The 51,763-nt window shown below is 37.5% G+C and overlaps 1 protein-coding gene across 2 annotated transcripts; it reads right to left on the bottom strand.

Moving 5' to 3' along the window:
* Positions 1-555: 555 nt before the first annotated feature.
* On the bottom strand, positions 556-51,499 carry LOC135688869 (uncharacterized). Of its 2 annotated transcripts, XM_065205915.2 has the most exons (20): positions 51,355-51,499; positions 47,774-47,869; positions 46,876-46,944; positions 44,331-44,452; positions 42,543-42,610; positions 37,414-37,478; positions 35,250-35,331; positions 33,970-34,040; positions 31,948-32,171; positions 30,644-30,704; positions 29,092-29,172; positions 22,856-22,969; positions 18,670-19,651; positions 17,473-17,597; positions 15,716-15,925; positions 14,580-14,651; positions 8,816-9,104; positions 7,191-7,409; positions 4,331-4,615; positions 556-2,216 (listed from the first exon to the last, which is right to left on the bottom strand). In XM_065205915.2, the coding sequence occupies exons 1-20, from the start codon at positions 51,391-51,393 to the stop codon at positions 1,909-1,911; spliced, it is 3,582 nt and encodes a 1,193-aa protein (XP_065061987.2). In that variant the 5' UTR covers positions 51,394-51,499; the 3' UTR covers positions 556-1,908. The 2 variants fall into 2 exon arrangements, with proteins under 2 accessions (XP_065061987.2, XP_065061988.2); XM_065205916.2 differs by lacking the exons at positions 37,414-37,478; positions 46,876-46,944; positions 47,774-47,869; positions 51,355-51,499.
* Between the last annotated feature and the right edge of the window lie 264 nt (positions 51,500-51,763).

The raw sequence follows: 51,763 nt of genomic DNA, 5'->3' as shown, positions 1-51,763 counted from the left end.
TGTCCAAGATAACTGCCCGAGAGGTCATGGTTATTTCTGGCAAAGATAGAGCGAATCATAGTTGTCAAAAAGTGTTCTTCGTTTATCTAGATAATACCCTTAAGCTTTGAAAACTTTCCTCAGAAAAGCAATAAAAAATTTAAGGCTTGGGTGTGGCCAGGCTTGAAGGTACCGAATATTGTCAGGGGGTGCAGATCTCTAGATTTGCAGACAAAAATGGCGCTCCTAAGATGTGCCTGCTTCCATAGAAATCTTGAGCCATTTGCGAATACACAGACAACTGTTTTAGGCAGGAATGGAGTACATAAGATTCGTGAAATGGCTTGTCACTATTAATATATCTTCGAAGCTTAATAGTTTGGAGCAATAGATAACAGACTTTGAATCTAAAAGTTTGCCGAAAAGCCCAAAGTTGAGGGACGGGGGAGGGTGCCGCACCCTCTACACCCCGTTTGGCCACGCCTATGGTTGTTTTTAGCACTTAAGTTTGTTTTTGCTGGCCTTATTTACCTTCGAAAAAGATCGTTCAAGAAAACGATGACATAAATGCCTCGGTTAGGACATCAGCTTTCTCTTACTATCAACGCAATAAGCAAGGGAACAAATTATTTTTAAAAATCGATCTGCAGGTGAGAAAAACGAACACCTCACGAAAATGAAACGCAACCTGATCTACACAAAAACAAGACACGCACTAATCTTGTACACTAAAAATCCATATAATCAAGATTTTCATAACAATCCGTAACTAATTCCTATTTACAGCCAAAATCTCCATGTACCTTCAAATTTATGCCTATGTACATTAAACATTTATGTATTCGAGGCAATTGTTAAATTCTGGTAATTTTGAAGGTTCCTTCATTACTTAGTTTTCAACAAGTCGAATTATCAAGAACAGAGGCAAAGCAGAAAAAAATGGAGGAGGATGCCTTGTCGAAAAATTAGTTCACCCAAATCCGATACTAATAAAAATAATGATGGTAATACATGATTTGGAGAGAGGGGGTGAATACTTGAGCACTGCATTAAGATTGGTGTATCATTAAAGTATTGTAGGAAAGGGGGTGTTTCGGTGATATAAAGGTGCATGGCATAGGGTACATTTGATTAAGCAGATGCATACTGTGTAGAATATTTAACACCTTTAAGAACAAACATATAACTGACTGTAAAACACAATTTCTGTAAACTATTCCTTAAATTCCAAAGAAAAACTTCGCAATTTATTCAAAAACTGGGCATTGTCCTCTTGAAGCCCGTCTCTGGTGAGGCCCCAAAAAGTGGTCTATAAGCGCGTCCGACCCCAAATAACCCTGTAACCAATGGAATCAACGATCCTAAGGTTATCTGTTGCATATTGAAAGTACTGCAGCTGCAATACTTTTTATGTCTCTCATGCCATGTAGCTATTATACAGAAATAACGTCTTTAGTGTGTCATGAGTAAGATAGGGGGCATCAGAACTTAAGGTTAGTTTCATTGCAATCGCCCTGCCAATTACGCGAAAGAGAATTTTTGGCCAGTGAAAAAACTCAGCACTTTACATGGTCTTTAAATACTCGAAATTTGCAAATAAATGTCAGTTTCTGATGCGATTCGCCTGGACGAAAACAACTGCGAAGTTCTTTTTTATTAGTTCTCTGTGAAGGTCTCCGTATACTCGAAGAGCTCTGATTTTCTCCGTAAAAATGTCGAGATACAATGGAATTAACTTAAATTGTAACGAATCTATAAACTTGCATACAGCTTAGGGCATAAAAATGGCGTCATAATTATTCAAGGGTCTTTTTTAATATCAATGATATGACAACATTTGACAGATAAAATTGTTTTTACTTGATAGGCCGAAATGCGTATGTAGTCAACTCTGTACGACAATAAAAACACCCCACGTAGCAGTTTACCTTATTCATCGAGCTCAAAAATCAATGAGTTCGTTAATTGTTCGCTTGGAGAACAAGTCCGTTCTTCTTCCTTTTGAGTCCTTTCGTCTTTTCGTTCCGCTTTCTTTTTCTTCTTTGGTTTTCGATTTAATTTTGCCGTCGAATTATTTGTTGCTGGATCATGCACTGAATCTCCATTTGGAATTTCTTTTGGCGTGACGTCATTCGAAACCTCGCTTTCCTTTTCTGTCTCGCTCTCAGTTTCTCGAATCTTGCCTGAATCTTTTCTAAAGCCATTGAAGAAATTCATGTTTTTGCCACTTTTAGAGCCTATAAGGAATAATAATTGACAAAATGCTGTTAGGTTGATGGTATCAACTTGCATTATCAAACTGTTCATTGTCAACAAACAAACTGCAACGAATCCGAGTTGAGAGAACCATCGTTATAAACCTATCTGTTCAGATGAAGATCAAGGTTCTGACAAACGAGCCAACGTTTGTGAAAACCATTGTTTTAAAACTAACCAAAACTTGAAAACAGCTAGCGAAGAGCAAAACTCTCCTCAAACGGTGAGTAACGCAGTAGGATTTTAGGCCGGCGATACAATAATGACAGTTTGTTTGCTAATGGATTCAACAGCAGCAACGTTGAGCTAATGTAGTTCAATGTCAGTTAGAGAAAGAAGAGTGCAAATTATGACGACAATCAGATTCTACAAAGTGCAACAAAGTGCTAAGTTCAATTGAAAAGACAAAACTCGTCTTGACTTCTCCTATATATTCCGGATTTATATTAAAATGTAGCATATTTCTCCTATATATTCCGCAAGCTTAAATTTATTCTGTTTTTAACTTTTGTCTCCATGTAGGGTTTTTGCTTTGAAATAACAAAAGTGCTTATGGTCTGATAAAAATGGTTATCCAAGAAAGGAAATTGTTCCAACAGCTTTCACATTTTTGCAACTTTTGCCAATATCCAACACAACCAGGCAGTTGAGAACAGTATGATTCAGCTTAGAAAAGGACATACTAAACACTCAAATTAAAAAAAATAGAATCAATCTTACTACACAAACATTGCCATACATCAACTGGCTTTTCTATTGCAGGTTTAAAAAACACAGAAGTTTATGCTGGGCTGTGGCAAGACGTTGAGTCTCCATTGAGTATTGAATTTTCGAGCTTTTATTTTTTATATTAGTCAAATAGAAGTTTTAGATCCCGTTTACACTGTGCCAGATAAATTTTATCCGCATCAAAATTAGTTCAGATAGGCGTCGCGTTTACACTAGACCCACGCTATCCGCAAGAATTCGAGAGCGGCTATCCGAACAAAATTAGTTCACCTAGGAAAGTGGATTAAGTTAGTTCGGATAGCTATGTGGTACAGTAAACGGTTTTATCCGGATAAATTTTATCCACATCGTATCTTGCTCGAAAGCGATTGGCTATTTCATTCAATTTAATTTTCACTGTCTCCCAATCAAGACGTTTCGCCATCTTGGCTGCCTTGTTGTCGATAAATACTCATGTTAAAAGTGCAGTATCTTGCCAGTCCACGTAAAATTGGCATCCTTGTCAGCTTTCCCTACTTTCTTCCCTATTTCAGCGTCACTTTGTTTCAAAGAACGAATTATTAAAACTAACTTTGCCTAATTCGTTTTGACAATATCTTCGGACTTCGTCTGAAAGAGAAGCAGATGACTCTGAAGCGAGAATGAAAAGTCTGTTTACGTTGGCGGGAATTTAGCTGTTATTTTGTTGCCCAAAGATGACTTCGTTTTGGGCGTTTTGTGCATGATTTTGGTCATGTGACTGCAGTTATCCGGCACAGTGTAAACGGGAGGGCAAAGTGGACAAAATTTGAGCGACACAGTGTAAATGCGAATCAATCCGAACAAGTTTTTTGCGGATGAAATTTATCTGGCACAGTGTAAACGGACGAATGGGGTTTTCCTAAACGAAACGCACTCTATGTTCGCTTTGAATGAACTAAAATTTGATTTGACACCAAAATGAAACCGACCGTTTGAAAGCTTGGCTGTTGAAAGTTGTCTAATGACTTGAGACAAAAAACGAAAACAAAGAAAGGCACACATGTGGCAAACTGAAGATGTGTTAGACTATGGTACAAATGGGAATAAGAGTAATGGGTGCCTTTGGTTCTATGAAGGATGCTGTTTGGTTTACAGTATCCACACGTGACTGTTGAGGTGCCGTTTGAGAAGCTATGCTATGACGATAAAGACAAGGACAAGAACAAGTCAACAGTCATTTCAGCTGCGCCCTTGTCAATCACCCTTGTCAATCAATGTCACAAAATAGTAATATGGCCATTGCATGCATTGCTAGATAGCGTAATGCGCCTTGGAATGTACCTTACATATTTTACAGGATCGGAACTCAGGCCAATATCTAAGACTTTCTTGATAACTTACATACCTTTGTGTTTTCCATGAGTTTTTTTGGAGGCAGCTTCCATTTTCTTAGCAGCAATTTCAGTCTGTTTTCGTTCTTGTTTCCGCATTTTCTTTAACTGCTTTTTCGAATACTCGACGAATTCACAGACTTTCGGTTCAGGGTCGAAAGATACAGATTTGTTACGAACACGAGATCTTGCGTTTCTGTAATCCGATCGATAGTCTACGTTGAGGCTTTTTGATCTGTTTCGACTTGCAGATCGATTGAAAGGCATTGCATGATCGTTTTCGTCACTGCCATCAGATTCTAAAAAGAACATAAATTAAAATAGACAAACAAGGTTTTCTGAAAATGACAACATCATATAATCCAAAAAAATTACAAAGTTACATCATACTCAAGTAGAAGAGGCGATAGACGGTTTTCAAGGTACAGGTGAGCAGCTGGGGATATTAAACTGGCAAAGGCCCAAACGATCAGAGGACTGGCCTAACTTGATCTGACCTGCTGACCTTACTTGACTTGACCCGGCCTGACTTGACCTGGCCTGACGAGATCTGGCCTGGCAAGACCTGACTTTATTATGATCCGCCCGACCTAACTTTACTTGACTTGACCTTTTTTTGGCCTTACCTGACCTGACCTGACCTGACCTGACCTTAGCTGACCTGACCTGATCTAGCTTCTCTTGGCTTGAGGATAATGATGATAATGATAATGTTGCGGATTATAAAGGCAATTATGGTTATTTAAATCCCAAAGATGGAAAGTCTTACCCTCCTTTGATAAACTGAGAGCTGAAAATCGATCAAAAAGAACATACGATAAACATAACAAGCGGCGTCTTGCAAGTGCATGCAATCAAGGCATGCATTATAGAAATCAAACTGACAAGCATATGCTTAACTATCATAAAGAAACAAATTTGTTTATTGATTGGTAAAGAACAACCGCCTTGATTCTTTCACTATAGAAAAGCATTGAACACAAAATTGTTTGATTTTTGCCTGCTCCGTAAATACGTACTTCACTAAAGTAATTTTGCAGGTGTTTAAGCAAACAATGCCTTCCTGACGCGAGTTATACAAAGCTGAAATTTGATTCGCGTATTTAAGAAACTGCCAATATCAAAATACTACCATAGGGTCCTCACAGAAAATCGGACTTAAATTTTCGTGACTTTGGCTGACTTTTTCTGAATTTAGACTAGGGTTTAGAATGGGGCCTGCGTTTACGCTTTGGCTAGGGTTAAGGCTGCGGTTTAGGTTCGGGTTAGGGATTGGTTTAAGACTGGGCCCTGGGTTTAGGCTTGGGCTGGGGTTAAGGCCTGGGCTAGAGATAAGGTTTTGGTTGGGGCATGCTGGATCAGAGTTGCTGCCGTCGTAAAAATTACCTGCTGCGCTGACTCAGCCTAGCCGCAGCAACAATGATGATCATACTTAGGCAGCCTTTCCACAAGCCCGGGTTAAAACATACCCGGGTTAAAAGGTATCCGTTTTGAAAGTGAGTCAATGGAAACGGCATTTTTCGTCGACCCGTTTTTAATCCGTTTTTGATCGTTCCCACTAAGTCGGGTTAAAATGTATTCAGGGTGAACAGTTGTAAGAGAAATCAGTATTTGTATCAATAATCCTTCAATTTCTATCGTTGTAGGCCAATGGAAGCAACATCGACATCGAGGATTTTGTTTTTTGATTTGTGGCACCATCTCAATTCTTAAACATTGCTGTTGTTGCAAGTGGGTCAGAAGTTATCCTGATTCGGCGTTTCCATTAACTTGCAGGTAGGTAAAAAGATACCCGGGTAAAAACTGACCCACTTTGAGACCCGTTTTCAAACTTATCCGTTTTACAAGTGGGTTAGTGGGAACGCGACGCAGAAACGAATAACTTTTAACCCGGATATGTTTTAACCCAGGCTAGTGGAAAGGCTGCCTTAGAGCTCACCGAGTGCGGATAGTGAACTGGAACTTATAAGTTAATCGTTTATGTATATATTGTTCTTCAAGTTCATTATTTAGATATCGTTACCAAACCAGAACTCTTTTTATTGAAATCGTGTTTAACTTCATCTCTTGGGCAGTCGTGTGAATAACACAACGTGACTCCAAAATTACGTTGCAAATTATTCGCTGCTTTCACAGCCTAGGCCAAACTTTTAGCGGCAAAAGCAAGGCAATGAGACATAATAAAGTAATTCCAAAATTAGAATTGAATTTAGATGGGTAAAATGTTTCTATAAAACTGAAGTTATTTTTTGACCTTTAAAGCATTTCAAGCTCAGGTGCTCCTCCATTTTAATTTCTTTGATTCGAAAAACAGATAAATTTTGATTATTTTGGATAGTAAATTAATCTAAATCAACGCTTAATTGCGGTCTTCATTATGCGTTATCACGAAAAAGACAATAAATGGCTGAATCTTTGAATTACCAAATGTAAACTATTTCATCAACGCTGTATTCCATTTGGCATTTGTACAGAACAGCAGTTAAAACAATTCTTAATATTTTCGCTTGAAAGAACTTGAATTTTATCAGCACACCCTCCTCTGCGTTGACAACATAACATTGTATAATGTTTTACAATTTCTCCTCGTTTTAGGGTGTATATAGAAATGTGTTTCGCTTTCTTTATTCACATTTCGGAAAAAAGAAACTAAAATGCTAAAGCGCTTCAATCCATAAAAAAACTGGATTCTGAAGTGCTCGTCAGGGATTTTGCAAATTTTGCTCTAAGGAGAATGGACTTAGCTTGAAACTTTTGAATACTGTCTATCATTTTTAGATATTTGCTTACAACTTTGGAAAATCAGTTTTTATACGCAGAGCTTCTTCACCTGACACAATTCAGAATATCAATGGGAGAGGAGAATTCTCTTACTTTTAACTGTTTCAGCACTCTCGCTCGTCGATCTTTTCAATATTGAACGTAATCTTGAGTTCGACGAATCGTTTGTTTCGTCACTGCGTGACCTTTCAATAGGGTGTCTTGATAATCCCTGCGCAGCACCGGATGAGTCGGTATCACTTATGACGTCATCTTGCAATTCTTCTAAATTAACATCAAGGGTCATTTCGCTTGAGCTCGAATTTCTATCAGCTGTAGGAGAGAAAAGAGGAAATACGATATAAAAAGAGGATAACCTAATAATAAAGTGTGCAGAAGGTTTTCTGTAACGAAGGTGCTCGTTTATGCTGGTGAGGGTGATGACACTGACGCCAATGTTGACGACTGATAGTGCTGATTATGATTATTATGATGACTATGTTGTGTACAGTGGTGATGATTACGTTGCCTTGCGATCAAATGATACCTCGAGGCTATATGACAATGTACACTCTTTTTAATAAGAACAATAAGCAAACGAGCCTCAAAATTGGTCAAAAGTTAAGAACAAATTAAGAACAAGCCGAGGCTGAGCTACTGTAAAATGCAATTTTGAACAACGGTTTATCCCAAAAATGAGGATTTTTAGCCATGTGTGGGTGCTTTCTCGGTGAACATTCAAACTTCTCGGCAAATTAAGGTTGTCTTACTCACTTTGTCGGGAAATGAGGCCTGAACACCTCCCTGGAACGAAAAAGCTAATAACCGCACTGCTAACACCCTATCAATTTTAGAAAAAATTAAGAACAACCCAGCCACAGATTTTCGAAAAAAATTAAGAACAGCCAGACTGAACTTTAAATTTACAAGCTCTTATGTAAAACAGATCCTTGCACGGCATGTATCATTAATAGCAAAAAAATCTTCTTTGAAGCGACGCTAATCAATTAAATTTCATATCTAAAACCACTAATCCAAAACCTTTCTACTTATCATTGACAAAAGAGATTGGTCTGTAGAAAAATCGGTTGGCCTCGAGCGTAATTTTGATTTGCTGTGGGTGCAAATACTCCTTTTTGTTGAAGTCGTGTTTTTAATGAATTGAATAAAGCCTGAGTCAGGTTCTTAGATTGGCTGATTAAATAGCAGGCGGTTAATTAATTCACAGGTTGTTAACACGAAATCCTTATTTTCTTTAGAGGGTTGCCGGAAAAGCAACAAGAAGATTTTACGCGAACAACTGGAAGGAGGAGCAACTGATCGATAGTCATAAAGATGAAACGAACAAAAAACTTTACGCAAGAAAAAATTAATTCCATGCATAAAATCCATAAACAATATTTCAGGATATAATGTGTAGGACAACAAAATCGGGTCACAAAGCTTCTGGTAAAGTTCCTCTCATGAGCGTAGATAAAAACATACCTGTTAAAACTACCATTTATGCTACATAAAAAAACAAAAGACGTTCGTCAATATTAATAACAAAATGAAACACGTCCTCCTTCAATGCTGCGAAGTTCATAAACCTGTACTCACGCTTCTGTAAATACAACGACTTGTACTAGAATACACATATGCTGTTTACTTTCAAAATACATTACGTTGCAATTTCACAAACAACCTGAAATTGACAAAACACCAGAAACATGCTTGAATATTTTGAATCAGAAACTAACCTTGAGAGCTAATCGAATGTCGCTGGATATTTGTCTTGTAAAGGCCGATCATTCCAGAGTCTTCCACCGACCCAGAAGAATCAACAGTGGATGCTTCTTCTTTGAGCTTGCAAAGCTCTGTCTTATCACCTGTTACTCTCTCCTCGTCTGTATCTTGATCAACTAAATCTTCTCGGTCTTGATCTAGCAGCAGCTGCGCCAGCTTTGCCTCAAGAAATTTCGATGACGTATTATCGGCCTGCAAAGTTTGGTCCGGCTTTAGCGTTTGATTTTCAGCACTACCAGCAGCCTTCGTAAATGAAAATATATTGTGAAACATGTTTATCGTTAAACATTTCAGTATGGGACCACAGATAATATATTGTGAAACATGGTTATCGTTAAACAGTTCAATGTTTCTGTTTCGATTCGCTCAATCTTTCAGTATGGGACCACAGATAATATATTGTGAAACATGGTTATCGTTAAACAGTTCAATGTTTCTGTTTCGATTCGCTTAATCTCTCAGTATGGGACCACAGATAATATATTGTGAAACATGGTTATCGTTAAACATTTCAATGTTTCTGTTTCGATTCTCTCAATCTCTCAGTATGGGACCACACTACCTTTTACTAGTTGTCAAAAAGGAAGACCTATTCTTCAGAAATAACTATCACACTAATGTGATTCCACATATGGCTATTTACTAGCACACTTTATATACGGTGGTGGTGGTGTTTGTCAGGCCATTAGTTATACCCCTAGCATCACTGATTTGGACATTATGCTTATTAACGTTTAGTTGATATTGCTTTTCTAAAAGCGTATTTCTTTAACTGCTAGCTACATAGCCAAATCTACCGGTACTGTCAAATTCAAAGGTACTGTCGTCAAATTCATTGGTACTGTCAAATTCCAAGGTACTGTCAAATTCAAAGGTACTGTCTTCAAATTCAAAGGTACTGTCTTCAAATTCAAAGGTACTGTCTTCAAATTCAAAGGTACTGTCTTCAAATTCAAAGGTACTGTCTTCAAATTCAAAGGTACTGTCTTCAAATTCAAAGGTACTGTCTTCAAATTCAAAGGTACTGTCTTCAAATTCAAAGGTACTGTCAAATTCAAAGGTACTGTCTTCAAATTCAAAGGTACTGTCTTCAAATTCAAAGGTACTGTCTTCAAATTCAAAGTTACTGTCTTCAAATTCAAAGGTACTGTCTTCAAATTCAAAGGTACTGTCTTCAAATTCAAAGGTACTGTCTTCAAATTCAAAGTTACTGTCTTCAAATTCAAAGGTACTGTCTTCAAATTCAAAGTTACTGTCTTCAAATTCAAAGGTACTGTCTTCAAATTCAAAGGTACTGTCTTCAAATTCAAAGGTACTGTCTTCAAATTCAAAGGTACTGTCTTCAAATTCAAAGGTACTGTCTTCAAATTCAAAGGTACTGTCTTCAAATTCAAAGTTACTGTCTTCAAATTCAAAGGTACTGTCTTCAAATTCAAAGGTACTGTCTTCAAATTCAAAGGTACTGTCTTCAAATTCAAAGTTACTGTCTTCAAATTCAAAGGTACTGTCTTCAAATTCAAAGGTACTGTCTTCAAATTCAAAGGTACTGTCTTCAAATTCAAAGGTACTGTCTTCAAATTCAAAGGTACTGTCGTCAAATTCAAAGGTACTGTCTTCAAATTCAAAGGTACTGTCAAATTCATTGGTACTGTCAAATTCATTGGTACTGTCAAATTTATTGGTACTGTCAAATTCATTGGTACTGTCAAATTCAAAGGTACTGTCAAATTCAAAGGTACTGTCTTCAAATTCAAAGGTACTGTCAAATTCATTGGTACTGTCAAATTCATTGGTACTGTCAAATTCATTGCTACTGTCAAATTCATCGGTACTGTCAAATTCATTGGTACTGTCAAATTCAAAGGTACTGTCTTCAAATTCAAAGGTACTGTCAAATTCATTGGTACTGTCAAATTCAAAGGTACTGTCTTCAAATTCAAAGGTACTGTCAAATTCAAAGGTACTGTCAAACTCATTCTATTTTTCTAATTTATTAACACTTTATAGTTTTCCCCGTTTGTACTTCTTGATCAAAACACGTAAGCTACAGCGCGATGTTCCTCTCAATCAAATACAAGCTTGCTGCACTTAGTCATAGATGTTGTTGTACCAACTGAAAACACTTTAATGAAATCCAATTGTATCGTAATTGGCTTCCACTGGGATATTCCATTGTGAGCTTGACAGGCCGTCATTTGGGCAAACAAGCAGGTTTCAGAAACTGTATTTGCAATTTTTCTACTATTAAATAAAACTATTGAATAAGAGTAAGACAAATCGAACCGTCATGGCAGCTTAAATTCTATTTAATAGAAGAAGTCCGGATATTCCGTCTTTTGAACGGCTTTGCACCCATTTTTATTCTGGAAGAGGTACTCAATTATCACCCATGATCAACTTTCAATTTTAATAGTATCAAAGAGATGAAATAATTTTTTTGATTGTACTTAAACAAATTATATTTCACTTATATCTTTTCAAAGATTATGGCAGATCATTGTCTAAGCCTGTGGAAACGGTCTAGCATTTGGTCTAACATAAATATTCTAAAATATAAACTAAAATATTCTAGAAACATCATTTGCACACGAAGCAAAGACACCTTCCAATTCGCTTTGCAATATTGGGTGATGTTTAGCTTGATCAAAGTTGGCCTAAAATTTAATTATTCGCCACGTGTTAGACGAAATGTTCTATTGCGCACATGTCTGACTTTGCTAAGTCATTGGATTTGCGTACTCGATACACGGCGCCGATACATATGCAGGGACAATTACTAGGTGTAAATGCTGGGTGAAACTGCAGACCCGACCAAAACACCTGAAATGTCACACCAAAGTCAGATCAAATGTTCGATCGGGTAGGAGATCCTGTATACAGGCCTTCAACCAAGATAAGCAACCAAAGATACTTTTGGTGCGGACAATCTCAAGACTGTACAAAAACAGAGCAACATCTGTGCAGGGAGAAAGCATCTCATTTTTCGACGACATGTGCACAATTTTGGCGAGGCTTCAAAGACAATTATTTCACATGTTTATATGCAGAATTTCTTGCAAATACGTCTTTCAATTTGCAAATCTGTACAAAAGCCAGCGAATGTTTATTAATACGTTTTTCCCAATAACCTGATTGTTTTTTTCAGCGTGGTGATTAAACATTCTTAATTCCCATATCAAAATCTACGTCGTTTTGAACTGTTTACGTCATAAAGTTCAAACTTCAGCACAGTCCTCAACGTCATATAGAACAGGTGTTTTACTCTGAAAAACTTAGAAATTCACTTCTCATTCATATAAAAATAACATCTTGTTTCGTTTGAGCGTGATGTCACATATATTCAGCTAAGTGTGCAAAACAAGTGATTTGCTTTCTGCGCTGGATTTAAGGCATAAATAGAGAGATTTTTCCATACTTATAAGTTGATTCCACCATTCGGTATCAGGTTCCCAAACAGCCTTAATGGGGCCAGGGGCAGGTAACTTGCATGTAGCTGTCGACGAATTCATTCAAGCATTTGATAGAAAAAAAAGTCGTTATCTTGGAACTTCTTAAGTAATTACATTTGATACGAAGTGTTCAATAAAAAATATCGATTGAAACTGGACTTTAGCTGATTGAAAGCACTGCAAAAAACACGATACTAAATTTTTTCAGGCCTACACTTAGATCCTGGTAGAGGTAAATCTGGTCCCTGCAAGTAATCAATCATCTTGCATAGCAGGGTATAAGGAATTATTTCTCTTTATCATCTAGCGACATACGTCACCTATCGCTTTGTACCTGCTGTCCCAGACCTCTCTCCCTAACGTACAGCACGAATTCCTTTCGGTGTGCCTTGTCCGTGTTTAAGTGGAAACCCGATAGGTCGGTTCTTCTAGGATTGTAAGGAGATTAACTGACTTAGCGACTGTTCAACTTATCTTAGGACGACTTTGACTTGAAAAAATTGACAAATTCAATGGGAATTGAAAATCAGTTCAACTTGATGGAAGTCCGAGTTATCAGGGATAGGACTGCGTATGCTTTCGGTTCATAATTCAAGACTAGGTGATTTTACAAGTCATCTTTTTATGCATTCTTGTCGATCGTTTGTCTGCCCGTCTGTGGAACAATAGATTCCGACTTTTGACCAGACAGTGGCGGCAACAAGTTTTTGGCAGTGGTCCGTTGACGCTTAGGGCCGTAAACAGTCGACTTTATCGTTTTATCTTGGGATTGAAGATATCATCGTGTTGATTTGATTGTGGGGTTGACTGTAGATGTCAGCATCGTCCGGATCTAGAGACACCAACTTTGTCATCCCACTTTTAATATTTTTATCTATTCTAATTTAACATCGTGAGTATTCTCTTTTTATTTTAAGAACATTGTCATTAGGTTTTTCCACAGCCACCTGAAAACAGCCAGTCTTCGCTGATGGGGACATCGTGTATAAAGAATTTGAAATCAAATAAAATGAATGATCTTAATTTTCTGCACCTCAAGACGTCTCAGCGCCGAGTCATAACTTTGTAAAGAAGGGGGAATTTTTGATGACTATACTTACCTTTTAAGGGTACAAAAAAGAGAAAAGGACCCAGTGGGCCACATTGAGGAGCAGCTTGGCTAATACTTGATGACAGACGCAAATAAATGAAATCATGATGTGAGTATATCTTTTCTGCATAAAACGCTGAAAATGACTAGAGAAAACCGCCAACCATCACCGTAGTCCTGAAATACCAGCGATAAATTCGAGCGCTATGCAACGGAGTTATTCAAACAATATCAAAAGCAACCTTATAGTTATTGAAATTATTAACAGTACTTTTGTAACTATTAACGCTTTGGTTTGTTGAGAAGGAGACTCCTTAACTGCTATTCTGCGCCAAGTAGTGAACTATTCCAGAGAGGAGAGATCAGATATAATCTTAGAATAAAGGACACCGTTTGGCTTCCAAGCACATACACCACGACCTTTGGCACGAAGTCCTTATGTTTTAGGGGTAGCATACTCTGGAACAGCATACCAGATGTGATAAAGACCAGCAAAACGATAGCTTCCTTTTGCAAAATAATAAAGCATGGACTGGTGAAGGATGCAATTGCAAATTATGCTGTCTATTATTAGCTCACTTTTCTTAAGAATACGATCTATTATTAGTTCACACAAACTGCGAATAAGAAGTTTAATATTACATTATAATTATAATGCCATTTGAATGTAAAAACATTCATTTTTGGAGTTTATACTAAATTGATATATATATACATCAGCTGTAAGGTAGAGGTAATGGTAGCTTGTGAATAAAGGAAAGGCCACGGTAGTAAGCAGTGCGACGGATTCCAATGGAATGCTTGCGGCAAAAAGTCGATAAAAATGTAGAATATAAGGAACAGAATAACGCGCCGAGAACAAACAGCAATGAACACAAGCAAATTGATGGTAGCTAGTATTTCGCCACGGCATACGGGGATTCATCAAAGCATAAGTGTAGTTGTCGCATCTTGTCGTTTTATTCCGAAATTGGAACCAAATTTACAAAAACGTGGCACCTTCGTCAGGCTTTGTAGCACGGTAGAAGCAATAGCCCTGTAGGGAATAACTCTGCGAACAGGACAATTTTAAGATGAACATCAGTTGAAAACTCAACAATACAACTGCTTCAAAATGCAAGATAAAACTAAAAAGAAATATAGATAGTAAGAAAAATTGTTTGAATTTAAACAACTTACCCAAAGATTTTTCGATTGATGCATCTTGCCTAGAATCTCAGACATCCCATGATCAGTCATGAAATACATTTCCTAAAAATCAGAAGAGAAAGTCTTTCTTATATTTCAGTCAAATTCAGGATCAATGTCTGGTCTTAAGCTTCCTTGCTGTCTTTTATAAGCTGTATATTGTAGTGCACTGAGCAACATATCCATCAAAATGCTGACATGGAAATGATAGAAGGAGCAGAGAAGTGAAGAAACGTTGCCGTTTTGTATTTTATGAACTTGTTCCGCTAGCAATTTACCTTGAAATCTAATTATAATGCCAATCAAGATGCCTTTTCAAGGAATTTACGGGGATGATGAAGGTGAAAAGGAAGGAAGAGATGAAGGGGGATAAGGGGGGAGAGGAAAAGGGAGTTGGGAAGAAAGACGGGGTGGGGAGATGAGGAAGGGTATGAGTTGGAGGAGAAATTGGAGGGGTTGTCTTGACGCTACATTTGCTCATCACAGGAAGCCACGATTGGCCGTTGGTGCATCATCACAAGTCACTTCATATGGATCAAATGTCATTTGAACACCATTGAAATTTACTTCGATGACTAAGGTCGAAAGGAAACTTAATAGACAGGGAAACTATTACAACAATCTAACCAAGTGCCTAACCTTAAATCTCTCAAGTAATTTTGATTACTTAACATATAAAGAGTACTTTTAGACTTTGAAACATTTTTGTAACTTCCCAGAGGGGCTAGTAAATGATGACGTCATGAGTGTGGTTGTTTGATGATATTTTTAGGTGAAAAATCCATCACAAAACCAAAAAGCCTTAAATTTCTCAATGAATTTTAGCTATTTAGAACATGCGCAGTATATAAAGTCTTATATTAAAGAAATTTTTTTTACCAGTGTAGGGGGGTCGTCAATGCTGACGTCATCAGTATTTTAGTCTTGAGATATTTTCAGGCAAACATTCATCACAAACAGGAATGTATCTATTAAGGGGCTTATTATCGTCATATATATTGACTGAATTTTTATTAATTTTATCAAAGTGTATTTTTATTTAAAAAACGAGGTCGATAAAAAGTCAATAAAAATTTTATTGTCTCTGCTTGCTGCTTTCAGATTCAATATACTTGAATACTAAATACCTTTAATTCTTTTTCATTTGTGCCAACGTACAGTTTGTTCCACAAACCAATCGAGTCTTGTGATTTTTGGAGGGTTATAACCAGACACTCTGGCTCAACGTCAACCGAACAGAGATCTTGGTCCAAGTTATAATATTCAGGAAATTTGAGCAAAAGACACCAACGGAGGGTATCGTTGTCTGCATCATCAGCTTTCATACTAAAATAAGCCTGAAAAGTAATTGCAAATTGGTAGAATCCGGTGTGCTTGGACTTACTACATCCGGACTGGCGATTGAACTCTCCTTACCAGCAAAAATTTATCAAAGGGCGAAAGCTGAGTAATCAGAGGTATTTGGGCATTGAAAAATCCCCCCCCCTATTCAAGCCCCCTATTTAGCCTTCTCTAATTAATGCCACCTCCCCCTATTAAGCTAAGCTAAGTGGGAAGAGCGCTCCAAAATTTCTCAATGCACCACTTTAAGACAATCTGGGGATGTAAGCATTTCTACTTATCACTTACATGTAACAACACAACACAGAAAATTTCCTATAAAATCTTTTCGACGACAAACGAAAACTACCAAAAATCGGATATCCACACTGCCTGGACAAATGAATTCCATCCGCTTTTAAAGTATCTGCTTTAACGGGCAGGAGTCTCATCAGCGCCTCGGCGTTATATAGAGCATTCATCGAATGTAAAAGTTTTCGTGTTGTAATGTGAATCAGAAATTCAAAATTGAATAGATTGTCCAGGTTTGAAATAGGAATTTACTATGTTATTTGTCCACACACTGCAAGCGTTTTCAAGGACGAATTAAAGACAATTTTCAGGCACAAAAAGGCAAAAAAAACCTTTTTTACTAATGTCCTACTCAAGTGCACTCTCGCAAACGTTGGAGAATACATACAAATAGCATGCTGATCAGAGACTTGGGCCATCCAAAAGGGTTCAGGAGGAAGGACATAATTCTACTATAGGATGATAGAATACAAACATTTTCTGGAATAAGGTAAATAGAACATAAAGCGGAAAAAATAAAATATCAGGAACGTAATCACATGCTAAATTTGAAATTGCCCAGCAAAATTCGTTGCGTTACGCCAAAGAGTTACGTTCTTTTTTTTCGATCTAGCGTCTGCTTTGCAGGTTCTCTAAGGTGGAGGAGACCCTTTTGAGCCACCTGACTGAAATTCGTTTTTTCCATTCCGTTTTACTTGTTTAGTTTTTCATCGATGAAGTTGTATTGTATAATTATTGTAAGTGGCTGTCGTAGATGAAACTCGCTGACAAGATGTCCTTTCCACCTATAGCAGTCCCAGCAGATTCAAATTCATTTTCGTAGTTAGCCTAATTTTTGCGATGGAAAACAAATTCGTTCTTGCTGGATTTATCAACTTTCAGCTAATCTTTCAAAGGTTTTCGAAGATCTCCAGCCTTGAAGCAGGACGAGCTCGTGACCTTCAAATTTTCCTTGATTTTCAAGTTTGACGAAGATAATTCCATTAAAATTGATACAAATGCGCTAAATCCATTGCAGGCAGATGGAAAAGTCCAGGCAGGATAAATACAGTGTGAGAGCACTGAACACTAGGCTGACTTAATTAGGGGTGTTCTCTGTGATTTTGCTAGGGCACGCAGTTTTTCTTCAGAAAAAGAGCACATTTTAAAACTACGAGGGCCCTTGTTTAATATTAGTTAAAAGTGGGGGGAAGGGGGGTAAGGGGCTTCTTGGTCTCCGCAAAGAACTATAAGAAAGTAGGTAACTGATTACCTTTCTTGAACCAAAACCAAGTGAGACATCCTCTATTCTGACATTTGACAAGTGTATATTTACTGTGACTGTTTCTTCATTCTGATCATAGTCGTATAGCGGCAACTTAGTCCTTCCTGTAAGGTCTACAACAGAGAATAATAAGCTGCGTTTTATTCTCTTAAAAAATGCGTTTTTATTCAAACAGATATGATGTTGATTAATGGTGATGAAGTTGAAGATTATGATCATGACGACGACGATAATAGTTTGCGATTATCCAAATAGCGCCTGGGCACTTGTTGAAATTTTGGCAGCTATGAGGGGGCACTTTCTCGGGGGAAGGAGTACTTTCTCGGGGGAGGCACTTCTTTGAGGGTGTGTCTTTTTTCGAGAAGGGGGGCTTATTCGAAAGTGGGTACTTTCTAAATTTTTCTTCATTTCAAAAAGATTGTTTGTCATCGAAATTTAATAAGGAAAACGGTATACATATTGCACCGGTTTTACCGGAAAATTGGACAGAAAATGCAATTATATGATGGTGCTAACAATTATTTGAGGTAGCGTTTTTTATCATGATATCACAAAAGAAAATCAAGGGTGAAAATCTAAGATGAGATAGGAAGGGCTTGAATAGAGTAAAAGGAGTAGAAGGAAGTTGCCTTGCGTGCGGGCTGAGCCCAACGATGTTCGCCCAATTGTGCCTGTCAGGGTGTCCAATGGCATAAAATGGGAACATTTCCAAAGATGATTGGACTTTTAGGGAGTGTCTTACGGAGGGTCGCCAAAAGGGGGCAAGGGGCAAAGCGCCCCAGAGCCTCGTGGTCTAAGGGGCCTTATAAAGTAACTCCCGTGTTAAAATGGAACTAATTAAAAGTACAAAAATATCCATGAAAAATTAAAACATTTTACACGAATGAATGAATTCAAACTAATCTGAAGGGCATGATCACAGCAATTTGCTCCTCGCTTCGCTCACAGAAGGCCTCGTCTATCCGGTATTGCCCCAGGGCCTCCAAAACCTCTCGGCGGCAATGGTTTTACGATCACAATCTAGCTTACAAATTCAATTCTTATGAACCTTGCGATTGTCAAAATCGCTAAGTTTAGTTCTAAGTTAAAGTGAGTTTTATAGGAATACGTCCATTCAGTACAGCTGTAACAACAAAGAACAGGTTGATTAGAAATGTATTGGAAAATCTTAGCACATTGACATACCCATTATCTCACTGAACTCAAACTCCATATCATCCAGCGATGTTGTGATCTCATTTTCGAGATCCTCTTTGACAATAAGCTTCCCAGCAGGCTCGCTATCGACTTTCTCACAATCAACGTTGTCCTTTGCTGAAATTTGGTGTTCTCCGTTTGAATTTGGGCTACAGACATCGCCAGGTTCCAAAGAGGATCGTAAAGACATATTGTATTTCATTAAATTTTCATTATCTCCGTCGCATTCACAGCCATTTTGCTCTGTCATTACAGCGTTACCACATGAACCCGTGGTCTCATAAACTGCTTTGCTAGCCTCTGCACGCGCCTCCTTTAACAACTTTCTACTTTGATTTGAGTCTTCAACACGTTGCAACGAACTATCATCTTCTTTCACTTCCAGCGACTGTACAGCATCTTCTTCAATGACATAATAATCTTTTCCAGAATTATCAGTTTCCTGGGTATCCGCACAACTTGCGTTTCTCTTGATAACAACCTCACAATCGGATTTTGCAGAAACCTGATTTGAGGAGGTTTTGGATTTGTGAAATAGATATTCTTCTTGCTCCGTCGATCGTATGTGATCATTAATAACCGCAGGTTTAATCCCCTCTTTTCTGTTCGAGATATCTTTATCGCGAGCAATCTCCATCGACATGTTGTTATTTTCCCTTTTTGATAATGTACTTGCGCCCATTATTCCAGTACACCTGCCTTCTATCTTCTCATTAACCTCGTTATCAAAGTTATCCGATGGTTCCCTCACCAGACATTCCATTTCACTGCAATGCTCAAAAACGCGTTCTGTCTCTGCAACGCAAGCTTCTTTGTCTCCGAAACTCCCTTCATCCACGTTGTGCTTGATTCCAAAAACCTGACCAGCGTTCGCAGGTGGATTTTCTGCTTCCCTTTCAAGGTAATTAGCAGAAATCTCCTTCGATAGTATCGTGCCAGTTTTCACAGTTTCTTTGTTTTCATTTTGGACCTTAATATGCAAACATAATCATTAACTATAAATCAAGGTGAAAATTCTGATAATAGAATAACGATTTCACCTGCAGTTATGTCGCCAATGAATTAATCAATCTAAAAAATGCTACTGAAATCAAAGAAAGGGATGGCTATTTGCTGTCATAGAGCAAAAGGTTCATTCACAAAACAGGTAGAGGCGCGGCGAATTTGCTTACTTCAGCTACGTTTCCTTCAATATACCTAAAATGCAATATTCTTAGATCATTTCATTGGCCTGTTATGATCATTTCATTCTAATTCGTCGTTTAATATGTGACTTTAGGAAATATTTGACCGATATCTTCCCACCTGATCAAAACTGCACATTACAATACAGTCAGGAAGGGTACGATGTTATGGTCGACTAACCGAAAGTCAGGTTGCTTAGAGAATCTTTGAAAACAAAGCCACATGGTAATTGCATGGAAATATTAATGCATAAAGAATTAAATGACAGAACTGAAAGTTTGACTAGAAACTGAAAAGAGGATTCGCAGGTTGTCTTCTGCACCAGTCTCCTTATTCCAAATGTCGAAACACACTCCTATCCCAAAAATACGATGTCCATACATGGGCTATGCTCTCATCGAATCGCATCTATTTTCAGTATATACAATCCTCTTCAGTATTGTATCTTCAATCTCCAACTCTGTGTTTCACAAATACAAAGATCATTGATACTTGAAAGCATCTTAATCTCGTTGTCCAGTCAAGATAATTCTAGTTGTCCAGTCAAGGGATAAAGCTTCTTTAAAATACGCTAGCTTTGTCTTGGGAAGCTTTAAAAAAATTAGAAGACTTTGTGATATTCTTTTTCAAAAGATCAAGAATCGATGTAGTGTTTTCTGTAGTGCCTTAAGCTCGCAGCTTAATCACCACGAAGCGAAGAATAATTTTTGGCTTCAATCAACGAACGTCAAAACGTATTTGATCGTGGTAGCTTTACAGAGTTGGAGTGCTTGGTCGATCTCTAGTCTGATATTAACTCAAAAACAAAAAACAGAATTAACTGTTACTGACGTCTTGCACAGAAACAAACGGCTCCTCTCATTTTAATCGCAAAGATAAGCGTAAAGATTTGTAAAAAATTTCATTATGCAACAGGAAATTTCAGCGATTTCTTAGAACTAGTGACATTGTAGCTAGATATAATTCACTGACTACATTGGTATTTTTGCACTAAAATACTCGCTTTGTTCACAATTATTACAATAACAGAGACATGGTATACCCTCTCCAAAGTTTTTTAACATCGAAAATTCATAATGAAGTAAAAAGATGTCTTTTGAAATCACACGAAACTAAAATGGATTATTAACTCTTCGTTTATACGAGATATTTAACGTGGGTTTTAGAGCTTATTGCAAGCTTGCAATTATTTGTTTGTGTAAAATTAAGTGTAAAATTCCTAGAAACAACCAAAGCATGCATTTGAGACTGGTTTAATGATGTAGCTTGCACCCAGGCCCTTTTCTTAAAGGCAGTCTGTCCTCTCAATGATTGGCTAATATGAACAATACTTCCTGTCTAAACGGATTACGCTGTTCGCTTTGGCAGGCCTGGCTGTGGTAGTATACGACATTCAAAACTGCAGACAAAAACTTTTCTGGAGTAATGACAATTGAGGAATTTCCTTTCGCAGTTGAGTTATCTGTCGCATAAACCACACAGCGAACAAGTTTTTCAATCCACAGCTTATGACCATTTGATTCAACACAGCCATTTGATTCAAAAGCTCTTGAATCAACGCTGTTTCTGATTGGTTTAAAACGTTTAATTATCGACCAAGCTCAACGGTGCGTGAACTTAACTCCCGTGAAAATAAAGTTGAGCACAATAAGGGACAGGGGGACAGACTGCCTTTAAGAAGAGACACTAGATCATAAAAGCAACCAAATAAAAGAAATTCTTAATCGTCAGAAAGTTTCACAGATTAGCGCCATTCACAACCTAGAACCCAGAAAGAATCCAGGATATTCTAACGAGCTTATGCCGATATCTGGCGGTATCTTTATCTAAGATCACTCGTACGATTACTCGTACTGCAATTCAGTGTTTTAGACCCCGTTCACACTGCACCGGTGTAATATGCGTTTTGGTACCCTATGCAAAAGTGTAACATTGTTAAACGCAATGTGTTTCAGATCGTGTGATTTCCTCATTTTGCGATGTTTTGACATGGTTTTAAGAGTTTAATATTTACACTTGTCAATCACGCAAAGTTTGGAGTCACCATGTACTTTTTTTGCATAAACTTAACAAAGCAAATCACAGCACAGCTTCTTACTTGCATCCCTTTTATAAAAATAGTTCAATTGTTCTTTACATTCTGAACAATATGAGCCAGAACATTCGACCGGTTCGCATGCTAAATTCCACAATTCGTTGTGGTACCCTATTGTTTAAGTGCTCGGGTACGTTTCTGCATAACCAAAATGGTCATACGTTTGTGTACCCGGACCAAAATGCATAAGGTTGCCGGAATGCATATGACACCGGATAAATTTTAGCCGGATAAAATTTGTTCGGATTGATTTGCTTTTACACTGTGCCGCACAAATTTTGTCCACTTTCCCCCGTTTGTACTGTACCGGATAACTACAGTCACGTGCCCGAACCATGCAGAGAACGCTCAAAATGAGGTCATCTCTAGGCAACCGATTTTCAATAACACCGTAATTCCCGCCAAAACGCCAAAGGTGCGAAGACTTTTCCTTCATTCTTCAGAATCAACTGCTTCGCGTTCAGACGAAGTCCGAGGAAATTGTCAAAGAACATTAGGCCAATATAGTTTGCCTGAGCTCGTACATATTTACGCGAAGTAAAGTCAAAATGACGACAACGTGCAGATTGGTGAAAACACGATTCTGTTTACGAGAAATGGGAATTGGCACCACCTTCTTTCTCTTTTTTTAAAAGAGCCTCGCTGTTAATCAAAATCAACCTCGCAGCGGATGTGGATAAAATTTATCCGGATAAAACCGCTTACACTGTACCACATAGCTATCTGAACTAATTAATATACTTTCCTAGGTGAACTAATTTTGTTCCGATAGCCACTTTCAAATTCGTGCGGATAGCTTGGGTCTAGTGTAAACGCGACGCTTATCTGAACTAATTTTGATGCGGATAAAATTAATCCGGTACAGTGTAAACGGGGTCTTAAAGTTATACTTACAATAGGCTGGTTCAGGTCCTGTTTGATAACTGGTAAGGTAACAATGAGAACTTTGCGGCTTTTATCAAACTGTGCTTTTCCATTGTCTTCGTCAACTGGGTAGGGTAGAGGGATCTGAGCCATGTTAACGAAATATTATAAACTGATGGGTAGTATCAAATGGAAAATAAAAATATCGACTTACATAAGGTCTAATGGACAAGCTACTATTTGCAATGGAACATTTAAGAAAAGAAAAATTGAAGGAATAACTATTATGAAACTTGAGAGTTTAATTGGGCGGGAGAAACGGATAGAGTTGTGGGAAACCTATGAGACACGGGCAGACTATGAGACGCGGACAGTCCATGAGATACGGACAGGCTAAGAGATATGGACAGCATATGAGATACGGACAGGTTAAATGTTATGTACAGCATATGAGATACGGAGAGATTAAAACATATGGACAGCATATAAGATACGGGCAGACTATGAGATATGGAAAGGTAAAGAGATATGGACAGCAAATGAGATACGGACAGGCTAAGAGATATGGACAGCATATCAGACACGGGCAGACTTTGAGATACGGAAAGGCTATGAGGTATGGATAGCAAATGAGATACGGACCGGTTAAGAGATATAGACATCATGTGAGATACGGACTGGTTAAAAGATTTGGACAGCATATGAGATACGGACAGGTTAAGAGATATGGACAGTCTATGAGACACGGGCAGACTGTGAGATACGGACAGGTTAAGAGATATGGACAGTCTATGAGACACGGGCAGACTTTGAGATACGGAAAGGCTAGGAGGTATGGATAGCAAATGAGATACGGGGCCGGTTAAGAGAAATGGACAGTCTTTGAGACACGGACAGACTTTGAGATACGGAAAGGCTAGGAGGTATGGATAGCAAATGAGATACGGACCGGTTAAGAGATATAGACAGCATGTGAGATACGGAGGGATTAAAACATATGGACAGCATATAAGATACGGGCAGACTATGAGATATGGAAAGGTAAAGAGATATGGACAGCAAATGAGATACGGACAGGTTAAGAGATATGGACAGCATATCAGACACGGGCAGACTTTGAGATACGGAAAGGCTAGGAGGTATGGATAGCAAATGAGATACGGACCGGTTAAGAGATATAGACAGCATGTGAGATACGGAGGGATTAAAACATATGGACAGCATATAAGATACGGGCAGACTATGAGATATGGAAAGGTAAAGAGATATGGACAGCAAATGAGATACGGACAGGCTAAGAGATATGGACAGCATATCAGACACGGGCAGACTTTGAGATACGGAAAGGCTAGGAGGTATGGATAGCAAATGAGATACGGACCGGTTAAGAGATATAGACATCATGTGAGATACGGACTGGTTAAAAGATTTGGACAGCATATGAGATACGGACAGGTTAAAAGATTTGGACAGCATATGAGATACGGACAGGTTAAGAGATATGGACAGTCTATGAGACACGGGCAGACTTTGAGATACGGAAAGGCTAGGAGGTATGGATAGCAAATGAGATACGGACCGGTTAAGAGAAATGGACAGTCTTTGAGACACGGACAGACTTTGAGATACGGAAAGGCTAGGAGGTATGGATAGCAAATGAGATACGGACCGGTTAAGAGATATAGACATCATGTGAGATACGGACTGGTTAAAAGATTTGGACAGCATATGAGATACGGACAGGTTAAGAGATATGGACAGTCTATGGGACACGAGCAGACTTTGAGATACGGAAAGGCTAGGAGGTATGGATAGCAAATGAGATACGGACCGGTTAAGAGAAATGGACAGTCTTTGAGACACGGACAGACTTTGAGATACGGAAAGGCTAGGAGGTATGGATAGCAAATGAGATACGGACCGGTTAAGAGAAATGGACAGCATGTGAGATACGGACAGGTTAGGAGATTTGGACAGCATATGCGATACGGACAGGTTAAGAGATATGGACAGTCCATGAGACGCGGGCAGACTATGAGATACGGAAAGGTTTAGAGATATGGATAGCAAATGAGATACGGACAGGTTAAGAGATACGGACAGCATGTGATATACGGACAGGTTAAGAGATATGGACAGCAAATGAGATACGGACAGGTTAAGAGATATGGACAGTCTATGAGACACGGGCAGACTATGAGATACGGAAAGGTTAAGAGATATGGATAGCAAGTGAGAAACGGACAGGTTAAGAGATATGGACAGCATATGAGATACGGACAGGTTAAGAGATATGGACAGCATATGAGATACGGATAGGTTAAGAGATATGGACAGTCTATGAGACACGGGCAGACTATGAGATACGGACAGGTTAAGAGATATGGACATCAAAGGAGATACGGACAGGTTAACAGATATGGACAGCATATGAGATACGGACAGGTTAAGAGATATGGACAACCTATGAGAAACGGGCAGACTATGAGATACGGACAGGTTAACAGATATGGACAGCATATGAGATACGGACAGGTTAACAGATATGGATAACAAATGAGATTCGGACAGGTTAAGAGATATGGACAGCAAATGAGATACGGAAAGGTTAAGAGATATGGACAACCTATGAGAAACGGACAGACTATGAGATACGGACAGGTTAAGAGATATGGACAGCAAATGAGATACGGACAGGTTAACAGATATGGACAGCATATGAGATACGGATAGGTTAAGAGATATGGACAGTCTATGAGACACGGGCAGACTATGAGATACGGACAGGTTAAGAGATATGGACATCAAAGGAGATACGGACAGGTTAACAGATATGGACAGCATATGAGATACGGACAGGTTAAGAGATATGGACAACCTATGAGAAACGGGCAGACTATGAGATACAGACAGGTTAAGAGATATGGACAGCATATGAGATACGGAAAGGTTAAAGCCTGGTACTCACTAGACGATTATCACAATTATCACGATAACGATTAGGCTGTAATCGTCTTTATCCACAGTGAGTACATCAAATGTAATCGTGTTATGCCCTTTAATCGTGATAAAACCATCAAGATTATCGCGAAAGGATATCAAAAATTTTTGATATCTTTTCGCGGTAATTGTGATCCGATGACGTCAGTCCTTTTGTTCAAAATAATGTGAAGAAATTATGAAGGGAAAGGAGTGTCCAAGGCACTGTGTCCAATGTAAACGAAATATAGAAAAACTGTAATTTTACTCATTCGATGTGCATTAAGTTAAGCATATCTCATCAAACATTCTGTCTTAAAAATGGAGAGTGAAAACTAGCAATTCGACGAGAAACTTTCTGAAGCTGTGAGAAAATATATGTAATGAAATTCGCGGTCGTTTAGTCCTTGTTCTCGAACCAATCCATGATGTTCGCTAGAAGTTTTATTTTGAAAATATATCTGACCTACAACCTTCTCTTCTTTTTCTCTCAATCTTTTACCTATTTTCTCCTCTTTCTACGTTTTCTTAAGGTGTATACAACGCTTATCGCTGCAAGGAGTTTTTATTCCTGTGAACAGTCATTTTGAGTATACGATTAACGCGTCAGTGAGTACATGATTTAGCTGAGCATCCTACTGTCAAGAAAATATTTTACCGTGATAATCGTTATCGTGGTAATCGTGATAATCGTGATAATCGTCCAGTGAGTACCAGGCTTTAGCTGAGCATCCTACTGTCAAGAAAATATTTTATCGTGATAATCGTTATCGTGGTAACCGTGAAAATCGTGATAATCGTCCAGTAAGTACCAGGCTTTAGAGATATGGACAACCTATGAGAAACGGGCAGACTATGAGATACGGACAGGTTAAGAGAATGGATAGCAAATGAGATACGGACAGGTTAAGAGATATGGACAGCATATGAGATACGGACAGGTTAAGAGATATGGACAGCAAATGAGATACGGACAGGTTAAGAGATATGGACAGCATATGAGATACGGACAGGTTAAGAGATATAGACAGTCTATGAGACACGGGCAAACTATGAGATGCGGAAAGATTAAGAGATATGGACAGCATATGAGATACGGACAGGTTAAGAGATATGGACAGCATATGATATACGGACAGGTTAAGAGATATGGACAGCCTATGAGACACGGGGAGACTTTGGGATACGGACAGGTTAAGAGTTATGGACAGCATATGAAATGCGGACAGGTTAAAAGATATGGACAGCATATGAGATACGGACAGGTTAAGAGTTATGGACAGTCTCTGAGACACGGGCAGACTGTGAGATACGGACAGGTTAAATTATGTGGACAGCATAATACGATACAATCGCATAGCAAAATAGAAAGGCCAAATTCATATTAAAAAAGGAATCACTACTGCTGTCTCCGTTTCAATATGTCTGATAAAGCACAGAGTTTCAGCTTTGCTTTCATTGTTTAAGTTACTATCAATCTAAATCATTGATACTCATATTTTCTAACTCTGTCACCAACATAGAAACTATTCTGATGACTAAACCTAGTCATTGTTTAATTAGTTACTGTTGAAAAAAGTAAAATAAAACTAAACACTGCATATAGACAAGAATGCTCCTAACAGGGGCAGTCTGACATTCCAAGAAATTTTCAAAGAGTCCTGACAGACGAGGAATTATCTAGGCAAGACCAAAGTTCCCTATAACTGCAACGCATCGCTTTAGGCACACAATAAATTTTGAACACAAGTCTTAACGTCAATCATGGTCTCACAAACCAGGAATATTCCAAATAATATTTCTATGAATGAGAAAATCATTCTGTTGACTTCAACTTCCATTCAGAAAATAAATTCAATTGCCTTAGAAATACAATGAAAAAGATTAAGACACAAATCTTAGCATCAATCATGGTTTTACAGAACAGCAATCTTCACAATTTTATTTCTATGAATGAGAAAATCATTCTGTAAACTTACTCTCCCATTCAGAAAAAAAATTCAATTGATTTGGTTAACAACAAACATTACAGAACATATGTTGAGTCTGGCACAGTAATGCAACAGCTGCTTCTGTGCATTCAAAAAGGAGTTTAGGAAAGCCTGTTGCAAACAACGGCAGTCATGATTGACTGAGACTAGACAACTAACGTGGTTTTTAGAGCTCAATCAAGTAGCAGCCAGTGTTAGCATATGGACCTGCCTCGTGACGTAATCAGCTCTCAGGCCCTTTCCGTAGCTAAAGACACGCTTTGATAATCGCAATTTTTATAATTACCCTTCCCCTAAGTTTGATGATATCATTGCAAAAAGAAAAGCTGCGTTTTTTTCTACTGTTGCAAGAGGATCAATTTGTTCAGTTTTCTGTTATATTATGGAGGGTTTTATTTCAGGTAGGTGATTATGTGAAAAGCAAAAGAAGAGCCTGGATAGATGATGTTAAAGAGGGGGCAGCTATGGTATCCTAAAATAAGGTCTAATGACGGGGGGGGACTATGATTAGGGACATATCACGTAGATGCTACTTGGAATGAATGAATAAATGAATGAATGAATGAATGAATGAATAAATGAATGAATGAAAGAATGAATGAATAAATGATGGATAAATGAATGAATGAATGAATAAAGGAATGAATGAATGAATGAATAATTGAATGAATGAGTGAACGAACGAACGAACAAACAAAAGAACGAACGAACGAACAAATGGATGAATGGACGAACGAACAAACGAACGAATGACTGAACGAATGAATCGTATTGGTGAATTTAATAATTGGTACTTCTTATAAACTTCTTTTAAATTGAGAATAATAATTGTGCGCAAAAGACAGGTAACGGATGCTTTGGTGGAAGGCAACTTGGTGACTACTTAGATGCAAAAATGGGCAACGATCTTGATCTACACGGCCTTAAAATCGGAACATCTGGGACTTACTGTTCTTGCTTTTACTGCTCTGAAATATGCGTGGGCGGAGAAAGAGGCACGCGAATGAAGTCCAGTAGGTTAAGAAAGCTTCAAGGTACCATTAATCCCTATTTTCTGGGGTGTTTTCGTTATACATTTTCATAGTAAGCCAACTACTGACAAATCTATTTATCCAGATTTTGACTTGGAAGGTCTTCATATGTAGTGCTTCCTTCAAAAACTGTTACTTCACATTCCTTTAAAAGAAGAAATACACAAAAACCCATTTACCAAGGTTCAACAATAAATACTGATATGAGACAACTACAGAACATAAATATAAAAATGACTTGCTAAGTTGGTACTTTGAAGGATACGCTGAGGTGGTACTTCGGCTTTTCACTTTCGAGGGTGAGTCTTCTTTTGAACACATCAAGATTAACACCTGCTGCAGATCTCTGGAGTAGAAGCAGATAAAAAACATCACATGAAGGAACAGTCCATTTGAAAGATAAAAGCCAGCCTCATTAAAATTTCAGTACACGGGACACTCATTGCCTGCTCAAAATCTGAACTCTGAGCAGAATTGGAAAAACTTAAAGCAATTTTTCGGGACTGCAGCTATCGGCTGCTCAAAAATTTGGTCGACAAAAGTGCCCAGTTTATTTTACACATCCATGGATCGATAACATTTCCTTACGATTGCAAAGTCAGATTAAACAGGCCAGCACAAAATGTTTCTTTGCTGTCAATTTTCGTATTGTTTACAGTGCTAGGAGAGTCCTTCCATCTATTCAAAAAGGTTGCGTTGCTATAAAAAAGTGTTCCGTTGCTTATGAATTTACGCGCTAGCGTGATTCTGGCTACATAGGACGCACAACCCAAAGATTGGGGGATAGGATAAAACAACATGTTCCTTCCAACAAAAGAAACATAACAGTCTCTCAAAGACAACAGCATCATCGATCTTGTAGGTTTAGAAACACTGTGATTCTGCCATCGGTCAACATCTTTTAGATAACCCATTGTGCAAAAGTCTATAATGACGACATGTTTCAGATAATTGGCCGAGCCCGGTCGTCTTTTCATCTAGCAGTTTTTGGAATCAATCTAACGAAAAAGCCAGTGGTAATTTTCCTATAGGCACGCGGCACTGATAGCGTTTTTCTGATTGGCCTATTTCGATCCACAAGTGGGTAAATATTTTTCGACCTGATGAAGAGTTATGCTCGAAACGCCGTACCAAATATTCATTTCTTGTACAAAGTCGTTATTTTATTGCATCAATATTTGTTCAAATATCTTTCACCTTGTTCTTTCGGACCCTTATTCTTTCTGACGTTTAATGCTCTGAGAAGTGTCAGACGAAAATGCTTTTGGTATGTTGCTTTTTTCAAAGCCATTTTAAAATTTTGTACCGCCAAAAATTTTTCACGTATAAGAATTTTTGTTACTTTCGAACGAGAAGGACCAAATAAATTCATTGAATTATATGCTGTTATCCGTGTTAAAGGGCATGCCTGTCGCTTCTAACCTAAATGACAGGCACGGGTCTAGCGGGGATGTAGGGGTGCGACATCCCCCCTCCCCCAATATTTATGTTTCCTTCGGTAAGTTTTGCTTCAATTCGTTAAAAATAATTTTTTGGTAGCCAGTGGTAACAAAATAACGCCAAGATTCTACATTATTCATCTTCTTGTCTTCTTAACCTTAAAGTTAAAAACTGAATTTTGAAAATGGGCGTTTCCATCATTTACCAGTGAGCTGAAGGGTGTGGCACCAGAATCCAAACAGTATCTAAAATCATTGCTGCTTAAATCCGTCCCTGCTGAATTGGTGTTATGTTAAATGGAAGTTTTACATGTTTCCCTACCTAAATGTTAGAAAGAGATGATAAAATTAACATTAATTATAATAATTTGGCTTTACCATTGTTGGTAGTTGGATCTCGACGCATAGCTCGGCTGGTCTGGTACTGATCACGGCATCGCTAGCAAAAGAATTATGCTTTGTCATGGAAAGAGCTCAAGAAAGTTCTGAATACAAGTTAACAAATTCAGATAATATATTAGATATACACTGGGGCGCCGTCCAAAATGTAAGGAATGGGGGCTGTGTTGTCGGGAACGTCTAGAAGCCAGACCTAAGACAACACTCAGTATGGCCACAACCAGTACACATACATTTGTGTTGAAGCTTCTCTTTCTGACATCATTCAAACTATTCACTGACTCTAAAAGGTTAATAGAATAATTGCTCGTTCTTGGAAAATCAATAGCAAGATAGAAAAGGTTAATTCGCATTGCTGAGTAAGAAATTCGCCCAACCAAACATACACTGACTTGTTAAAGGGGGCTGAGCCTCAAAAACTACTCTGAATTTTAACAAGGGGACTGAGCCCCCCCCCCTTCCCCAAGCACGTCTTCCACGACACCATAGGGAATTTTCGTTGGCAAACATGCAAACAAGGGGTTCATTTGCTTCTTAAGTAGCACAAAATCGCCAATATTCAGACACCTCCCTACCGTTCACATCTTAGTATCTAAATTGGACGAGCTCCTTTTACAGAAGGACATGAAAAGATCATCACTAAAACATCTGAATAGCAGAAATGTGATAATGGCCGGGGCTAATATTGATCTGTCCTTAATAAATTGTTTGGACAAGCAGGTGTCAAATTTTAGTCTTGACAAAACAATATTTTAAAAAGCCCTTTTCGGGAATTTCATTGCGATATATGGATTCAACGTGCTGCTCAACCAATTTCTAACGTGACGAATCATATGGTTAAACCAACGCCTCTTCAAGCCCCGGGCTCTTCAAATAAGAGGGCGTTTATTACATTAAGCAAAAAAGAGAGCCGTTGACTAAAGGGCGATAAGAAGGGCCAGGGCATTCAATAGAAGAAAATTCGTACCCGAAGGACAAGTTGCTTTCATTAACTGACGTAGCAAAAAAGTGCCCATGAGAGCAGAATAGAGAAAGCTGAACCATTTCAGAATCTGGGGTAGCTTGAAACTTCAAAAGGGACCTTTCACTTAAGAAAACAACTTTTTTGGGCTTTTTGCTTTGGACCAATTCAACAAACCTCCAAGGTTAAAACGAATCTTTCACAGATTCAGTTGTACAACATAAATCATGTGATGAAGAAATAAACTAAACAAAGAAATAAACAAAGTTGTAAAGAAGAAAGAGGTGCATTATTAACATAATGACAAAAAATGTAAAATTACCCAGACAAAGTGAAATTTTGCATATCAAAATGGCCTCTGTGCAAAATTTTGTACTCTGGGGTTGTTTTACCAGCTGAATCATCGCTTTTTTCACTTAAAATATCACTCTTTGCATTATTTTCAACCAAATATTCTTTGCATCCATTTTCTGACATGTCTGGAACTTTTCCCTCGGGAAACTTGACGAATTTTGAGATGTGGTCGTCCAGTTTTTTATCAGGATTCTGCAAAAAAGCAACCGACACTTATCTATTGGGCAGTTTTAAGCAGTGTTAAAGTGTATCAAACAATATTTGGTAAGATTGAGACTTTGGGAACCCCAGCTTGATAACAAAATTTATAGTGAGTACCACGACAAAAAGACATAATCTGAATCCATTCGACAACTCCATGTTACGTCGTGACAATAAAAAATCCATTATTTGATTAATAGTAGCCGGATTAAGCGTTATTGAGCAGAATTTCGTAGAATAGAGCATCATTCAGCAGTATTCAACAGTAATGAGAAAGAGTTGACAGTATTTAGTAAATAAGAACAGCATCAAACAGTATTTAGCAGTACTTTTGGCAAGACGTAACCAGATTTAGAGTTATTTAGAAGAATTTAGCAGTATGTAGCAGTATTTGTGGAGCAGCATTGATCAGTATTAAAACCAAGCAGTATTTAGCAGTACTTGGCAGTATTGAGCAGCTCTTGTGAAGCAGCATTGGGCAGTATTTAGACTTAGCAGTACTTAGCAGTATTTAGCAGTATTGGGCAGTATCAAGCACTACTGAGCAGCATTGAGCAGAATAGAGCAGTATGTAGCAGTACTTGTGGAGCAGCATTGATCAGTATTAAAACCTAGCAGTATTTAGCAGTTTTGGGCAGTATAAAGCACTACTGAGCAGCATTGAGCAGAATAGAGCTGTATCTAGCAGTACTTGTTAAGCAGTGATGAGCAATAATAAACAGTACTTAGCAAGCATTGAACCGTTTAATTGTAACTTCTTTTGAGATTTAATTATTTTGTCATATACACAATGATTCTTTATCATAGACTTTTCTTTTTAACTTGCTTTAGAACTTCTCACATCGCTAAGTATAGACATAAGAAAGTTAGGTTGATTGAATTTCTACAACTACAATTGGTGATTTTTTTCGTCGTTAGTCTCCATAAAATATTTTACTGAATCACCATCATAAGATCCGATGGACATCTGGCAACGCAAGGAAGTTCAGTGTCTCTTTCCTTCCTTCTAATTTCTGACACTATTGATCATCCTTTCTCAATCAAACAAATTTTAAATCCTTACTAAAAAACAATAAACACATTGCTCGAGTGCATCAATTGAATTTTTTTATTATTCAGTAACTTTTCTCGTGGTTTTCAGTATTGCAGCTGCAAATTTTCCAGCATTTTGCATTTAAAGCTTGAAAATCAGCCAAATTTGATAAGCAAAATCAATCAATTCTATCAGTCCATTAATATAGCCACAAAATTTCTTTAGCTATCCTGAAATTTGGAACGTGTAGGGAAATAAGTATTTTAGAGGCGATGTTTCCAAAACAAATAAGCCTGCTTCTGGACACAGGTGAAATTAGAAGCAGGAGATAGTTTTCCTAGACGAAGCGAAGATAAAATCATTTCATGATAACGAAACTTTTCCAAAAGAAAAAATAATTCAGAGAGAATAAACATGAATTGCTAAGTTTAAAGACAATAAAACGCTACATAGTGACAAACAACATGTTTCAACTGCTATATAGCAGGTGGGGGTTTCAATTGTCTAAAGGTTTTGTACAAAACCTCAGCCACGTGAAAATGTCTTCGGAAAAATATATTCTACCGTTGTTTAAGCTAACGCAATTTCCACTACCTATTCCTATAAAGAAACTTTCTGGCACAATCAAAGCATTGTCTTTGGATGTTAAAAAGTACCTGTTTTGAACACTTGTTCCGTTTCGTGAATACACAAATTACAGTAAACAAAACAGCCAGGATACAAACGCAGAATCAAAACATTTCCAGTAATACTTACATTTGGGTCACTGTTTCGCAATAACGTCTTCTCTATCTTTCCTTTATATTTAAGTTTCGGGTATTTGACATCTGAGAAGAACAAAAAATAATTTGAAATAAATAAGAGAACCAAAACTTGCCGAGATCCAAATAAAAAAGACAAAGGAACAGAGCAGCAACTGGGAGAACATATTATTTAAAGATAAGAGCTTGAAAGAATTGATGAACTGCAAAATACTACCGCATAGACAAAAACTCCTAAATATCGTAGAAAAAATTACCCCACTGTCTAACCTTAGATTAGCCGTATACACAATGAACATATCCAGGCAGTCGTGAGAGAAAATGGTTAGACACGTTTGAAGACCCTTATTAACTGAGGAGGGGGGTTGATAAGTGGGGTGGGGGTGGGGCGGATTTTGATAATTAAAACTTTATCTGGTATAAGAGACTTTTCGGGAGGATGATGTAAGCGTGAAGGAATGCACCCGCGGTTTTATTGACAAGGGCAAGCAAATGAATGTTTTTGTAATGTATTTAGAGAATTGCTTTCTTGGAAATTTCCTTAAGGAACTTGTCGTGATTTTTTATATTTTCCTCCCCATATAATGCCCCCCCCCCCTTGTTCTAGCGCAAGTGAAATTTGATAACAGGCTCCCAACATAAATCTACATCCAATTATTTTCTTTTATGGAAAATCACATAATGTTTCATTTACTCAAAGTGAAGTGGAAAAATGAAAAAAGCTAAAAAATGTAAAAAGCTAAAAGAGAAGCTATCCGTGTGGTGATTTCAAGATTACTTTCTTGGCCCATGTGACCACGCCCTTTTTGTCTCATTTTAGTGCTTTACTCAAGGTGTATTCACCCTTGAAAAACGTAAAAAAAGTTTGACCTACCACTACCATATTCATTATAAGGAACTTTTGGAAAACTTTTGTCTACAATGACCTGACAGAACTGGATGGAGGGGGGAGGGGGTGGTTCACCACCAATACAAGGCCTTGGCGCCGCCGTTTGATGGTATGCTAATGCCAAAAGATACTTACAAACTTGACAGTTTCCGAGAAGGGGCGACTCACTTTGGACTTGGCCTTCTAACCAGCTTTTAGTCCTTAAACATGAGTACACGTTGCTAAACTCTCTGCAGACATTTTGAACGCTTTTCATGTCTTCAACAGTGAAGCATAAATGATCATATCTCTAACCCCTATGTTTTAAAGATTACGTCATGTTGTTGGACATGAAGAGAATCTTTGTCCATAAGCCAAGTCGGTACTTGATCTACGTTTTTACTTACTGTTGCGATCCAGCTGGAAGCCAAATTTATTTTCTGTTGCATCCATTGCTATGTTGTTTACAAGGCTCATCACCTCTTTTTGCTACGACAAAAATGAATTTCATTACGCTGTTAAGTATAAGCAAAAATATGTATTTTCTGACATAGATTAGCAATGCAACGCCCATAGGCAAACGTGGGCGGCTTAAGCGGGGAAATTTGTTTTCAAAAATTGTTTTCAAAAATACCTGGCTAAAGAAATCATCAAATACGGCTGGCTATCTGAGATGTAATACATCTTTAAATACTTCAAATATATATTCATATATCAAAGAATTCATTTAATGTTAACTGTAACAGTAAATTATTTTCTGTGAGATCGTATCATTAAGTTTCGACATAGGATTTGGTAAAAACATAAATCTGTGTCCTCGTACCTGCAGGATCAAAACAAACACAGCTGACATACTATAAAATCCTCAATTTCTTTCTTAAAATCGGATCACAATCGTCATAAATCTAGTATTTTATGGGCTTACCAGTTGTAAAAGCAACAGCAGTGACATCGTTTAAATAACCCAATGCGGCTCTTACCGGACCGTTGTTTACGAATAAACCAAAATAACTTTCTTTTTCTTGAATTTTTTGCTACTGTCGTGTCATTAGCGAGAAAAAATACGACTCTTAATAGGGTCTTGCATAACATTCGTTGAGAAAAAACAACAGTTCAAAGACGAACCGCAGCTCCTACTTTCTAAAATCATAAACAACGATCGTGGCTTAAATTATGTATAGGAAATTCACTATAAGACTGAGATTAATGACAAAACAACGGATACCGTAAGGTACTATTTGCAAGGATTTCAATTCAGAATAACAGATGACACTAAAAAAACGGAAACAAACAAAGAAGATGAAACTTTTAATGCTTTATAGCTATCCACTGGACCAATAAATAATCAAGGAAGAAAGAAAGAAAGAAAGAAAGAAAGAGAGAAAGAAAGAAAGAAAGAAAGAAAGAAAGAAAGAAAAGAACGAGGGATGGACGAAAGTGAGAAAGAAAGGGAGGAAGGTAGGAAGGAGGTGCCGAATAAATAAGGGAAGGCAGGAAGTTAGAAAGAAAGGGAGGAAGATATGAAGGAGATGGGAACGAAAGAAGAAGGGAAGATAGGGAGTTAGGAGGGGTAAAGTGTGGATGAGGGAAGGAAGGAAATAAAAGAGGAAGGAAGGAAGGAAGGAAGTAAAGGAAGAAAGGAAGGAAGGAAGGAAGGAAGTAAAGGAAGGAAGGAAGGAAGGAAGGAAGTAAGAGAGGAAGGAAGAAAGGACGGAAGGAAGGAGGTAAGAGAGAAAGGAAGGAAGGAAGGAAGGAAGGAGGTAAGAGAGGAAGGAAGAAAGGACGGAAGGAAGGAGGTAAGAGAGAAAGGAAGGAAGGAAGGAAGGAAGGAAGGAAGAAAGGAAGGAAGAAAGGAAGGAAAGAAGGAGGTTGGAACGAAAGAAGAAGGTAAGGAAGGAAGGAAGGGTGTGAGGAAAAAAGAGAGGTAGGAAAGAAGGAAGGAAGGAAGGAAGGAAGGAAGGAAGGAAGGAAGGAAGGAAGGAAGGAAGGAAGGAAGGAAGGAAGGAAGGAAGGAAGGAAGGAAGGAAGGAAGGAAGGAAGGAAGGAAGGAAGGAAGGAAGGAAGGAAGGAAGGAAGGAAGGAAGGAAGGAAAGAAGGAAGGAAGGAAAGAAGGATGGAAGGAAAGAAGGATGGAGAAAAGAAGGATGGAAGGAAAGAAGGGAAGAAGGAAAGAAGGAAAGAAGGAAGGTAGGAAAGAAGGAAAAAGGGAAAGAAAAAAGGAAGGAAGGAAAGAGGAGAACTGACAAATGTATAGTAAATGTGACAGTATGATGGACAAAAGAAGCATTAAATAATTTTCCAGCATTTGAAAATTCTGTAAAAATGGCTTCAAGCAACTCGTCTAATATCATTTCGCTAATGAAAGATAAAGTCTATGAAACCTGTCCAGTTATTGATGAAAAAGACAGCCAATACTCTCCATAGAAACAGAAGCATCCACACAGAGAGTACCCTCCACAGAGACAGTTCCTTGCTAGGCCAACTTTTGCCGCATGCTTGCAAACAGCAGTCAATGTAGCTAAGGTGATTCGTTAGTTCTAAGGGTGAAATGACAAATCATAAGAGAGTTACCTTCTTTGCCTTTGCGTAAACATCGGGATGAAACATCACATCGCACACCTGGCATTCGTTTCCAGCTGCCATGAAAAAGGCTCGATGAGACTCAAGAATACTTATGTCTCTGAATATATAATGTCATATATCAGTCTGTTATACATGATCGATGCCATGAGCGCAGAGCTGCATACGCTTTGGTGTATAGAACAGAACAGTTCTGAGTTGCTCCTCAAAGCTTCACGCTTAAAGGGCTTGAATGGGTCGCACATTTTATATATCTGAAGTGAATAGATATATATAATGTGCGACCACAGGACTGAAAAGGACGAAGGAAGGAAGGAAAGAAGGAAAGAAGGAAAGAAAAGAGGAAGGAAGGAAAGAAAAAAGGAAGGAAAGAAAGAAAAAAGGAAAAGAGGAAAGAAAAAAGGGAAGAAGGAAAGAAAAAAGGAAGGAAAGAAAGAAAAAAGGAAGGGAAGTAGGAAAAAAGGAAAGAAAAAAGGAAGGAAAGAAATAAAAAAGGAAAGAAGGAAAGAAAAAAGGAAAGAAGGAAAGAAAAAAGAAAGAAGGAAAGAAAAAAGGAAGGAAAGAAAGAAAAAAGGAAGGGAAGAAAGAAAAAAGGAAAGAAAAAAGGAAAGAAAAAAGAAAGGAAAGAAATAAAAAAGGAAAGAAGGAAAGAAGAAAGAGGAACTGACAAATGTATGGAAAATAGCATTTCAATATTTTGTGAAAATGGCTTCAAGCACATTGTCAAATATCATTTCGCTAATGAAAGAAAATATCTATGAAAATTTTCCAGCTATTGACGAAAGATAGCCTAGAAGACCAACACGGTGATACCACATTGAGGTTAATATACAAAGTCCACTGAAGAAATATATTGTATATTATACTTTATTAAACGCTCGGATTATCTCTCCACTTAGCATTTCTCTTTGGGTTTTAAAAATCTGTGAAAATGCGAACAGGATTAACACAATCTAAAGAGAATCCAATAACAGTTACCTGACGATTGCATCTAGTATGAAACCGTGAGTTGTAACTTAAGATCTATACTGTTTTACACACCAAGCTTATATACAATCATAAAAGGGTATAAATTTACTAATCATTCGTACAGATATATGGAGTTAGATCAGAGTAACGGTTAGAATGGTCGCTATATTGGATTACTCTAATGCCAGTCAGGCATCTTCCCTGGCAAATGTAGGGGTGACATCACTTCAGCCCCTTAACGAGGCTTCGTGTTCCAAATTTTGATAATATCAAATTATAAACAATGATTTTAGAGGGTTTTATCATCATAAATTACGGATTGCGCGGTCCCGAGCAGCCGTGGCCCTCTTCACAAACTCTTTGCAACTGTTTCTGTCCTGCGCTTTTCGTTGTAATTCCACTATTTTGAGGCCACAGATTTTTTTTAATGTGATCACTTAGTCGAGTCTTCAGTCGTCCTCGACCTCTCCTTCCTAATACCACGCCTAGGAGCAAGGTCTTTTCAAGGCCTTCGTGGCGTAGAACATGTCCAACGGTGTTATAAATAACACGAAAACAACCTCAAAATTATTTTTTACATAATCAATATTTCTAAACATGATTTATTTCACTAACTAGCAGAATTTGGATAACAGTGATAATATTTAAAAGTTACACAGACCGTATGTTTCGTCAATTTGAAGCCAGTTTTCGAAATGAAGTATCCAACTAAGGAATTGTTCAAGAAAGCCTCTGGTACCGTAAAATTTGAAAAATAGCACGGTAGAGCGGAAACATATCATAATAAAGTATTTTTCGTCCGACACTAGACAGAATAAAAAATTCTGATAATGTCCAAAGGTGAGCAGAAAATTTATATCCAAATGTAGATCGAAAGTAATGTATTTTGTTTAAACAAATCGCAGCTGCCAATCTCTCACCTAGTTGAGTCTAAGAGACAATATGAACTCTTTCCATCTACACTGGCGGCTGCGGTTGGTAAAAAACAAAGAACCAACCGAACGCACTAAGGCCGGTTTCCACTTGATCCGCTCGGTCGCGCGACTGAGCGAATGCATAATTGAGCGTGCACAAATTGAACTTCCTCATTCGCTGCGAATGCGCGACCATTCACCGAGTAGTTCAACTCAGCTGAACTACTGAGCGACTAGTCGCGTTTGCCGATTCGCTGATTTATTTTTTCGTTGTCGCTAAGTCGCACGACCAAAGCGAATCAAGTGGAAAAAGGCCTTTACACTTTTTCTAACGTTACTTGTGTTCTATGCACGATATATTTCAGCTCTTCCATGCTATTTTCAAAATGAAGTAGCTACAACTGCATTAATGTTTGGCTCCGCAGTTATCTAGCGTCAAGTAATGGTGAAAACAAGAACCAAATTGTTTGAAAACCCTCTCTTAAGAAGAAAACGATCCAACTTTGAAATGTTGAAAGTGTTTGAAATTCTGAGACATTATGGGCGTGTTCCTTTTCAAAAAGAAGAAAATTGAAAGATGGCACCGGATAGCGGAAACATAACATTATGTAAGAACGTTCCGTCCAACACTTTATGAAGTATAGACGGCGAATATGCCAAACGGTAAACAGATATTTATATCAAAACAATTTCCTTAAAAGTCATTATCCATTCATTTCAATACACCTTTAGTCACTTTCCACCAAAATACATAAACATGCTATGTCTTCGCTTTTCCGTGCTATCTTCAAAATGTAAGGCTTTTATGGTTATTGCCGATGGAAATAAAAGGAAGGTTGGATCTGAGAATGAGTCAACCAGGCTGCATTGATCAAATTCCTTTCCGTTTTATTCTGCGAAAACCTTATTCAACGTCACCACTAAATAACATGCTATAGTTGAAGTTGCAGAATTTCAATTATGAATACACAGTTAGAAATCCATTGAGTGACTCAGATCTAACTTATTTCAGGCTCTGCAGCGTGGGTAGAAATGAACCTCATGATCCTAATAACTGCCACTCTAGCAATTGCTAACGAATATGCTAACAGCCCACGTTCTGACAATGAATGAATATATTTGCAATTAAAACACAAAGAAACAGTTAGGAGACATAAGAGAAACATCAGGCGGTCTTGGGTCTTGTTTGGCTGCCGAAAAATTTCAGAAGATACCCTATGGTTTTGTGAATACCGAAGAAAATAACAAACAACGAACAACTAACAGATAAAGATAATATAAAGACTATGGTTGTAAGTAGCAAAGAGAAGGCAGAAATTGTGAGATAACTAGCATGGAGAATTCATAAAAAGTGCACAATATAAGAGAAATAGAAAAATCTCAAAGAAAACAGATTCTGGACACAAAGAGATACTGGGCCAAACTAAATAAAAAAAGAGGGTAAAAACAGAGTATAAGATCTTTAAAAGACGTAAAATACAAGTTGTAAAATATTACTGAAAAAGTAAATAAATACACATTTTTGTTTTCTATTGTTTTTTACGTTTTTGGTAGACCGATGTTTGAAGATGGCGCAAAAAAGTAGAAACTTAGCATCGTTAACATTCCTTAACATCGGATGATGAATAAAAGTAAGCTGAACATTCATATCTAGGTGGATCGAAATGTGGACTCATGTCACGTTCTCGTTTCGGAACTTTTTCTTGTCTGATGCGCTTCTTGCGTACCGAGCTCTACAACGGCGGGAAAATTCATAAACAGCTCAACATTATACGGAAGGTTGGGACGCAATCCTTTTGAATTATCTTTTGGTGGTACAAAACTTGAAAATGGCTTTGAAAAAAGCAAACATTTAGTAAACTAAAGCTTTTCGTCTGACACTCTTCAGAGTTTAAAACGTCAGAACATAGACCGAAAAGTCTACGCTAGGAAATAGATATTCCCAGTTGTGGATCGAAATAGGCCAAAATTTGGTCCTCAAAAGTGTCCGGTCTATCTAAAACTACCCTGGATCGGTGACAGTTCCCTACGTTTTGAAAGCCATTTTCCTTTTGAATTGTGAGAAAAATGACCTTAGCATTTTAGACGACACGAGGCTTTATAGTAGAAAAACATATGATCACGGCACGCAGGTATGGCCTTCCTAAACACACAACGAAAATATTCCATTCGGGGCTATTCTAAACGATTGTTTTTTCCATTGCCATTTCATTTTAAAGATAAAATTGATCAATATTTTTTCACTTTTCAGAAGTTTCGTTGAGGTTAGTTTCAGTGAATGTTGATAACTGTTGTCCTTCAAAGAAATTCTTGTGCTGCCTTAAAGTGCATCCGTTTCTTTCCGACCAACCCACCTTCTATCTTTAGGTGCAAGGATGGCTACTGGTAAGGGTCCAGGTTGATAACCAGCTCTTTGATAAGCAAGGCAAAGGAATCAAAAGGTATGGTATCGTCGAGGTGAAGGACCAAGACATTGCTCAGTAAGCATAGCTTTTCTGTTTCCAAAAACCTACCTTTAGAAGCTACGTAGAAAAAAATAAAAAATAAAGAAAATATCTGTAGTTTATACTTCCAAATCCCTCGAAAAATAGTTACCCCTCAAAATAAATCACATTAGATTTAACTGCAATAGTTTTGGTGGATTCTCATGGCTTGTGTGTATTCCATTGGCTACATTTAGCATAGGATTGTTGAACTGAACAGGTGTGCAAGTGCGTGTGTCGAACTCGCTGGCCTAAGCTCACCAGGGTACTAGCTAATTGAAGGTTAACAGCAGGCAAACTACAAATAATTCATTTACATCCTTATAAAGTAGTTGTTATTGAAAAACAGACATAAGGGACGTGCAACAGAAAGAGCCTCAAAGGTGGACAACTTCGACAGAAAGAGTAGGTACTGGAACCTTTCACACAACAGTATACTGTTTGAAATATTGTTCATTGCTAGAAGAAACCAGCTCAGTTTCAGATTTCTAGTCTACTTTCAATAAAGTTCTAAAAATTGATAGATCAGGCACGAAATCGTCACCCACAGACTTTAGTTTTTATCGCCGTAAAACACACTTAGACCGTCCTTAGCGTCAACCATTGAATCAATGGACTTGCTGCAAAAAGAAGAGCCGACCACAACTTTAGCTGTCGAGTCCGTCCGTGTAGGCGGAGCGGAGCACATTTGAGTGGGCTCAAAGCCTACTGTGCCTTAGCATCTGTACACAACAAACAGCGATAAATAGCATACCTTTGTCAACATCATCTCGAGGCGGATTCAATATGTGTGGAACTGTCCAGTCCTGTCCACCGACCAATCTGTTGATAAACAGAAATCATGATCAGATCAAATCACAATACACCATATATAAAATTTGCAAAAAGTCAATGACAAAAAAAATTATTTTTTAGCCTGTTAACTAAAGCAATCTATTTCATTGCAGGCCAAGAAATACAAGGGATACGATAAAGCTACAAGTTTCTGTACATTCACGTGGTCAATAACCTCGAAATAGTCGCGGTCTCCGTGAAAGTACTGTCTCTATGGAACGTACTATCTCTGAGGAGAGTACTATCTGTGTCTAAGAGCGGATAGTCTCTCTGTGTCTGCGTGTAACAGGTTCACTCTCCTGTCACATGTCACGCATGCGCCGTTAATTACTAATCACACTGTTAAGATCTTTGAAAGCTCAAGTACGCAGCCAAGACAATATACGTTATCAAGCTAAAGGTACATAGCGAGCCTGTGCAAATGAAATTTCAAAAACAACGCTTCGGATGATCTTTGAAAGAATAAACAGATAGATTCTAGGATGAGGTCATTTTGATGGAGACAAGTGACCTGAAGTGAGTGACCTGATGTTTGAAGTGAGTGACCTGAGCTAAAAGCCAGAGCCTTAAATAGCAAGCAATCATACTCAAAACAGGCAAGTACACGTGACAATTCGGGATACGTAATTCCATGAAAGCTTGCATGAAATTTGAACCAAATCATTTATTTGATGAGGATCAAATCATGTTCTGGTACAAGAAAAACACCTCGAGATCGCTACTTTGAAGTCAGACCATTCAATTAAACCAGGTTAACAAGATGCAAGGCGAATGCTAAAATGTCTCCTCCAAAGCGGTTCTAAAAAGTCAAAATATTCTGGCGCCATTCACAATGTGTTCATGGTCATTGATCTAACGCGAATCTTGATGGCTACAGAAAAACTGAAATTACCGTTTTCTTTGTTAACTAAGGAGAGATCAAAAGCGCTAAAACTTAACAAATCTAAGGGCACTGGCAGTTAAAATTACGAAGGTTTTGCAAATAGGCGTCTTTACAGTTCAAACAATTAGACTGTGTTTTCACATCTGAATAAACAGCCAACATAGGATACCGTACTTTATCGAAGGTTTCTGGGACGTTTTTCATTAGCATAAAAAGATGGCAAATATTTCATACAGTAAGGATGGCCAAGAAACAGCTCTGGATAATATCATTGAATTCTAGTCTGACGCCATATTGGCAAATAATCGCAAATGTTTCTAGATGTTCCTTTAAAAACTACCGCTAAAGAAGCATTAGTAGGGAAATTTGATTTAGCAAATTAAAGCAGGTGCTATACGCGGAACAAAATATGTGGGCAGCGGCCGTAGAGTTGTAAACGAGGCTCTGTGAACTCACTGGACACGAGGTTATGTGAACGATAAGACATTACAAAGATATTAAGGAGCTGCTGCCTTCATCTATCCTTCTTCTTCAAAACAAACAGAATTGCAATACTAGAGTCTTACTAGAGTCTTACTAGAGTCGAATTGCTTCGTTTACAAAAACATGCTTCGCTTACTTTTGTTTTTCACTGACTAGTGAAGATGTAATTTGTTAAAAATTGAACTTCGGGGCTGGGGCTTGTTGAAAATCTTCATTTCCAGTGTGGAGGTTAATTCAAAAAGGGGCTTATATATGATGGGAGGGGTGATTTGAAGATTGTTGGTACTAATGCTGAAAATTGTAAACTCGGGAAGCAAATCACAAAAGAAATGTTTAACTCACTGCTCTCCTCGACGCTGTTCCGCTTTCTTCACTTTTGCATTTTCTACCTTCTCATTAGTGCAAACATTGATAAAAATCTTCTTATTTTTCTTAGGATCTATTGCTTTGATCACGTGACCAGCCTGAAAACAAAGAAGAAAAAATTACAAGCAAGTTTCATTAGGGATCTGATCGTTGGAGCATAAGCGACATGCCGTGCAAAAAGGGATCCTTCCAAATCGGTATAAGGAAAAAAAGTTAGCTGGTAACAAACACCTTAGGGTTCTCTAACTCGTGTAACTTAGTCCGGGTCATGTTTAAACCCTGCCATAGGAAATTTTTGCTTCCGGTATAATCAATAAAATTATGCAACCAACTTTCTAAAAATGGGTTGCCCTATGTGGGTTGCTCACGAATTAATATGCATGTAAAGGGGCAGATTTTGCAACCAGAAGCTAGTTAGCACAGTCCCAGATGAATTAATCGCTTGAGAACTTTCGAAAAGACCGGTTGTTTTAATAGAAACAAAATCCCTTGTATTTTGAGGCAAGCAAATGCAAACTGAAATATACAATTTATAAAATCAATTACATTTTTTCTTTGCAGTTCAATCAGCAAATTAGAGTGTTGCAGTTATTCTATCGAAGATTTACTTGTGACTATGTTTCGTATTATCCCGCTTTCTCACAATCCCCCAAGCATGAAGAAGACAACAATCTTGTAGGACACTATCCAGTAGGACAGGGCCAAGCCTATTACTTCTGTTTTAGAGAATACAAAAATTTACGCCCCCGTGACTTTAATGAATTAGTTGACAAATAATATAATGTCTTGTGATTGCCGTGTTAGGGTGTAATGAATTTATTAGACAGAGGCGCGACCTAAATTACGACAAGATAATTTAAGATTCATGGAGCTGCGGCCTCAACATGCACTTATAGGTTTAGAAAAGAACAGAGGGACATTAACAGCAGCACAAAATGAAAACGTGAGTAAATTCAAACATATCTTATGCCGTTTTAAGTTTGTATCTTAAATTTATTTATCGTTATAAACAGCTTTCCAACGTATTTATAAAGTTACAAAACAATGTACTACATAACGCTTTAACTATTTAGAGCTCTTCGTGAATTAATTGCCCTAGTTATATCAAAATAAATGATTTAAACAGCATTGGACAGAGTCAGCATCCTTTAGGAACATCGTTGTTGAATCCTTTCAGGTTTCCCCTTTCTCGTTTTTGTATTTGCTGTAAATTTTGATTTCACGTTTCGAGACACAAAATATCGTATTGTGCTGATTACTTTTATATTTCATGAGCAAAACAGCACAGGAGATAGTTAGCATTCTTGTGTAACAAGTATAACATTTTCCTTTAATTTTTCTCTTTCTTTTAAACCCAGTCGTTTCTAATTCAGATTACATATTAATGTTTTTCAAACGAACTGGTATGATAAATCTAGAATGAGTGTTTTGTTCTGAATACTATTTAAGTACGTGAGTCAAACGAAATGAAGAAATAACAATGGATCTTAATACCAACTTCATATACTGAATGGTCAAAAATATTACCAAGTGAGACGAAAAGTATAAAATGATCGATTTTTACTAAAAACTATTATATTTTGCGAGACAAACACCATGCAAGACAGTCGACATCCTTGAGTCACAAGTTTTAACCCTTACGAAATTTCCCTTTCTCTGTCAAAAAAGTCTTTCAAATTCAAAATGTGAAACATCACATTAACTGTGAATAAATTTCAATTCTCTTTCTCGGAAGATTTTAAAACTCCAACATCCTATTTAACATAAATCATTCAATAGATATCCCTTCTTTGCTCGGAAAAACTTTGATGAAAGGAACATCAAAGATTAGATCATGATGACTATTACATTTAAGCATTATTTAATGAAACTTCTTGTATATCCCAATTATAAATTAGACATTGATGGGTCTTTTACTTGGAAATACATGGACAAGCCAGCCTAACACAGGCTAATACAGTGAAAAATACTGAGACAGGTGTTTTGGAGAATCACATCTTTTACAGTTCTCTACAGTCAAACCCACCGGCACATCCTTTAAACACTGATAGCATATTATTTCAGAACAGGTAACATTCTATGAAGGGGTTTGTTCATTCAAGGGGACATTTAAAAGATGAATTTTCTTAATACTTTTGATTAAGAATGTGCCAAAAGAAATATCAATTCTGTTCTCTCCAATTTATTCATAAAAAAGCAAAGAAAACCTGTTGACCTAAAAGCATAATATTTGTCTGACATCAAGTATCGGAATACAATTATTGGTCTGCCAACAAGTATTGGCAAAGATTGAGATACTGGAAAAAGGCATTTAAAAAGAAAAGAGCTTTTTCCCACAATTATATTTAAATTTATTAAAATTGAATTTTTTTTCAAAAACCTTGACAAAAATATTCATCATTCATTTCAATGGAAAAGTGACATTTCTCCAGAAATATCACAAAATGAGTAGATTAAATTCCGGAAGCAACTTTGCTTAGCTGTGAAGATGAAAGAAAACTTGACTGTATTGAATACTCACCTCTGGCTTCAGGAAGACAACATCAAAGCCCCTCTCCTTTTCCAGTTGTTGAATCTCCAATTCATATTTCTATTAAAATCAAAGACACAAGATAAAGTAAATGTAAAGCATAGAGCGACTTTTTAGGTGTTGGGTGTTCCAAGAAAAACATAGCGCAAAGTGTTGGGTGTTCCAAGTAATTTTGGCAGTGATTGTCTGAATGGAAATTTGAAGCTTATCAGATACACTATAACACCCTAGGTTCTGAATGGAAATTTTAACTAGCAATGATTCTAAACAAAGAAACAAATGTTAAACACTTAAAAAACCAGCATATTGAGATTTTTCAAAAGAGAGTTTTGTTGAGAAACAACTATGTGCTATATATATAAATATGACCCAAAATTAAATTCTTTGTCTTCTTCATCTGAGCTTAAGCAATATATTAAGATTCCTTCTTCTAAAGATTTCCTGCTTTTACTTAACATTTAGTATAGAAGGTGGTAAATTCAAAGGATTTTAATGGTGTTTTCAACTTGTTCAAAGCAAGGAAAGTAAGGCTAGCAATCATAACTTCAGTATGTTAGTTTCATCTAGGGTATCCACTTAACAAAGTTTACACTAAGATTTTAAATGACAGAGAGAGCTGCTACAAAGAAAGCAAAAACAACCATCCTAATTTCCCAACATCTAGAGGTAGAGGAGATGGAATGAAAGGTAGAATGGAAAAAAGGAAAAATTAAATGGAAAAAGACACAAAAGGATAGAAAATAACTGAAAGGAATGCCAGTCTGAAACCACAAGTCAATCTAGAAGAAAACTAAAAACTTTCAAAAAATTATAAATGAAACTGATAAGAAGAAATTTTACATGAAAATAAGATTGGTTTATTACAGGTAGAGATAAAATTGAAACATACTGCTTTGTTTTCTGGATCTGAGATTTCTTGGCAGTAGTCAAAGAATAACTCTCTAAACTTTTCATCCTTTAGAGCATTCTGGATTTTGTTAATTTCCTGTTGCAAAGATATAAATAATTGACATTAACAGTATTCAGGTTTTAAATTGAAATATGCAACATGAAAAATATCATTAGAGCAAATTCTGTAGGGTGTCGTTTACTGGAAAAATGGTTGTAGACATCTTTCTGTGTAACAAGCAAACAATGGCTTTTCTTTCAGTCTTTGTTAGACGGAAATAGCCCATGTGCAGCATTTTCTATGCCTTGATTATGTTGAGCATTTGATTGCATGCCAAGAATGCTACTTGAGACTTTTGAAATAGATAGAGACAAAAATTTTGAAATAGATAGAAAATACCAAAAGAGGTGTTTCCCTTATTTCCTGAGAGTCTGAAGGGTGTGGTCGAGTTTTGTTCACCCCAGTTTTTTGGGACTGAGAAGGAATGTGTAGAGAAATGACACAATGGTCGAACTGACCACACTTCCTTTGAGCAGAAAAACAAGTTTTACAACTCTTTATATCAAAAATGGTTCAAAAATAGTTCAAAAATGGTTCATAACTTTATGAACTGAGCCAAAATAACAGTATCCGTTAGCAAACTTAAAATATTCTATTGGCCACAGCTCACCTGATTTTTGACAAATATAACTGATTAAGCATATATGGGAGTATTTTATGGTGTTGTTTCATGTTGTGTGGTCAAAATTCAAAAATTTAAAAATAGTTTTTTGTGACATCACACTTGAGAACTCTATAATCTGAAAAATGTCACCATTATAATTTTTCACGCAATCTGGGTTTCCAGTAAATGCAGCTCGATATTGGAATTGCATGTTTTAGTTGTTATTTTTTATCTGCAAGACCGAGTAGGCTGTTTTCTTTGAGGGTGACATTTGTTTCTAATGCTGGAAGGGACCTGCTGTTTTATTTCATCCCCATTCAACAATTTCTTTGACTTTCCTACAAAGAATATACATGTTTTTTTATAAGATTGAAAGGTTTTAAGCTCTACAACATACCTTTTACTACACTATCCTTTTCCGAATGGATTGAAGTTTGGACTACCATTAACAAAAACCACCCCACAGGCAAAAAAATTATTGCAAAAATGCAATGACAGGAGTAATAAAATAAACCAATTAACCCTTTTAAGTTTTTCTGGGTTCTGTGAATGTGAAAAGGGCAAATGAATGACAATTTTAGGGGAGCCATTTTTCCTTCTTGTTTTGTTTAGGAGGGCAATTCACAGCTCGCCTCAGGTTGTGAGGGGAGCGTAGAGGGGAGCATGGAGGGGAGCATGGAGGGGCGCACAGAGGGGAGCACAGAGGGGAGCATGGAGGGGAGCACGGAGGGGAGCGCATCGGGGAGCGTGAGCTACCCCTTGCCTCAAAAGGTCGGGCCTGAAAAAGCACCAGGTGCAGTGTGACCAGATCTCAATTTTGGAATTATGCCAAATTTGTCATAAAATAATGCTAGATTTGCAAAAATTATGCTAAATTTCAAATCAAGACACCCCTGCTTGTAAAAGAGGCTAGAGGATGCTCAGAATATCAAAAGTGACCAAAGTTTCCATATGTCCTTTTTGAACCCAATCTAAAACACAGTGTACTCAAAATTGCCATCTTTTCTACACAAAAAGGCAATTTAGATTAATTGTTTTGACATCCAAATTTCTTAACCCCTTAGCCGTCATAAATTGATTTGGCCGAAGAAGCAAAAGTTGGCAGAATTCTGGCATCATGTTGCAAAAAAATCACAAAAAATGCAAAGGAAAATAAATTTTTTACATCTAGATGATATTCAAATTTGTTTTAGAATGATTTCAAAATCGCAAATAAAGAAACATGAAACAATGTAAAAGATAACAGACAATGTAAGATAAAAGTAAATGAAAGCTTTGTAACCTACAAAGCAAATTTTGATTACACTATCACTCCCCGCAATTGTCAAGAATTTAGCTTTTTTGTTTTACTGAATTAAGCTGGCTGAATTTGGCTGCCAACCATAGAATATTTGGCTGCCAACCGTTCCAAACACCTGGCTAAACCCTGAAAGTGGAAAGTCACACATTCTTGTGTAAAGTGTTTCCATTTGGTGGTGATAGACAACAGATCAATGGAAACAGCGATTTTTTAAAAACTATCAAAATTATGCCAGAGTTATGCTAGATTCCAAATTATGCTAGATTTTATGCTAAATGACGATTTTGGTCAATATTATGCTGAAAGCATTATGTTGTGCTAGATCTGGTCACACTGACCAGGTGTTGATTGCAGATTACTCCCCCTTGGCACCTCCTTGGCACCCCCTCAGTTAAATAACTGTTATGTTAAGCGATCTTGTTGTAACTTCTTTGTGATGCCATTGTTAAATCCTGCAAGGGAATCCTTAACAAAACCCTGGAAAATGACAGAGGTGCATTTGAATTTTGCCACTGCTCTAGAAATCTTCGAAACATAAGCAATTGTTAAGAAATCTTCATTGCAAATTCTTTATTTTGCGTGTGCAATAGCACGCCTCATATTACAAAGGCTGGTATGGAGGCACCGCATTCAGCAAGGGTAACAACTGGCAACTTAATTGCCCACTGGCAATATAATGGCTTTGCAAACATATGCATGGTTTTTTACAATGGCTGCACAAAACCCCTAGAGCAACATCTCAAATAATTAGTTATAGATCTTTGAGATTGTTTGATTTCAGGCACGCAATCTCATATTCTCAAAAGAAATTGTTGTGCAAGAAACAAAGTTTCCAGTCTGTTTGGGGTACAAGACGCATGAAATGTTCTAAAAAAATGTTTATCTTTCATAACTTGTCCAGCAGGCATGCCAAATCCAAAATTTTTTTAAACTAGGTTAATTCCTAACGTGCACTAAGTTGAGCATAAATTAAATGCAGTTGACCCAAAATTTTTCTAAGTGTACCCATTGCATTGTACAATGAATTTTGTGCTACAAAGCAACAAGGTCTACTGGGCATTAAAATAATGGAGAATTTTTAGTATTTTAGCATCTATGACATCGTTTAATATTCTCACAGTACTTTTGATTTTTTTGCCTTGCAACTTTGGTTTTAAACCTTGAAAAAGTGCAAGGAATAATTGCTTTAAGTGAGGAGATATAAGGCAACATTTTTTCACAATACAAAACCAATTTATATTTGGAGTAAAGCTTTCTAAAGAAAATAAATGAATTGGAATCTTAAAAGTACCCAGATACATGTTTACGTTTGTGACAGCAGAAATCATGTTCTGAACCTTTTGTTTGCCTTTTGCTCTACATGACCTAATTAATACATTATCATTTGTAGCTTTACGAGAAAGTCTATTTACAATATGACAACAAAAGCAAAAAACTATCTCGCAGGGTTACATTACGAACACTGGAAGACGAAGACGCCGTCTGCATGCATGTCAAGTCGAGCAGTTATAAAGCGCGTGGGAATGTCTTTTTGCAAACTACGTTCTTCAAAGGCTCAAATTATAACTAATGATATTTGCAAAGGAAACCAGTCAATTGCAATATGTATCTGCATACCTCTGGCGTAATATCTAGCTCTTTATCCATGTGGGACATCGTGTGAAGTTCTTTCAAACCAGACACTGCTGCTGCTCTTTCACGCGTTCGTTGTGTTTACAGGCAACATCAACACCAACATGCACCTGATTGAAATCGAGGCCTGTTGTAAATGTTCTCGACTCAAAATGGTTACAGGACTAATAGACCAGAGGTGAGAGGGGGAGCATTATCACCTGAGCTGGCAATTAACCAGACTAACTTTTTCTGACGCAACTTTTTGCGTAGATTACGAATTCGGATGTTGCTTTGGCGTTTAGGGGGGCGTTTTCTAGATACAGGGGGTCAAAGCCCAACAACACGCGATGTGACCTAATTTGACTGTATTTAATTATTGCACTTTAGGAAATGTTTAATTTTATTAAAAATT

Source organism: Rhopilema esculentum, chromosome 9 (genome assembly GCF_057945365.1).
Source record: "Rhopilema esculentum isolate cy_ngs chromosome 9, ASM5794536v1, whole genome shotgun sequence".
Classification (NCBI taxonomy): domain Eukaryota; kingdom Metazoa; phylum Cnidaria; class Scyphozoa; order Rhizostomeae; family Rhizostomatidae; genus Rhopilema; species Rhopilema esculentum.
The sequence above is the reverse complement of the archived record's forward strand: the minus strand, read 5'-3'. Positions and strand labels throughout refer to the sequence as shown.

Excerpts from the sequence above, each read along its gene's own strand:
- LOC135688869 (XM_065205915.2), bottom strand. The coding sequence starts at position 51,393 with ATGTCCCACATGGATAAAGAGCTAGATATTACGCCAGAG. Across the intron at positions 47,870-51,354 it reads AGCTAGATATTACGCCAGAG|GAAATTAACAAAATCCAGAA; the intron begins GTATGCAGATAC and ends TCTTTGCAACAG. Across the intron at positions 46,945-47,773 it reads CAGATCCAGAAAACAAAGCA|AAATATGAATTGGAGATTCA; the intron begins GTATGTTTCAAT and ends TGATTTTAATAG.